At 42.0% G+C, this 72,078-nt stretch overlaps 1 protein-coding gene across 2 annotated transcripts; it reads left to right on the forward strand.

The window, feature by feature from the left end:
* The first annotated feature begins 11,638 nt into the window (after window positions 1–11,638).
* LOC120532279 (cytochrome P450 2U1) lies at window positions 11,639–56,532 on the forward strand. 2 transcript variants are annotated; one of them, XM_039758146.1, is made up of 5 exons: window positions 11,639–12,317; window positions 21,456–22,109; window positions 39,225–39,386; window positions 48,667–48,834; window positions 55,561–56,532. In XM_039758146.1, the coding sequence occupies exons 1-5, from the start codon at window positions 11,906–11,908 to the stop codon at window positions 55,737–55,739; spliced, it is 1,575 nt and encodes a 524-aa protein (XP_039614080.1). In that variant the 5' UTR covers window positions 11,639–11,905; the 3' UTR covers window positions 55,740–56,532. The 2 variants fall into 2 exon arrangements, with proteins under 2 accessions (XP_039614080.1, XP_039614081.1); XM_039758147.1 differs by lacking the exon at window positions 48,667–48,834.
* Window positions 56,533–72,078: the final 15,546 nt, after the last annotated feature.

The raw sequence follows: 72,078 nt of genomic DNA on the forward strand, positions 1-72,078 counted from the left end.
GTTTTAGACCTCCCCGGGTCCGAAGATACTGTAATAATCGACACTGTGTCGAGCTTCGAAGCGCTGGAGATCGAAGCACCGCTTCGAGGCTTGCTTCAAATGCGCCCGTCACGTGATTTTGAGCACGCTAGCGTAATGACGTCATTGATATCCGCGCAGTCAGCAGTCGATTTGGTCAGTCACTAGTCTGCTGAAGTGCTTTGGCTCAAAGCGTAAAAGCGGTTGTCTGTGCTATATTGATAAAATACGCTAACCGAGTTCAAATCCTAGTTGGGGCTCGCATATGTTGAAATAAGGATTTTGTATAAAACAGTTAAGTAGTACTTGTTTGAAAGTTAACAAATATATTTTGGAGACATTATGAACGATTTACATGGGGCACCTTTTTCCTCGGTGTGGAATTGTGTCCACCAAGAATCTGTAACAAATCGATGAGCATATTTTGCGTAAGGTAGCACGTATTGTAACAATCCAGAATCTATTCTACCCCATGTCGATCATATCACAGAGGCTAAGAAATGCTTCACTAAAGCCGACGTGGTCATTACACCAGTATATGCGCAAGACATTCCTCATTAAACGTTTTACTATTCAGTGATTCCCAGATCTGTTGCTGATTTGTATTATTGATTTCCAAAAGCAATGTGAGTAAAAGCGTGTTCTGCATAACTAATCACAACTGTCTTTAAAACAGAATCAGCGCCATCAACAGTGTCTTCTGCAATTTTAGGAAAGCCTCGGATTTCTGCGTTAATGAGACAAAAAAGTTGTAAAGAAACTTTGCAAATTCATCCAAAGGTGAACGTAAAGATCACTCAAGTACTGAGAAGAAGGAGCAGCTGGATAAGCACATCTGGAGCCAAACTTTCAAAAAAGCACCTGACTTTGTCATGAACATTCCTTTAGTTGTGAATTCATCTTATCAAAGGCTGCGCTGGGGGGGTAAATAAGTAATCTTCCGAAGTGCAGCACAACAGAGTAAATAATTGATGTAAATAGAATTACTGAAAGACTAAGTTTTTGCCGTTTCTGTATTCTTAAACCATCTTCCAGTTACACAATCCCCCGCAGTCTCTGTCACATTCAATGTTCTCTGCTCCTTAACCTGTCTTGTTACCCAAAGCATCAACACTCAGTTTCATTCAAGGCTTTACCGTCCTTCCTTTCATAGACATAAAATAAAACACATTTCCTCTACATGTCCAATAATAATAGTAAACTTGCAGGAACGAGAAAAGCACAAGATGGGAATATTTATGACAAGAGCCTGGACATCAGGATGAGAATGTGCCTTGTCACCCATTACGTGAGCTCGTCTGCCATCCCTCGGTTACACTGGCACACGTTACACTCTGGAGCAAATGCAATGGAGAATATCAATCAATCAATCAACATTTATTTATATAGCACATATTCATACAAAAAAATGTAGCTCAAAGTGCTTTACAAAATGAATAGAAAAATAGAAGACACAATAAAAATAAACATAAGTCAACATTAATTAACATAGAATAAGTAAGGTCCGATGGCCAGGGTGGACAGAAAAAACAAAAAAAACTCCAAGGCTGGAGAAAAAAATAAAATCTGTAGGGGTTCCAGACCACGAGACCGCCCAGTCCCCTCTGGGCAATCTACCTAACATAAGTCAAACAGTCCTCTTTGTATTTAGGGTTTTCATGGAAGGACCTGATGATGATGGTCACGTAGACTTCTGGCTTTCAGTCCATCAATGTTGGTGCATCATGATGCTTTGAGTAGGTGGTGGTGGCGCAGGCCACCGGAAAAGAAACAGAAGAGAGTAGGGGTCAGTATGGATTTTGGAGCCACTGTGAATAGTTATTATGAAGAATTGAACATACAGAGTATCAGTATTAAGTTAAAGTGAAGTTATAAAAGGCCATGTTAAAGTAATAACATGTAATAAAGTAATACCGACAATGTACACCTTCAGAAGTGGAATAAATCGACTGTATACGTAGAACATTTCAGATAAACGATGAATTTTGTTAATCATAAACAATGCAACATAACTATTATATGTGTTGTTACTTTTTATTTATACTCACCAAACGTTACAGATCTACATGGGAAATGAACACAGGTAATATGTTTATAATCATTCTCACTAAAAGACACTGTCAAAATATATTAATGAGAAAATTGAGACACATTGGCCTTTAGGAAATATAAAAAAGTGTGTGCGCTGTCACTTAGGACAGAATGCATTGTTAACGTGACGCACTCTCTACTGACACGATGTCACGAAAAAAAAGAAACAGCGCAGTCCACGCAAACTCAAATCCTCCTTGATGTTTGACCTAATGATTAATTGTCAATATCAAATCGATAAAATCATTTTAAGAAGATGACAAGTCTGCTATAGTCAGTTTAATCAACGCTACTTTTAAAAAGTTTCCTTATACAGAATATAAAACAGAATCTCAATGATACGGGACTCGCGAGTAGTAACGAATAATATGTGACACTGAGAAATTATAATTCCTAATAACGGGAACAAGTAAAACTACGACTTCCTAAAACGGACACTGTAAATGTAGGCATTTCAATAAATAATTTAGGAGACTTGTGTGTGCATTTCAATATCGATTTAAGAACTACGTAGGCCACCTGTTGTACTATAAACGGTAGCTCAAGCAGCACTTAACAGTAAATAGTCTAACAGGACAATGACTGACTGAAACGAAGATGCTGCGCCGCAACAATTAAGGTTCACACTGTCGTTCTGCATGTTTAGAAGGCGCTGGTTGGCTGAAACTGTTTATAGCGAATTGTCCCAAGTTGGAAGTGCCATATAGCGATCAGACACGAAAAGACACATTTAGGCATAATGGACAGTAGTTTATTTTTCTACAATACAAATTCAGTACGACACCTGGGTCTCCAAACACACAAATATGAAGCTTATTACATTTTACAGTGAAACTCTTTACATACACAATATAATTAGGGCGTGTGCCACCTGCCCGACTACGGTGGCCCAACCTTCCCTCGATAGCTCGATTCGCTCGCTATCCGTCCAAGCTTGTTAAATGGAGGAATAGAAAAAAAACTTTCACAAGAGGAGGATCAGCGACACGAACCTGAGCAACAACACCACTGAGCCACCTAATCCGGATAATTAACGAGCTCTGCACAACTGAACTACTACTACTGTTCTTACTGCGGCGGATGAAATATGTTGTTTGACATATGCACGTTAAAATGGTTTAATTGATACGAGAGTATCATTGTTGTATTCTCCTAATGAAGACGAAAAAATTATATGTATAGATGTATACTATATGACGTACGGTTTTGAACAAAATTAAGTGTTCCATAAAAGGTTGAACGATTTACCTAATCTTTTCATATATATATAAAGTTAATATATGACAATATATCTTTGACACTATGTATCAGACAAAGGAAATCACAGCAATCCACAAGAACAATAATTAATTCTCAGCAACTACCTGAATTGTAGCTTAACCATATCAACTGAAATGTGTAATGTCAATACAATTACAAAATATAACTAGAGAGTTAAGTGTCAGATAGACTCTCAAAATTAAGAGGTCAATGCCTTTCAGTGTGCTGAGGCTTTACAAAGATTCAGTAACCAGTGACCATGTCTGCTCGAAGCCCTATCATGATCCAATCTCGGTACTACGCATGTCTGAGGCTTCTGTAGCGCGTCATCATCTCAGTAGTACGCATGTCTGAGGCCTCGGTGCCCGTGCAAAGCCTGTCATGACGCAATCTCATTTGTACGCATGTCTGAGGCTTCTGTAGCCGCGTCATCATCTCAGTAGTACGCATGTCTGAGGCTCGTGCCCGTTCAAAGCCTGTCATGACGCAATCTCATTTGTACGCATGTCTGAGGCTTCAGTAGCCGCGTCATCATCTCAGTAGTACGCATGTCTGAGGCTTGGTAGCTCCGTCATCATCTCACTAGTACGCATGTCTGAGGCTTCAGAGACCGTTCAAAGCCCGTCATGACGCAATCTCAGTACTTTGCAAAGCTTCCACTCATTATTTATTCAACGAGCTCCGTTTGAAGTACATATGGCATCAACAGAGTTAAAAAACTCAACAGAATTCCCATTGAAATGAAAGTTTGTAGATGATCAATACATGTTAAATGATCGTGCCCGATAATACGTTGTGGCAAAAATAAATTATAAATTATACATCATACAAACGCCGACTTGTTGAATGCATAATGCTGCAAAGAAGAGCTTTAGCAATACGGGTGACGACACATCTCTCACTATAATACTCTCCTAAATATCCATTCTTCGCCTCATACGCGTTTTCATGCAACACTGAAGGTATGTCATATAGTATACATCTATATATAATTGTTTTCGTCTTCAGTACATACATACATGTATACATTAAAAAACATACATTATATACCATCCTCCTGAAAATAGTAGTAGTGCGGTAGCGTTACCGCTTCATACTAAAGCATACGTGGGTTCGGGTCCCACGTCCACCCTCTGTAAATTATGACCCAAAAGAGTCTGATTTTCTTTTTTTTTTTATTAAACAGCAAATTCAGCGTGGACCGGAGCGAGCAAGGCGAGAACACTAGTAAAGATATATCAAATGGAAATGTGAATCTTGTTTTATGTCTATAACAAAAAATATTTGAGTAACGATTTCAACTGTTTTGTAGTTGTTGATGGCGGGTTTAAATTTTTAAATATTAAATTGATAAGGTGGAATGTGTTCTTGCTTTGAGTGTTAATGTGTTAGTAACTGGGATTGCGCCTCTATTACTGGAAGATTGCTTAGGAATGATACAGACTGGACAACTATGTGTTTTAGGAAATGTTTTATTATTGCACTGTGCTGTGACTAAAAACTTTTACTGATCACCTGTCCGGACCTTGAAGATGTGTTCACGAGGGAGGGATGCTGTTGTTAAAAGCAAATGTTTTTCAACAGCAGGTCCAGATGTGTTTATCCGCTGCTTTTGTTGCCTCAGCACTCAATCTTTAATGCCGACCTTGATATGTGCACTGCTCACATTGGAGTGTCCCGTGTGTGTCGTGTGCCGGTGACTGATCTGCGCCGTGTCTCTCAGCCTCTCTGATGTGCTCCGGATTGACACCTTTGAATGTTTGGTGCAGCAGAGCAAATTCAACCTGATCTACCACAGTGGCTTTGTTATCACCTTATTCCAGCGTTTCTCAACCTTTAAGTATTTGCGACCAGAGTTTTCATAACAGTTTTAATCGCGCCCCCAACATTTTTGAAATGTAGATGCATATTTGATTATACCTACTTAACTTTTATCGACATTTATCTAACTCTATACAGTATTTATTGTTCTATTATCAGAATGTAGTTTAAGTTAATTTGTTTTGGTTCCAACAGATGTTTTCTTTTTCACATCTTCGCGCCCCTTTTGTTACTTCGCGCCCACAGGTTGAGAACCACTGCCTTATTCAATGGAGGGTTCATGGACGTCAAATGGCAATGAATAGAAATGGATTAATGTAAATACGTGAGCTGCCATCCGCAATTAGACATCACATTTTGATGATTCCCGAACAGATCTCTTATGCGATCCTTCCACAGTATCTCTCAAAATTATTTAGTTCAAATTGGTTATAAAGATTTCAATTCTGATCCTTTTTTATTATTGTTAATTTTGATGAGTCTTTAAGTGGGATCGAACTCGGGCTAGCACTACGTTCAGAATTTGAAAAGCAACCATCTTAGTTAATTGTGCCATTGACGGCGTCATTTCGTTGTAGCTAATTCGTTATTTTCGTGCTCCACAAAATATTGTAAAGTACTAATAAATGAAATATTTCAATACTTGATCGAATAATAACAACTGATTTAAGGATTTCACCTTTTCTTTCTCAAATGTGCTTACCTATATCATGGCAAAGTACAGGGATAAACCATTATTTTCCGTCTACTCCATTTTAATTAAGTCAAACCAAGGAAAACATTTAAGGCTATTAAATGTGATCTCAAGAAAAGATGAGGGTTAATTCTAATACTAATAACAGGAGCGATTATAATGATACAGTGCAAAGGTAAATACTAATTGAAAGAGCCGGGAATCCATGCGTGAGGCGTCTTATTTTAACTCTTGCTATCGTATAGTGCATTCTGCTTGTCGGCGTTAGTTATTTATATATTGATATTTTTAGACATCAGACACTAGAAGTTGCTGACGAACCCTTCTCTTCGTTGTCAGTCTGTAGCAGCGAAAAATAAAAGCAATAAGAGTTATAACAGACGTCATTGAAGTGGATCATGAGTTTGTGTAATGTTAATGAAAATGGCCAGGAGGGGCACTAAAGAGGTGAGTGTCAAATGCTTCGAAGCTTCGATACGATTTCCGACACAATTGCTTCAAACGTTTTGATGCTTCATGAGGCTTCACTCCGCCCATCACTAGTAATGACCCGGCAGTCAGCGCTGGCGGCATGGTGCATTGTGGGTAATTCTGTAACGTTCACTGTTTGCGCTGGGCAAGCAAGGCATTCGATTTCCTTTTGTATTGGGAATGTATATGTGTATTGTGTGGCAGTTGCTTGGGGGGTTTGGGACATTTTTAGCCCAAGTATAATAAGTGTAACAGTTACCATCAATGAGAAAGATGTCTTCAGAAATGACCAGCTTTGTTTCTGACTATCTGCTCTAATAAAGAGATACGAAAGGACAGAGCTGTGTGTTGCTAGATTTCATCTATGTAATTATTACGGAGACACTCGGAGTCGTGCGGTGTATGGGGCACGAGTGCTCGCCTACTTAATGAGAGGGGTACAGCTGCGTGCATGACGCTGGCATTCCGCTAGCCGATAGCTTGGGGGAAGTGCACGGCAGAGTTCGGCTCCGAAAACTTCAATACTCAACCACGGGTTGCTACAATACCATTATTTGGAATGCCAGTATGTCGGTGTGTGTGTGCGTGTGTATAAACACGATATCTCAAAAACGCAACTAGATAGATGGATGAAATTTGGCATGTGGTTGTTACACCAGAATTGTAGATCTGTTTTAACTTTTGGGCCAAATCCATTAACCGGAAGTGGTACTTTACCTGAACACACACTCGATTTTTATTAATGCAGCAGCAGAGTCCAATTCATTCAAGTTTACTTTTATAATAATTGTTCAACATATTATTAATTTCATTTGATTTGTTGTTGATGGTTCTTTAATGTACATAATATAATCCTCGTCTTGTGGTTTACTCCTCAAATATCCATCCCCGAGAAAGTCCAGAGGAGACCACTCCCGATTTTTGAAAATAAAACGGCGTTGATCGAGAGACTGACAAGGTCATCATACATATTGTCGCTGACCAATCACTTTTGCTTTAACAACGAAGCGATACAAACCTTGTAAAATTCCTGAGCTGGCAACGTCTCTACTGAACTACAGGTAGGTGGGCGAAGAGGGTCTGTGATGAAAAGCTAATCATACTGATGTGTGTTTGTATTCTATATTTATTCATTTATCTTTTTTAGTTTATATTCACAGCTCACAAATACCTGATATTGTAAAAATAATCCAGTATCAGAATTATAATGTTTTAAAATATCTGTCCCCATTTTTTCAATGCTTTTCTCTCTCCCTCTCAAAACAGATAGTTGAGATCTTCATATTCGTTTTGTTCTTAACATCAGCCATATCACACCTTTTGCATACCAGGGATTTTCTTTCTGCCTTACATCCAAACCTGCTTGGGTAGGCTCCAGGTTCCTGTGATCCTTCTCTGGATCAACAGGTTTAGATAATGTCATATACATTGTTCTTAATCTCAGATGCTGTCTCCGTTATTTTGTGCCCCTCCATACACCTATCACCTACTCTTGCTCTGCTCATTAAGGGTTTACTCTTCTTATGGCGGGCTGTTCAAGTCTCACTGCCCTTAACCTTCACACTACATGCTTGTTTTTCTTTGTTTCCTTCAATACAGCGAGGTGGGGTCTGCACATCACTCATTCAAGCCTAACAGTCCTGTTCTTCCTTAACCCTGTGATTTTCATGGTGATGCCTGTCAGAACACACTAGAATCTCTTTTCTTATTTTTTTTATATCTTTCCAGGCTTGCAAACTTCTGTCTATAAATTGTGTGTGCCTGAGATGGGATCAGAGACCAATATGGCTGGTACAAAATAACAAAGCCCTGCAGTGTTTGAGAGTTTTGAATTAAATATTGAAGACATTCATCCTTTTCCTCCGGGCGCTCCGGTTTCCTCCCACCATCCAAAGACATGCAGGTTAGGTGGATTGGCGATTCTAAATTGGCCCGTGGGTGTGTGCTTGGTGTGTGGGTGTGTTTGTGTGTGTCCTGCGGTGGGTTGGCACCCTGCCCAGGATTGGTTCCTGCCTTGTGCCCTGTGTTGGCTGGGATTGGCTCCAGTAGACCCCCGTGACCCTGTATTTGGATTCAGCGGGTTAGAAAATGGATGGATGGATGGAAGACATTCATCATAAGCACCTTGTCGTTGGAGCAGAATATGTGGTGTGCTGTGGACATTTAGAGTAAAAAACCCTCACAGCTTACAATTTACCTAAAGTTCATTACAAATTGACACATTCTGGGCAATAAAAGGAAAAGAAAAAAGTGCCAAAAGTCAGCACAGATTTGTTCAGCACAAATAACATAGAAAATATTTTAAAAATTATAAAATTGTGTAAAATTGTTTATATTCAGCTTTGATTATGATTTGTATCAGACAAAAACAAATAGCAAACTGTGTCACGTAGCGTAGTAAGCTTCCACTAACATTAAACTCATATTATATCCAAATCCATTAAGTGTACAGTTCTGTCTTATTGAGACACAAAAACTAAACTCCATTGTACTTTTTTTTTTATTATTATTTCTTTATTAATTTTATTGCAAACCATACAAATCAATCAAGTTTTTACAAAAAGAAAAATTGAGTTAAGGACAAATCGATCCCCACCCCTGAGAGAGAGCAAGACATACGGCGTGAAATTTTTACAGCTTTTAAACACACAGTACAGGCCAAAAGTTTGGACACGCGTCCTCATTCAATGTGTTTTCTTTATTTTCATGGTAGATTCTCACTGAAGGCATCAAAACTCTGAATGAACACACGTGGAGTTATGTACTTAACAAAAAAAAAGGTGAAATAACTGAAAACCTGTTTTATATTCTCGTTTCTTCAAAACTCTGATTACTGCTTTGCACACTCTTGGCATTCTCTCGATGAGCTTCAACAGTCGCCTGAAATGGTTGTCACTTCACAGGTGTGCCTTATCAGGTTATTGAGTGGAATTTCTGGCTTTATCAATGAGGTTGGGACCAGCAGTTGTGTTGTGCAGAAGTCCGGTTAGTTGGACGATCATTGATTTTTCAACAGGACACCTCCAGGCTGTGTAAGGGCTGTGTGACCAAGAAGGAGAGTGATGGAGTGCTGGAAATGGTCATGAAAATCAAGAAAACGCATTGAATGAGGAGGTGGGTCCAAACTTTTGGCCTGTACTGTACCTAAATTAATAAATTCTCTGTGCTTTATGAGCTTATTTTAAAATATTACTGATGAGATCCTGCCATGTTTTGAAAAAAGTCTGTACGGATCCTCTAACTGAGTATTTGATTTTTTCCAATTTCAAATAGGATAACACCATCGGTTTCCCACTGACTTAAAAGAGGAGAGTTTGGGTTCTTCCAGTTTAGCAAAATAAGTCTGCGTGCCAACAGTGTAGTGAATGCCATCACAATTTGTTTGTCCTTCTCCACTTTAAACCCCTCTGGAAGACCAGCAAACACAGCTGTTAATGGGTTAGGAGGGATTGTGAGTCCAAGGCTGTCTGAGAGGTAATTAAAAATGTTTGTCCAGAATGATGTTAATTTGGTGTACGCGGCCCAGAACATGTGACCCAGTGAGGCTGGGACTTGGTTGCAACGTTCGCAGGTTGGATCATCACAGCCCTGGAAACATTTTGGAGAGTTTTAGTCGAGACAGATAATTTTAAGTTGTATAATTGTATGCTTTACGCATATGGAGCTCGAGTGAATTCTCTGCATTGCTACTTTCCACTCCTTTTCTGATATATTAATTGAGAGGTCATTTTCCCAGTGTACTCTTGGATCTTTGAAAGGAAGGGATTGTAAAATGATTTTATATATTGTAGAGATGGTATCTGAGTCCTTGAGATTGAGCAATATTTTTTCCAGCATGGATGAGGGTGCAAGATGAGGAAAATCTGGAAGGTTCTGTTTAACAAAGTTTCTGGTTTGAAGATAGTGAAAGAAATGTGTAGCTGGAATGTTAAATTTGGAATGTAATTGTTCATAGGATGCAAAGACGTTGTCTATATAATGATCTCTAAGCAAGTTAATTACAATTTTTTTCCAGATATTAAAAACTGCATATGTTTGTGAGGGTTGAAAGAGGTGGTTCTCTTGCAGAGGTGTGACAGATAGAAGCTTCTCCGTCTTAAAAAACTCCATAGTACTGTAGCTCTTTAACCATACTATAATTATTAAAACTAAAACTGAAACTAATATATATAAAAATAAAATAGAAATGTCTTTGTAAAATATAAACTAAAACTAAAAATACACAATGAAGGAAAACTAAAACTAAACTGAATTTCCAAGTAAAGTCAGAAAAATATAGAAATAAAAACTAATATAAAAAGGCAAAACTATAATAACCTTGAAAGGCACTATATAATAGATAGACAGATAGATAGAGTGAAAGGCACTATATGACAGATAGATAGATAGATAGATAGGAAAGGCACTATATTTTAATAGATAGATAGATAGGAAAGGCACTATATTTTAATAGATAGATAGATAGGAAAGGCACTATATTTTAATAGATAGATAGATAGATAGATAAATGTGAAAGGCACTATAGATAGATAGATAGATAGGAAAGGCACTATATAATAGATAGATAGACAGATAGATAGATAGATGAAGAGTTCTTGAATGGCCAAGCCAGTCACCCAATTTCAGTCCAACTGAGCAGGCCTTCAATATGCTGAAAAGAGAACTTAAGGGGACAAGCCCCCCAAACAAACAGGAGCTTAAGATGGCTGCATAAGACACCTGGCAGGGTATCAAAAGAGAAGATCCTCCGTTTGTGAATCACAGACTTCAAGCAGTCATTGCATGCTGGGATATGTGACAACATCCTAAATAATTTATGACAATGGCTTTAACAGACCTGCCATTGCCGTGTGACAAACATTATGGTGCCCTGAAATGGGGAATTGTGTAGGAAAAGTGTTGTGTGACTGAATTGTTTGCAAATCCCCATAAATGAAAGTCTGTAATGTCTGAATTGTTTGGTTTGTCATTTTAAGCTTTGGAGCAGAGGAGGAAATCGAAGAAAAAGGTGTCCTTTTCCCAAATATTATGGGGGGCACCGATGTTTGGCCCCTGAGCTACCTAACCAAAATGACACCATGAAGCTGCCTAAACGGCACAGCAGCACAGCGGTTAGTGCGACTCCTTTGCAGTCCCAGTATCCCGGGTTCGAATTCTGTGCTCCACGTGGAGTCTCCCAAGTCCCAACACCTTTTAGTCGTACAGGTTACGTGAATCGGCGAGTTTAAACTGGCCCACCCAGCGTCAGTCTCCAGTGGTCGCTGTCGGTTCCTTCCACACCCCCCGTGACCCTTGATTACATTAAATGGGTATGAGATGAGTAATTTGTCGACCACCGTACGGATTTGTACACGAATTGCTTGTTAAGTCCCCCCATCGGTAAGACTTGTAAACATCTGGCAGCGGGCGGCCCCATCTCAACAGGCGGGTGTCGTGCTGCGCGAACGGCGAAAGAGGAAGTGGCGGTGGCGGCGGTGATGGTGATGTGTGCAGGACGGGCAGCTGCCGGACGGGTGACTTCAGTCTGCCAGTGCAGCTTGTGGACCGAGCATGCCGACGCGGTGGCTCCATGACTGGCTGGGGGCGGACTGCACGTCACTCCTTGTCGGAGCCGCCGTCTTCTTCGTGGTGTACGTGACGCTGCGTGCCTGCAGGAGCCGCGGTGCCATCGGGCCGCTCCCGCCGGGGCCCAGGCCGTGGCCGTTGGTGGGCAACTTCGGCGTTTATCTCCTCCCTGCATGGCTCCTGAGAAGACGCCACGGTCGCGGCAGCCTTTCTCCCCACCTCTTGCTGACGCGACTGGCGGATCAATACGGGGACGTGTACAGCATTTACATCGGCAGCCAGCTCATCGTGGTCCTCAACGGCTGCAACGTCGTCCGGGAGGCGCTGCTCAACTTCGCCGAGGTGTTCTCAGACCGTCCGGACGTGCCGTCCGTCACCCTCATCACGAAGAGAAAGGGTAGGAGGGGACAGCCGAGCGCCGGTGTGGTGGGAGCGCGACAGCGCAGGACGTGCGGGCGAAGGGACGGCGAGAGAGCGAGTGCGCTTAAACTGTACAAATACACGGGCAGGTTCTACTTTACTGTCGGTGTGTGGAGCGTCTGGAACAACGTTTATACCGTGAGACGAGTAAAGGTCGATCGATCGATCAATCTCCGTCTATCATATAGTGCCCTGTCTATCATTATATAGCGCCTTTCATATCTATCTATCATATAGAGCCTTTTATATAATTACTCCTAATTATATAGTGCTTTTATCGATCTAGCTATCATAGTGCATTTTGTAACAATTACCCCTGTATTATATAAGTGCCTTTCATATGTATCTAATATATAGCACCTTTCTTTTACTAGTTTACCACTGAGCATCTTTCCTGCTGTCTGACTATTATATAGCACATTTCCTATAGTCTATTATATAGCACCTTCATCCATCCATTTTTCAAGCCCTCTCTTTCTCTCAACAGGACAGTTGCAGCCTTTCATGGCAAGCGTAGGGCACATGGGAGGTACAGGATGCAAATTATTTAGTGCATTTTGTATCAATTATCCATTATTATATAGTGCCTTTCCTATGTGTCTGTCTGTCATAGTACCTTTCGTATCATTTATCCATTATTATGTAGTGCCTTTCCTGTCTATTATATAGTGATTTTCATAACAGTTACCCTTCTAATATATAATGCCTTTTGTATTTATCTAATATATATTCCCTTTTCATATATTAGTCTATCACAGAGTGCCTATCATAATAATTCTTTGCATTTATATAGCGCCTTTCTCACTACTCAAAGCGCTCAGCAATTGCAGGTTAAGGGCCTTGAGGTTAAGAGTCCCTTTTGGCATTTATGGGATTCGAACCGGCAACCTTCTGATTACCAGTGCAGATCCCTATCCTCAGAGCCACCACTCCTTCTGTTATATAGTGCCTTATCTGTCTATTTATCTAGGTCAGGGGTCCTCAATCCTGGTCCTGGAGAGCCGCAGTGGCTGCAGGTTTTTGCTCCAACCCAGTTGCTTAATAAAAAGCACTTATTGCTTCACTTTAGTGATTTTGAGCCCTTATTGCTTAATTTTGTCAGCTATTTGAATTGCTCCTTATTATCAATAACATGCAAATGACAAGAGAGAGCAGCATTTCTCCGTTTAGCTTCTTTACATTTACACCTGTGTGTATTTATCTGCACTATTGGGTTTAATGAAATACTTGGAAGAAAAATGAAGAGAAAAAAGTGAAGGACTGAGAATTACTCGTCCATTTTAGCCTTCAAATCATTTGCATGATAGAAAGGGAAAGAAAATCTAGGATATGAGAATGAGCTGACATAGCAGAGTTCATTTAATTTCATAGCTTGTTAGTGCTTTATTGGCAAGAATTGCTTTCTAATTAAGCAACCAGGTCAGAACAAAAACCTGCAGCCACTGCGGCTCTCCAGGACTGGGATTGAGGACCCCTGGTCTAGGTAGCTAACCATTATATAGTGCTTTCCTATCATTTATCCATCTATACAATAGATGGATAAATCTATATTTATCGCTATACAATAGATGATCGGAGGAGTGCACTGTATATCTGTCTGTTTTACAGTTTTCATCTATTTATCTAAACATCAAACACCATGCACATATTACAATGAAAGATGAGAATAATGGAATTGCAACAAAGACACACGTACAAAAGTAAGCATATTTTGAAGCATAGTACAGTGTGTGTGTGTGTGTGTGTGTGTGTGTGCGCGGTAAAGCAGATAAAAGACAAATAAACAGAGCAAAGTCCCATCAGGGTAGGGGGCCATGCTACAGGGTCTTGTCTGTTTATCTTATTAGGTCATCAAGATAACATCTGGAGGGAGCAGAGTCAGTGAGAAAAGTCCAAGGCAGGGAGCCGTTCGATTGTGGTGGAGGACTGGCACTGCATTCAGGTTTGCTTTGGTTCTTTGCTGGGACTCCCATTCCCTTAGAAAGACCGTCATGATGGAGTATGCAGGTTCAGGGAGTGGATGGATGGGATTGAGTTGTGTTTATAGGAGTCCACCTTTTATTATGATTGTCTTGTGCTTGGTGTGTGGGTGTGTTTGTGGGTGTCCTGCAGTGGGTTGGCACCCTACTCAGGATTGGTTCCTGCCTTGTGCCCTGTGTTGGCTGGGATTGGCTCCAGCAGACCCCCGTGACCCTGTATTCGGATTCAGCGGGTTAGAAAATGGATGGATGGATGTCTTGTTTCTGAGATGGATTCACACAATTAAAATGATGCTTATTGTGATAATTGTAATTTAAAGACTCTGTTTTCATTTTTTTTTTATTAAAACTAGGGGGCTCTGCCCCCTGCACGCTTCACTTGTCAACCCCCAGCTCTGCCGCCCGCGTGTGGGGAAGCTGATGTACAATTTAAACAGATTGCTGTCTTCATGGGAAGTGTTACATATGCACAATAGAACTAACTATTTTACATTACAGCGAGTAATTAACCATACTGTAGTAAGAAATGGTCAAACGTCATACATTGAAAGCAAACGTATATGTTTTTGCATTCACATCATTTTTTAGTTCAAAACAAGCCTTTTTTTTTCTCGCTACCTTACAATTTAATTTAATATTGTTTCTTTGTATCAGTATACTGCTGCTGGATTATGTGAATTTCCCCTTGGGATTAATAAAGTATCTATCTATCTATCTATCTATCTATCTATCTATCTATTATATAGTGCCTTTCACTTTATCTATCTATCTATCTATCTATTATATAGCCTTTCATATCTATCTATCTATCTATCTATCTATCTATCTATTATATTCATATCTATCTATCTATCTATCTATCGATCTATCTATCTATAGCGTGTGCTTCTTCACCTTTTTAAATTGAATCATATTGTGACCTGGTAAATGAATTAGTAATACTTCAACCGAATGACTTCAAGTGTGCATCAGCAATTCCATTAAATGTCACCTGATTTACTGAGTATCGAAATATGCATAAACTTCGTCCTGAGGCTGTTCTTTAGATAACGTTACGCGTACTCCATTGTGCCCTTTATGAATGAATGTACTTGTAGATGTACTTAATACTCATAACTGATGCACAATACTCGACATTAACTCTTTGAGGGCTGAATATTTTTTCCACAAATCATTCTATGGCTTCACATAGAAATCAACATAAAATGTCTGTTGCTGCATGCATGCTGTGGCTGCCAGTTTGCCAAGAATGTGTGGCAAGCAAGCCTGCCAGGCTGTGTTCACATGGCTGCATGGGGCAGCAGAAGTGGTCACGGTCATAGTGGATTGCAATCTGGTTTCTACCTCTTATCATTGTTAAGTGGCAGTCCTCCCAGGTGAAAGTGCCAGCTACATGAACCTGTTCAGCACCACGATTAGCTAAGGACCAATCTGCAAAACTTCGTATTCGTTTTTGATCACTTGTATCTAAATTAGAGTCCGACAAGTCTTAGTCCAATTCAGAGAGAACAGGCAAAACATCATCCACGGAGTATTTTGCTTTACGCGTTCACTTTGATCTCTCGCCAGATGTCGGTGCCATTTTTGCCATTGTCTGCCCCTTGCTACCACGGAGTGCAGGAAATCTCGTTCAAAACCAATGAAGCTAACTTTCCTTCTACCAAAGAGAGTTTAACTAAAATGTAATGGTTGGTTTTGTCACAGTTTACAACTGATTACCGATTATCGTCAACTCCTCCTTTTGACAAAAGTCAACATCAGCCCTGAAAGAGTTAATATGACCATCGAATCGTTTGAGCCAATATGGGTTATCAGTCATTGAGTTATTGATCATCACCATTTTAACCGCTTTCTTTTCATGATAATTGTGTTGTTTGTGCGTCGATAATCAGGAAAGCCCACCTTAGTCATATCTGTTGAATTAACGAAAGCTTTTGGAAATTTCTTTAAATACTTTTTTTTTTTTTTGGAGTCCTAACATACGGAATCTTTTAAATGAGGTCAGTGAGACGTGTTTAATGACTCTGTACCCTAATTCTGCATAGGTTTCTCTGTTTGGAATTTCAGCCGAGACAAAACGATCTACAGTGGGTATAGAAAAGAATCCCCCCCCCCTTGGAAATATTCCCATTTGTTTTGCTTTACAGCCTTAAATGAACACACAAACTAATATTTCTTCCCAGCTTTACTTACTCAATGCCATCTCTAACATCAAGTGAAAGACATCACAGCTACAGCTCAGAAAAGTTTAAGAAAAATCAAAAACAAGACCTACTGAGATTAATAAAGGATCACCCCCCCCAATGTCAATGTCATTTTGTTGACCCCCTTTTGCTTTAATGACAGCCTTGAGTCTGTTGATTCTTCCCAATCATCTTTGCACACCTCGATTGTGTAATATTTGCCCCCCACTCTTCTTTACATTTTAACTGTTCAAATTCAGTCACATTGTGGAAAGATCTGAAGATAGCAGACCACCAACGTTCACAAAGCAATGACAGCAAACAAAGTCCCAATATGGAATCCAAAGATGTCAAGAAACAGCACAGAAACAAAAACATCCAGAAAATCTACAAAAGTAACAGCACAAGGCACAGTAAACACAAGAACTGTCCGCTCCCTAGCGCCTTTGCAATAATAATAATACATTTTATTTATATAGCGCCTTTCCCATGCTCAAGGCACTTAAAGTGTTGTTAACAGGGAGGAGTGGCAGCAACTTGCATGCGCCAGCGTCCCCTCACCTGTAGCAATAAACCGCCAGGAACTATGGAAGGCCCTCCCATAAATATGGTGGGGGCTGTTCCTAGAGGTGATTAGCAGGTGGCCCCGCCCCTTGGGGAACCACCCACTAAACACAAGAGGCATAAACTTAGGTCAGTACCACTCACAAATGAACATAAAGGAAGTTGAACATTTAGAAAGTCGCTCCACACTGGAGAGATTCTGAAGGACTGGAAAATGGCAAATATCATCCCATCATATAAAAAGGGTGACAGGGCAGATCAGAGCAACTATAGGCCAGTAAGGTTAACCAGAAACATCACAGGAAAATTAATGGAAGGAATTATTAAGGATAAGATTGAGCAACACATGGCAAGGACAGGACAGTCAGTGTGGGGTCAGAAGAGGGAGGTCGTGTTTGACTAACAGGCTGGAATTCAATGAGGAGGAAACAAAAGGATACGACCAGAGTGGAGCAGATGAGATTATTGATCTGGACGTTCAGAAAGCATTTGATGAGGTGCCACATGAGAGGTGGGCATCAAACTAAAAGAAGTGGGAGTTCAGGGTGATGTTTTTAGATGGGTGCAGAATTGGCTCAAACACAGGAAGCAGAGGGTGATGGTGCGAGGAACCTCATCAGAACTGGCCGATGTTAAGAGTGGTGACCAGCAGGGGGCAGTGCTGGGGCCGCTGCTATTTTAATATAAATAAATGATTTAGATAGGAATATAAGTAACAAGCTGGTTAAGTTTGCAGATGATACCAAGATAGGTGGATTAGCAGATAATTTGGAATGCGTTATATCATCACAGAAGGACTTGGATAGCATACAGGCTTGGGCAGATTTGTGACAGATGACATTTAATGTCAGTAAATGTAAAGAATTACACACAGGAAGTCAAAATGTGGGGTTTGAATACACAATGGGCAGTCAGAAAATTGAGAGTCCACCTTATGAGAAGGATTTAGGAGTCGTAGTGGACTCTACGCTATCAACTTCCCAACAGAAGCCATTAAGAAGGCTAACAGACTGTCAGGTTATATAGCGCCTTGACGTGTGGAGTACAAGTCACAGGAGGTTCTACTTTATAACACACTGGTGAGGCCTCATCTGGAGTTCTGTGTGCAGTTTTGGTCTCCAGACTACAGAAAGGACATAACAGCACTAGAGAAAGTCCAGAGAAGAGCGACTCGGCTGATTCAGGGCTACAGAGGGATGAGTTAGGAGGAAAGATTCAAAGAGCTGAGCCTTTACAGGAGATGAAGAGGAGACCTGAGTGAAGTGTTTAAAATGATGAAGGGAATCAGTGCAGTGGATCAAGACGGTGACTTTAAAATGAGTTCATCAAGAACACGGGGACACAGTAGGACACTTGTGAAGTGTAAATTTCACAGAAACATTAGGAAGTTTTTCTTTACACAAATAACGATAGACACTTGAAATAAGCAACCAAGTAGTGTGGTGGACAGGAAGACGTTAGGGACTTTCAAAACTCGACTTGATGTTATTTTAGAAGAATGAAGTGGAGAGGACTGGCGAGCTTTGTTGGGCTGAATGGCCTGTTCTCGTCTAGATTGTTTTAGTGTTCTAATAAAGAAAAAATGTACAGATATATATAATACTAGCCGAAGCCCTCCATAGCATACGGCGGTGTAAGAATAGGAACGGAAAACAGTGAGAAAGGGAATTCAGTATAACAAAGGCTTAGGAAACCACCGTCGCAGTATAACGAAAATAGCAAGGAGCGAAACCAATGCCAGTGGTCGAGAGAGTATCTTCCTGTAGCAGGCTACGGAAAACATAGACATATATAGATAGACGCCGCATTCACTGTGTTGTCCAGTCGACACGATATGTCAGTGCGTCCGCCATATTGCGAGTGGCAAAAGTGCCATTTAAACTAATACAGTTAGACGTGGAAACCGGGTTTTCTGATGAAAAAACAATAACGTTTAAAACAGTATCGTTTACATACAACAGATTTTGGCGATTCGTTTATATGCAATTATTTATATCCATTTATACACTAATAATGGCAATTATTTAATAATAATAATAATTATTATTATTAAATAATTCCTCCCATGTAAGTAACATTTCTCGGACTTCCTTCTTCCATCTCCAAAACATTTCTAGACTTCGTCCTGTTCTTACGTAACACAGTACTGAAGTACCAGTTAATGCCCGAGTCACCTCACGTATAGATTACTGTAATGCTATTCAATCTGGCATCCCACAGAAACGTATCCATCGCTTACAACTTCTTAAAATTCTGCTGCCAGGATAATAAACTGCTGCTCTAAATCCACTGAACATATCACACCGATTCTCTCTCGACTTCACTGGCTCGCTGTTCACTACAGAATACGACACACAATCCCGCTCTGAACATTTCAAGCTCTCCACACCTCGCTGATCTCCTCCAGACTGGCACTCCTCTCACTCACTCAGATCCTCATCTGCAGCTCGACTTTCTGTACCACACGTCAGACTCAGTGCTATGGGAGCTCGAGCGTCTCTCCTGGTGCTCCTCAACTCGGGAATTCTCTTCTCTCTCATATCCGTCAGCTCGATTGTATCCCATGGTCTTAGAGTTTGTGGGTGGGGCTCTGTAAGTTGCCGGGCATGGCTCTCTGTCTTGCTTGCCCTTAGTGAATTATATCTATATATATATATAATTCACTAAGGCAAGACAACCATGGAAAGCACGCCAGAAGGGGGATTTGATTCACTAAGCCGCCGACAAGTGAGCACCTATGGCGCACGCAGGAAGGAGCCACGCCCACCAACTCCAAGACCATTGGATATGACGACAACTCACAGAGCCACGCCCACCAACTCGGACGCGACGACACAGAAAAACCGGCGTCATTCATATTCGTCTGTCGTAGAGTCCAAATGCAGCTCCGACTCACATTGACTGTTCATAGAGGCGTGTTTCTCGTGGAGGTGAGTCGCCATATGCAGCGTGTGAAACGGTTTGCGAGGGGTATCCCATGGGATCCTTAAAACATTCCTTTACAACTGAGGTTAAAACACAATGAAGTAAGCAGTCTTTAAAAAACGAGTTTTCGGTTACGACGCACGACCGCGTGCACCATAGCAAACTGTTTTACGCGCTACATACAGCAATTCGCATTCGCGACAAACATGCGTCTTCTTAGATGCTCCTGCACTTTGTACACACCGCCCTCCCACCTCGCTACCACCGTGGTCGGGTGTCTTGGTGGATTATGTATAGAAAGGCAGCCAAAACCGCACAGAGCACTGAAAAGTCTACGTGAGTCACAGGTGCATCTGGACTGTGTAAAGACGACAACGACTCGAGTGACCAGATGGAGGTGGGCACATGAGCAGGGCAGTGCATACTGGACAAGAAATCAGCAGACTAGCATGACGGAGGGAGCGGAGTGGCCGCCCTTCTCCTCTCCTCCCGTTTCACCCTCCGCGCTTGAGCGCCGCTCGGACGATTGTGTGTTGGTTCGTTCCGTGCATTGTTACAATGTTGCTTTTCTTGCTGATTTATTACATTACCGATTTTTCAAATGTTAATTTTCTCCCTGTGCTTACAAATTATTCAAAAACCGGCCTGATTATGCGGCGTATGGTACATCGTGGGTTGGCTAGTATATAGATAATATAAAAGCCAATATCTGTATGTCTGTCCGCTTTTCACAAGAGAACTACTTAATGGATTTAAATCAGGTTTTTTTCTTTAATTTGCTTGAACATCCTGGTTGATTCTGCGACTTCTCTCATCGTCATGATAAGTATCACAGTTCGCTTGCGGTGCCGAGTTATTTGTGCGAATCCGAGAGAGGCTGGGGGACGGGGCCCTCCTCACTCGGGCGCCAACTTCCGTTTGAGTCGCTCTACCTCTCGCCATGTGTTGGAGCGCATCTTGCCTCCACTTAGCTAGCGATATCTGTTTGTTCAGCAGACGTTATCATTTACAGATTATTAAGGAGTAGCATTTGATGTTTTTGAGAGAGAGCTCAGAGCTTACGTGTGTTTAAGAGGTTAGCTGCTGATTGCCAGAGATATCATGGCCACGTGCTCTTCTCCCCATGTGGAGGACGCTCTCCTGTCAGAGCTGAACACAATCAGATACCGTGCCAGTGTTTGACCTTGGAAGTGTACCTACTTTTCTGCTTGGCCAGAATAAATTTTTGTTTTAATTGATTTTTAAAGTTTGTCCTGTTTCACCACTATGTGGGCGGAGCCATGGGGACAACTAGTAATAAATAAAATAAACATAAATGGCATAAAATTAGAGACAACAGACCAGAAACATGACGGGGGGATTTCTGGCAGAAACATGACGACAGCTTTACCATTTAGTCACAAGACAGCATCATCTCATGAAGTCCCTGGCTAGCTATTTATTTATTTATTTATTTATTTTCAGGTATTGTATTTGCACCCTATGGACAAGTATGGAAGCAGCAGCGAAAATTCTCTCATGCCACTCTACGCTTCTTTGGTCTGGGAAAGCTCAGCCTGGAGCCCTGCATCCTGGAAGAGCTCACGCTCATCAAAAGGGAAATCGCAGAGTTCAGCAGATATGAAGAAACCTTCAACCCGGCGCCCCTCATCAATAACGCAGTTTCCAATATCATTTGCTCCATGAGCTTTGGCCGACGCTTTGACTACAAGGATGAGGAGTTCAAAATGCTGCTCAACCGCATGTCCAGAAGCTTGGAGATCTCGGTGAACAGTCAAGCTATCCTGATCAACATCTGCCCCTGGCTCTACTACTTGCCCTTTGGTCCCTTCTGGGAACTCCGAAAGGCTGAGTTGGATATCACCGCTTTTTTAAAACGCATTATTGCTCAGCACAGGGAGAGTCTTGACCCTTCCAATCCCCGCGATTTCATCGACATGTATCTCTTGGAAATTTCTCAACAGCAGCAGCAGACGCAGAAAGAAAACGAAGACAGCACGTTCACCGAGGATTATCTGTTTTACATCATCGGTGACCTGTTCGTTGCCGGCACAGACACCACCACCAACACCATCCTGTGGTGCTTACTCTACATGTCTCTCTACCCGGACGTGCAAGGTAAACCTCGTGGAGCGACGACATGTACAGTAGGTATAGAAAACAATCCCAACCCGCCCTTGAAAATTGTCACCTTTTTGTTGCTTTACAGGCTAAAATGAAAATACGCACACACATTTTTTTTCAGGTTTATTTACTCAATGCATCCTGCAGTTGAAGTCCGCAGTTTCCATCGACTTCGGGTGAATTCTTTCAAACCCACTTCATGAGCCCTCCATGGACTTTATACTAACAAACTCTACATATGACATCTCGTTTATCTCGTTTAAGACGTCTACTCTTTTTTCCCAGAACGTTCACAGACCTCCGAGTGTTTCACTTTTCCTCGACTACATCACAATTCCAGGAGGTCACAAGTTTCCATCCACTTTGTTCATATTTGGTCGCATTGCCTTGAAATTGTTTCACTTGAGCCAAACGTTTTCGGTCGCCTTCCGCAGGCTTCTTAAAATAAGTTGCTGGTATTCTGGCCCATTGCTCCAGACAGAACTGGTGTAACTGGGACAGGTTAGTAGGCCTCGCACTTTGCTGTCACTCGCTTTTTCAGTTCAGTCGTATTGAGGTGTGATGGCCACTCCGATACCTTGACCTTGCTGTCCTTAAGCCATTTTGTCACAATTTTTTGGAGGTCTGCTTGGGGTCCTTGTCCATTTGGAAGACCCATTTGCGACTGAGCCTCTCTTGAGATATTGCTGCCATGTATCTCCATCATTGTCCTTCCTCATGGTATCATCTGTTTTATGAAGTGCACCAGTTCCTCCTGCAGCCCCCCACAACATGACACTCCCACCCCTATGCTTGTTCTTTTAGCTTGCTGGCCTCACTCTTTGTCCTCCAAACATAACGATGGTCATTATGGCCACACAGTTCGATCTTGGATTCATCAGACCAGAGGACACTTCTCCAGAAGGTCAGCTCTCTGTCCCCATGGGCCCATTGCAAACTGCAGTGGTGGCTTTGGAGCAGTGGGCTTCTTCCTTGCTGAGCAGCCTTTCAGGTGACGTCAATGTCGGACTCGTTTTACTGTGGATATCGATCTATGTCTACCTGTGTCCTCCAGCATCTTCCCAAGGTCCTTTGCTATTGTTATGGGATTGATTTGCACTTTTCTTGCCAAAGTCCGTTCTACACTTGGAGTCAATGCGTCTCCTTCAGAGGTGGTAAGATGACAGGGTGGTCCCACGATGTTTATACTTGTGTATTATTGTTTGTACAGATGAATGTGGAACCTTCAGGAGTTTGGAAATTGTTCCCAAGGATGAACCTGATTAGTGAAGGTCCACCATTTTTTTTTTTTTTTTTCTTTTCATATTCCCATTATGTCACGCAAAAAGGCCATGAGTTTAATGGTCGGCCTTAACATCCATCCACATGCTGACTCCAGTGAGGCCGAGTGGCTATCAGAAGCTCGTTGGCTAATTGCCTCAAGGCTTTACATCATTTTCTGGAATTTTCCAAGCTATTTAAAGGCCCAGTTAACAAAGCGTACGTCAACTTGTGACCCACTGGAATTGTGATATGGTCAATAAAAAGTGAAACACTCAGGGGTCTGGGGACATTGGTGGGGAAAAAAACACAGAGCAGACGTCTTACACGATTTGCCAAATTTATAGTTTGTTAGGGTAAAGTGTGTGGAGGGCTTAGAACGTGAGTTTGAAAGAATTCACCCCAAGTGGATGGAAACTTCTGACTTCAACTGTAGAACATCCAAGTCAAAGCAGTTCTGAAAAATAATAATAATAGAAAAGTTGAATTGATAAGGAATCACAACACCTGTCGGCCCCCGTGTCAGGACTTTGTGGAACCCCCCCTTTGTGTTTAATTTCTGTTGGGATTCTTCAGTGCGTGGGCGGCACGGTGGCACAGTGGTAGCGCTGCTGCCTCGCAGTAAGGAGACCTGGGTTCACTTCCCAGGTCCTCCCAGTGTGGAGTTTGCATGTTCTCCCCGTGTCTGCGTGGGTTTCCTCCCACAGTCCAAAGACATGCAGTTTTTAGTGCATTGGCCATCCTAAATTGTGCTTGGTGTGTTTGTGTGTGTCCTGCAGTGGGTTGGCGCCCTGCCCAGGATCGGTTCCTGCCTTGTGCCCTGTGTTGGCTGGGATTGGCTCCAGCAGACCCCCGTGACCTTGTGTTCGGATTCAGCGGGTTGGAAAATGGATGAATGGATTCTTCAGTGCAATATGTTTTGATGGTATTTGCCCTCTCTCTTCTTTCCAGTTCAAGCTTGGTCAGATTTGGATGGTTGACCGTTGGTGGATTGCAAACTCCAAGTCATGCCGCCGATTTTCAACCGGGTTTAAGTCTGGGCTCTGACTGGGCCACACAAGGACAGTCACGTTGCTCTTCTTAAGCCGCTGTGTGGCCAGCTTTGCTGTGTGCTTCGGGTCATTGTCAGGTTTCAAAGGTGAACCTTTCTTCCATCTTCAGCTGTCTGGCAGACGGCAGCAGGTTTTCCTCAAGAATTTGATGGTATTTTGCCCCCAGCCATTTTTCCTTCTGCTCTGTGAAGTACCCCAGACCCTGCTGCTGAGAGACGCTCCCACCTCCATGCTTTACCACCGGTGTGGTGTGTTTTGGGTGTTGAGCTGTATTGACCGTTTGATGTTCAGGCCACATACTTTGGTCTTTGGTCTCCTCCGACCGTAACAAACGACTTTTTCCACTTGGCCTCGGAATCTTCAAGGTGTGCTTTGACAAAACTTGATGTGGCCCTTCTTGAGGAGTGGCTTCTTTCTTGCAACCTTCCCATACATTTGTGATATTGTTGTCAGATGCACACAGTGTCCACTCATTGATTCAAAATTCCCATAACTGCTTTAAAGTTACCTTTGGCCTCCTGGTAGCCTCCCTGACCAGTTTGTTCTTCGCTCTTCCATCCAGTTTGGACGGACGGCCTGATCCAGAAACAACAACAACAACATTTATTTCTGTAGCACATTTTCATACAAATAATGTCGCTCAAAGTGCTTTACATGAGAAATAAAAGACAAAGTAAGAGTTAAAATAAGACAACACTAATGAACATAGAATAAGAGAAAGGTCCGATGGCCAGGGAGGACAAAAAACAACAAAAAAACTCCAGACGGCTGGAGAAAAAAATAAAATCTGCAGGGGGTCCGTGGCCACGAGACCGTCCAGTCCCCTCTGAGCATTCTACCTGACATAAATGAAACAGTCCTCTTTGTATTTAGGGTTCTCTTGGAAGGACTTGATGATGATGGTCATGTAGACTTCTGGCTTTTAATCCATCACTGTAGGACATCACAGTGCTTTGATCAGGTGGTGATGGCGCAGATCGCCACCACAGAAAACCGGGAAAAGAAACAGAAGAGAGAGAAAGGGTCCCAGTAGTACCAAACACTTTCCTCTGCTTAATTCTGGACTTTACTGTGTGCTCCTGGGGATTGATAAAGCTTTTTGTGTCCATCTTCTGACTTGTGCCTGTCTGCTTTATCCCCAAGATCTTTTGACAGGTCCTTATCACCCATAGTTCATTGTCTGCTTTCAGTTGCACTTCCGAGCACTGGAACGCTCCAAGAATATTTAAATATTTACTATTTAAATAACAATATTTTTAATAAGAATATCACTCTATTATAAATAAAAATCCTGGCAGCGAGACGAGATCTTCTCGGAAGACAATTTTGACTTCTGCGCGAGAGACACTTTAACGTCACGTGAGACCACATTTAAAACAAGTTCAAGGACATCTAACCAAGCAGTTGTTGGAATGCCTTTGACAGACAAACCTCCTGCGCTCCCAGCTCTTAAAACAACGACATGCAGAACATGCAGCTTGCCAGCAGCAGCAGCAGGAAGCCAGCAGATGATCCGACTGCTTTTCCTGAGCATGCGTTCAGCCCCACCCCCAAACACAACACGAGGGGCAGAGACGTGAAGTAGCAAAAGGACAGCTGCAGTACAGGCTGTTGAATGATCGACGTGCAGCGAGACAAAAAGAGCACGCAGCTCGGTAGCAGCAGAAAGACAGCAGATAATCCGATGGCATCTCCTTAGCGTGCATTCAGACAACCCCAACAAGGCGAGCAGCTTTATACGTCCTGTGAGAAAGATGTAACCACGCCCGGGGCCGGAAATAAAGAACAAGTATTGTTTTTACAAAAGTTTTAAAGTAAAAGTGAAAATAATGTAACAATTCCCATGAAAATAACAATCTCTTTAAATTGTATATCCAGTAAACCAAACACGGGTCGAGCAAAGTGAGCAGGAGGCGAAGAACCCAGACTTCCAAAAAAAACATCAAGTCGAGTTTTGAAAGTCCCTAACGTCTTACTGTCCACCACACTACCTGGTCGCTTATTCCAAGTGTCTATCGTTCTTTGTGTAAAGAAAAACTTCCTAATGTTTGTGTGAAATTTCCCCTTCACAAGTGTCCCACTGTGTCCCCGTGTTCTCGATGAGCTCATTTTAAAGTTCCCGTCTTGATCCACTGCACTGATTCACTTCATCATTTTAAACACTCCAGTCAGGTCTCCTCTTCCTCTCTCTAAAAGCTCAGCTCTTTTAATCTTTCCTCATAACTCATCCCCAGTAGCCCTGGAATCAGCCTGGTTGTTCTTCTCTGGACCTTCTCTTGTGCTGTTATGTCCGTTTTGTCGCCTGGAGATCCAAACTGCACACAAGACTCAAGACGAGTTTAAAAAAAACCCAAACACAAAAACCTCATCCCAGTGATTACAGCTGATCGCAGGTGGAGGCCAACTAGCTTGGTGTGCAGTGAAGAAGGGGGATCACTTACAGTCGATTGAGGATATTTTAGGAGGTGGGAAAGGGGTGGCGATCTTTTTTCAATCTCAGGGATTTCTGTTTTTATTTATTATTATTTTTTTCCAGACTGTTGCTATTATATCTGTGACTTGGATGTTATAGGTTGCATTGAGTAAATAAAGCTGAAAAAATATTTGTGTGTTTTCATTTTAAAATGTGAATATTTTCAATTCGACTCTGTTCTATACCTACTGTTTATCTGCTGCTTCCTTGGGATGGTCCAGGATTTTTATAAAAATTTTTAATGAGTTTATTCTGCTGCTGTTGTTATTTGTTATTTTTTTCACTCCTTTTGAAATATGCAGACGTTCGTTCCTATTCTTCAAATATAATAATACAGTTTATTTATATAGCGCCTTTCCCATATTTGTTGGATCACTTTTTAAGACCTTGATATTTTCTCACATTGTTTTCTGACTCCATTCTGTTTTTGTTACGTGGACCACCATCTCGAGAAGCGGGACGTTGGTGATCCAACGGCATAAAGCTCGGCCCCTAGGGTTTCTAGTCTCTAAATGAGTTTACTGCTCACTTGTTGTGTGCTTTGCTTTAATTTTAAGACTGAAGAATCGTTCACTGCGTTCACACTGCAAGTCTCGATACTCAGTTCTGAAGTTTATTGCTCAGTTTGGATTTGCCTGTCCTGACGGTTCACATTCATAAGTACAAGTGACCTGCTGCATTTAACTGTAATGTGAATGCATTTGTCCCCTGAAATGGCACGCAAGTCGTCTGCGTCACCAACAACAAAAGAAAGTCATATTTGTGCGACAACTCTTGGTATTAACACCAACAAAATGGATGCGCTAGTCTCACGTTCCTCTGGAGGACGTCAAACAGTTTGTCAGCTGTACTTGATGAGGTCGAGGAGGTGAATACAGCTGTCGCTCTCCTCCATTGTTGTTTTGCCAGAGCTGGCACACCTGCAAAATAACCCATGTGAATTCCCATCTGACCGTTCTCATTCATATCACATGGCCACAGATCAGATGCGTGTCTGTTCTAGCACCAAGTATGTGAACCCTTTGGAATGATCTGGTTTACTGCATGAATTGATCATAAAAAGTGATCTGATCTGATCTTCATCTAAGTCCCAGGTCCTGATCTACACAATGAGCTGAAGCCAATGACACACAAAACGTTCTGCTCTTTCACGTCATTATTTTACAAACGCATTCAACGTTCACAGTGGTGGTGGAAAAAGTAAATGAACTTTGGGATTTAATAACTGGTTGACCCTCCTTTGGCAGCAATGACCTCAACCAGGCGCTTCCTGTAACTGCAGATCAGACCTGCACATTTTTGGGAATTTTAGCCCAGCTCTGAGGCTAGGGATCTGCTCTGGCAATCGGAAGGTTGCCGGTTCAAATCCTGTAAATGCCAAAATGGACTCTACTCCGTTGGGCCCTTGAGCAAAGCCCTTAACCTGCAATTGTATGACGTTAATCTGCATCCATCCCTGCATGTAGGCCCTCCAACCTGCTGGGAAAAACCTGGGGATTGGTGGCACAATTGGCACTCCAGCCACCATAAAACAAAAAACAAAAACCTCACACTGTTCCACTCCATCTGAACTCGTGTGGTGCTGAAGTGTGACCCGTTGCATGGCTGGATGACTCTTCCGTATTCTTTGGTGATCTTCTGTGTGTGGCTCTCTCTTCTCAAGTCATTCAACAGGATTGAGATGTGGGCTCTGACCGGGCCAGTCCACAAGGCCGTGTTTGTTCTTCTGAAGCCATTGTGCTGTGGATTTGCTGTGATGTTTGGGGTCCTGTTGTCCTGTTGCATCACCCAGCCTCTTCTGAGCTAAAGTTGACGGACAGACACCCTCATATCATCCTGGAGAATTTGTTGATAAACTTGTGAATTCATTTTCCCCTCAATGATGGCAAGCTGTCCAGGCCCTGATAGAGCAAAGCAGGCCCAAATCCTGATGTTCCCTCCACCATACTTTACTGTAGGGATGATGTTTCGATGTTGATATGCGGTGCCCTTTTTACGCCAAATGAAGTTCTGCTTGTTCCTCCCAAATAGTTCAATTTTGGTTTCATCACTCCACAAAACATTTTCCCAGTACCATTGTGGAGTGTCCAAGTGCTCTTTCGCCAACTTCAGGCATTCATCAAAGTTCTTTCTTGATAGCAGTGGCTTCCTTCTTGGTGTCCTGCCATGGACTCCTTTCTTGTTCAGTGTTTTGTGTATAGTTGACTCATGAACAGAGATGTCCGCCACTTCTAATGACTTCTTCAAGTCCTCTGCTGTCACTCTAGGGTTCTTCTTTACCTTACTGCTGACTTTGCGTTGTGCTCTTGGGGTCATCTTGGCAGGGCGCCCACTTCTAGGCAGAGTAGCCACAATACCAACTGGTCTCCATTTATAGACAACGTGCCTGACAGTAAACTATCTCTGAGATGACTTTGTAACCCTTTCCAGCCTCATGTAGATGAACAATTCTCCATTGTAGCTCTTCAGACAGCTCTTTTGTGCGAGGCGTGACTCCCATCTGGATATCCTTCTTGTCAAAAGCTCAAACTCAAAGTTCATCGTGTTTTTGATCAATCAAAGTCATGTTGGGCTGCACCTCTGAACTCGTCTCATTAAATGGACTCCACGTGTGCAAAATTCAGACTGCAATGAGCTTTTTAAAAAGTCATCAGCTTAGGGTTCACTTACTTTATCCAACCTTCAGTTTCACAGTTTGAATGATTTATTCAATATGGTCAAAGATTCTCTGAAAATCTGTGTGTCTTTAGTTCTAGGAGACGGTGTTTGTTCATGATTGGGACTGACATGAAGATACGACCGTGTTTTATATGGGAATTAGACATAAATATAGAGAATTCCGTGGGTTCACATACTTTTTACTTTGACTATGAAACTGAGTCAAAACTGATTTGAATTCTCTATCCACACAGCCCTGGTAACATCTGAACATTTGTGTCACATTGAGGTAAGTCAAGCTAGATTTGAGTCACTTCAGTTCAGCCTGGTGATGTGAACGTAGTCTTTAAGCTCACTGACAAACTTCTTTGTGTACCTTGACCGTTTTGTGCGCCTGCTCTCTGACCTGGTTCTAGTCAAACACGTGATCTACGGACACACAGTATTTTGTATTGGCTTTTAATCGGGCATGAAAATTGCATGCTGTAGTAAAAAGCAATGAATTGTTCGGTCGATATCTTTTTAAGTAGGATACGATAAAACTGTGCCAAAATGAAATGCACCGTGTGCATGCGTATGCTTTATAATGCAATGTGGATGGATAACATTTCATTTAGGCTCAAATAGTCTTTCATATTGTGCAGCTCTAGTCACATGCTCTTTCAAAACGCGTGTACTGAGTGAGTAAGATGGCTGCCAAAGGGGTCAGAGGGCAATCTCTATCTGGGGTCGATGTGCTCGATCAACCTTCTCCATGCAGCTCAGTCCTACACAACTTCTCCAGTCAAGCCCTTTTCCTTCAGATCTTCTTTTATTTCATCCAGCCGCCTCGCTTTCTCTTCCCCTGCACTTCCATTCCCATCACTCTTTTGCCCACCTATTCCTTGTCTCTCCTCTTCACAGGTCCATACCACTTCCACCCAATTTCATGTACTTCCTCCCCCGTTTTTGTCGTACCTCTGATGGTCTCATTTCTTACTCTGTCCATTTTTTGTAACCCCACACATCCATCTCAACATTCTCCTTTCTGCCACGTCCGACTTCTTCTCCTGCACTCCTTTTACTCCACTTGTCTTAGCTCTACGCGTCATTGTTAGTCTTCAGAACCTCACCTTTAACCTTCAACCATAATTCTTCACTCCTGACGTGTTCTTCCAATTGTTCCATCCACACTGCACTCTGTAGCTTATCTCGGTATCTAATTTGCCATGTCGGGCTACCCCGATCCTCAATTTTTAAACTCATCCACTCTTTTCAAAGGTTCTCCCTGGAGCCAAACTTATGAATTCTGATCAACTCGGAGAACAATCGCTAAAACAACCGGAAATAACCAGATGGCACCAAGATTCATTTACTTAAGCACACACCTGAGCGTATGACTGGATGACTTAACGTGTGGATTGTGCAACACGAGTCACATCGGATGTTTTCATGGATGTTTTTGATGTTGTTCACTCTTGTCCAGCGTTTGTCTCCATAGACGCCTATTCTTTCAGAAACTTTTATCTCCATTCTGCATGAAAACGTGAAATTAAAATTTGTTTCTCAGCCATTGCTACAAACTCCATGGAATAGGTAACAGTGGAGTATTCCTTTAAATTCATCCTATTTATTTATTGAACAGGGCATGGCAACTTTGGCTTGGACATCTTGCTTTAAACTGGAATTCCTTCATTTTTGCTGCTCAGAAAGTTGATAGGTTTGCAGATAATTTTGACTCACCGTGTACATTGGTTATGTTAACATTTCAATGGCGGAAACAATTTATTCTCAAAACATACTCCATATGTGCAAAGTGTTTTACAGGAATGTCTGAACCTGTTCAAGACACAAAAACCAACAAGCAGCGGTGCCATTTAAAACCAGGACACACATTTCGTGGCTAATAGAGGATATGCGACTCTTCAATTCCACCCGGGGGAGTAAATGCTAACATTAATTTTATTTTAATTTTTTCATTTTTATTACTATTTCATTTAATATTGTTTCTTTGTATCAGTATACTGCTGCTGGATTATGTGAATTTCCCCTTGGGATTAATAATCTATCTATCTATCTATCTATCTATCTATCTATCTATCTATCTATCTATCTATCTATCTATCTATCTATCTATCTATACAATACAATACAGTTTATTTTTGTATAGCCCAAAATCACACAGGAAGTGCCGCAATGGGCTTTAACAGGCCCTGCCTTTTGACAGCCCCCCAGCCTTGACTCTCTGAGAAGACAAGGAAAAACTCCCAATAAAACCTTGTAGGGAAAATGGAAGAAACCTCGGAAAGGCAGTTCAAAGAGAGACCCCTTTCCAGGTAGGTTGGGCGTGCAGTAGGTGTCAAAAGTAGGGGGTCAATACAATACAATATACACAACAGAACAATTCCTTAAGACAGCATAATAAAAATTTTAGAATTACGGTTTAACAGTAGATGATATGACATAATTAGGTTTGGATATTTTTAGAGTCCTGGAGACCTCATCCATCTAGCTGCATCTCCATTTGGCCATGCCACGGCTGAAACATTGCTCCGATGAAAGGACCTCTCTTTCCCATGATTCCTGTGATCCTCCATCAGGGATGACTTTACCATAGGCAGGCAAACAACTTGGCAGGTGGGCCGTGGCACCAATGGCCACATTTGGGTACCGAGAAAAGAAACAGAATAGGTGAGGGTTAGTATTCAAATATAATTATCATGTTACTTATGTTATAGTGCTAATGACTAACAACAGAGATGCAGTATGTACAGTTAATCAGCAGCTCTAGTCAGGATATGCTAAACTGAAGTAGTGAGTCTTCAGCCGGGATTTAAAGGCTGAGACCGAGGGGGCATCTCTTATGGAAGCAGGAAGACCATTCCACAGTTTAGGGGCCCTGTAACTAAAAGCTCGACCTCCCACTGTTATTTTATTAATCCTTGGAATCCTAAGCAGACCGGCATCTTGAGATCTTAATGTGCGCTCAGGTTTGTAAGTCATGATAAGTTCAGACAAGTAAGCCGGACCTTGGCCATTTAATGCTTTATATGTTAAAAGGAGGATTTTGAAATCTGCCCTAAATTTAACTGGGAGCCAGTGTAAAGATTTAAGAACTGGGGTTATGTGTTCATATTTTCTTGTTCTTGTAATAATTCTTGCAGCGCATTTTGGATTAACTGGAGGCTGTATAGAGAACAGTTTGAACAGCCAGTGAACACCGCATTGCAGTAGTCAATCCTACTAGAGATAAATGCATGAATTAATTTCTCACAATCCTGTTTATTTAGAAAGCGCCTTAATTTCCTAATATTTTTAAGATGGAAAAAACATGTTTTGGACGACTTTGTAATATGCGCTTTAAATGACATGCTAGAGTCAAAGATAACTCCTAGATTGCGGGCTGATTCAGTAAAATTAATTGGGATTCCAACTGAGTTAAATGACGACAAAATATTGCTGTGATCAGCGTCATTCCCTCCAACAATTAACATCTCTGTTTTATCTGTATTTAAAGACAAGTAGTTCTCATTCATCCATTCCTTTAATTCACTAACACAACTAATTAAAGACAACATCGGAGAAACTTCATTTGATTTAAATGAAAGGTATAACTGGGTGTCATCTGCATACAGTGAAAATTAACATTATGTTTCCTAATGAGAGATCCCAGTGGAAGCATGTAAAGTGAAAACAGTAAAGGTCCCAGTACTGAGCCCTGCGGACACCATATTCAACTTCTGTGTATAATGATGGAGTACTGTCAGCACATTTCTGTACATACTGGAATCGATTTGATAAATAAGAACTGAACCAAGCGAGCACGGGCCTGTAAGCCCAACATCGTTTTCTAGCCTGTGCAGTAAAATAGAATGGTCAATGGTGTCAAACGCTGCACTTAAGTCCAACAACATAATTACAGTGGAATTTCCTTCATCAGAGGATATCAGAATGTCATTTACAACCCGTGTTAGTGCCGTTTCTGTACTATGACCAGTGCGAAAGCCAGACTGGAATTTCTCAAATAAATTGTAATGCATAAGGTGTGACTGAAGCTGACTGGCGACTACTTTCTCTAGTATTTTAGAGAGAAATGGTAAATTTGAAATAGGCCTATAGTTATTTAGTATGTGTGGGTCTAGGTCTGACTTTTTAAGTAAAGGTTTAATGACTGACACTTTTAGTGCATCAGGTACTGTGCCATGCAATAATGAACTATTGATAATGTTTAGAATTGGTGCTACAAGAACATCCATTGCACTTTTTACTAGTTTTGTTGGCACTGGATCTAGGGAACAAGTAGTGGGCTTCATTTTAAATTAAAGTTAAGACTTCCTGCTCAGTTACAGGATTAAAATTATTAAAGTGCTGAATCAATGTGAGACAGGGTCTGCTAAGCTAGTATTTGGTTTGTACTGTGATGCTGAGATCTGGGATCTTATATTTTTAATTTTCTCATTGAAGAAGTTCATAAAGTCTGTACTGCTAATATCTGTTGGTATTTTGCACTGTTGATCTGAATTCCCATTTGTTAATTTAGCCACTGCTCTAAAAAGTACCCTAGGATTTTTATTATTGTCCATGCAATTTGAAAGACATGTAGTTTTGTTGTTCTCCATCTGCGCTCCAGTTTTCGGCACTCTAATTTAAGAGCTCGAGTGTTTTCATTAAACCAGGGAGAGTTTCTATGTGCTTTGATCACTTTTGTTTTAAGGGGAGCCACTGTGTCCAGAGCATCTCTCAAGGTCACATTATAATGTGATGTTAGCTGATCTAAATTGTTTTCCACGTTTACATTTGATGTTAACTGATCTAAATGGTTTTCCACAATTACACTCGACTTACTCAAGGTATCTATAAATTTTGAAGCAGAATTACAATCTAGATGTCGCACTGTCTTTGTTTTAATCTCTGAGTGCTGGCATGGGCAGAACTAAATCAAACGTAATTAAGAAGTGATCGGAAATAACTACATTTAATGGAGTAATATTTAAATTTTGAATTTCAACTTTGTAAGTTATAATTAAATCTAATGTATGGTTATGATTATGAGTTGGACCTTTGACAATCTGACAAAATCCTACTGAATTTAACAAATAAGTAAAACATTTGCTAAAAGTGTCAGTTTCCACATCAATGTGTACATTAAAATCCCCATCAGAACTACGTGATCATAATTTATAGCCAAATCAGACAGAAGGTTGCTAAATTCAGTCATGAACAATGAATATGGCCCTGGTGGTCTGTAGACTAGCACTATAATTGTGTTGGAATCTGTTTTAATATTTAAAATGAATGCCTCAAAGGATGTAAAGTTGCCTAAATTTTTAGGAGTGATTTGCATTTTGTTACAATGAATTATTCCAAGGCCTCCTCCTCGACCAGAATCTCTAGACTTATGAAGGAACGAGTATCCATCTGGTGACGCCTCAGCTAGGGAACAGTGTCACATTTACTAAGCCAGGTTTCAGTAAGAAGACACAGATCAGATTTTGTACTTAATATTATATCATTTACCAAAACAGCTTTAGTGCCAAGAGAGCGAATGTTCAATAAACAGCATTTAAAACTGCATGGTTCTTTCTGAACTGCTGATATATTTTTGTTTTAATTTGAATTAAATTTCTATTACAGATGCCCCTGGTGGAGTGTCTGGTTTTATCCCTTGGTCTAATTATACACCTTATTTTTGGTTATCAATTAATTTATGGTTTGTTCAAGACTAAATTTACTGGATGCCCCACAACAGGGATTATGGGTAACAGCTTCAGGAAAATAACAGGTGGGATAAAGAACAGCCTGTGATTTAAGATCACATGACTGCGGCCTGGATGGTGCTCTAATCAGTCAACCAGGCAGTTTTGCTGCCATATTTTGGGATAATACATAAGATCCCTCCAGTTAGGATGAAGACCATCTCTTCTGAAAAATCCAGGCCTTTCCCAAAAATCATCCCAATTGTTCACAAATGCTATGCTTTTATTTGCACACCAGGTTTCTAGCCAGCAGTGAAAGGAATGCAATATGCTATAAATCACATCCTCTCTATACAATCTTGGTAAGGGACCAGATACAATTAAATTCCGACATTTTGTTTTAGCTTTGGTGCATAGAGAGATGAAGTTCGCTTTAATACCTCAGATTGCTGTAAATAAATATCATTAGTGCCGACATGCAGCAATAAGGTAGATACTTCATCGCCGCAACACGGTCCAATGCGGCCTTTATGCCAGAAATCTTGGCCCCTGCAAGGCACTTAACATTAACTGCTGGTTTAACATAGTTTGGAATTCTAACATTCCGCACTATGGAATCGCCAATTATGAGCACTTTATTATTCTCAGTTTCCACAGGCGCTGGAGAGCTGAGAACCTGTTCTGGGTCCAATTGGTGACCTGGGTGCTGGGGACTAAATTTTGGATTCTTAGACCCCCGTCTTACTGTTACCCACTCGCCCTGTGGCTGAATTGGTGCTGCTGATTTCGGCCTCGCACTGACTACAGTGGGACCTGGAGAGACTGAAGCCGAATCAGATGTAGCCGAATTGTCTAAACAAACCGAGTCGATCCAATTTTCGGTTTGCCTAATCGCTATCAGATTCCTAACGCGTCCTCCAATTGCGTATTTTCCCGACCAACTCTAAATTAACTAAACATTTTTGGCAGGTGAAGCTATCTGCACTGTCGGCCGGAAAACCTGAGCTGTACATACTGCAGGACACACAACATATAAACGTGCCCTCGATGGGCAGAGAGCAGATAGAACTTACATTAAATGTTGAAGTCATCTTTGCCGTTTTTATAGGTGCTTCTGCGCTTTCCGTGTTGAGCTGAATCACCGTCGCTTTTAAGTTTCCACCACCCGCTAAGCGATCGACTTTAATTTCTCACTGCCGGTTATTTCTACTGGTCAGCTGCCGGCTTTATCTCAGGTGAACTTGCTCGTGTGCTTTCAAAGGGCTACGTGCCTGTGGGAGACGCCGCCGCTCTCTGCTTCCGCTCGCTGATCCGCTCTCTGCTTCCGCTCGCTGATCCGCTCTCTGCTTCCGCTCGCTGATCCGCTCTCTGCTTCCGCTCGCTGATCATCTATCTATCTATCTATCTATCTATCTATCTATCTATCTATCTATCTATCTATCTATCTATCTACCACAGTCCGTATTCTGCAAATGGTTCTGCAGACCTTTGACGAACTCTATATTCGGCGAATGATACACTTCCATCAAACTTGCAGCCACTCTTATTTGCTGTAGTATTTTTCTGTCACCCATGATGTACATTGTGGAAGGGCAGACCCCGGACACAGACAGACAGACAATGAATGTCCCAAAACAAACACGTTTATTAGTCTATATATAATAAACAGCACCACAATGCCTAAATCAACCAGTCTCAGTCCCTTCTTTTCTTCTTCCTCTCAGTACCTCTGCTGCCTTTACTCCTCTCCTCCCAAGCCCAGTCTTCTTCCACCCGACTACGGCTCGTCCACTGGAGGGAGGCAGCCCTTTTATAATAACCAAATGTGCTCCAGGTGCTCCGTGACGATTTTCTGGAGGCACTTCCTGGTGCGGCGGAAGTGCCACATGAGCACCCAGCAGCACTCCTGGGGCCTCATGTATAAACGGTGCGTACGCACAGAAATGTTGCGTAAGAACTTTTCCACGTTCAAATCGCGATGTATAAAACCTACACTCGGCGTAAAGCCAGCACTTTTCCACGGTACCTCATACCTTGTCGTACGCAAGTTCTCCGCTCGGTTTTGCAGACTGGCGGCACCCAGCGTCAAAGCAGTGCTACTGTTCCTGTGTGAATACTCTTTAATTTCTTCACAGGGCTTTATAAATACACCGAAACTAACCGCATTTTGTTTATTAGTGTAACGCATCTGATTGTAATTAACTTGTAACAATATAATGGTAGATGGAACAGCCATAGTATTCCAAATACCAGAACTGCTTTAGCGTTGTTACTCTCACTTCACCTTCTTCTTTCAGCTTGCCCTGTTAGGAGTTGCCACAGCGGATCATCTTTTTCCATATTACTCTCTGTGCAGCACTCGGAGTATTTATATCACTGTATTTTAAACTGTATGTTTTGAAGAATCAGCGCTCTAAGCTTACAGATGGCTTAACGTCTATTACAGAGCTGATTGTGTGGGGTTCGGTTACTTGGAGAAAGAAAAGCAAGGACTGCATGGGCGGCCATGCCAATACTGTATATATTGAATATAAAACAGAAAGAGAAAATAACGACACAGCTAAAAACGCAGCGGCAAATTTCGACAAAAGTTAAAACGCTTGTGTTGTGAGCACAAGGCGGCTATGCAGTGTCCGCAACGGACGTGGCCATCCATCGTGCATAAGATACCATATTGACATTGGACTTTCTCTATTGGACAGAGCTGCCCATGATTACTGCTGCAATAAATAATTTCATCGAAGGTCGCACACAATCAATAACATGCTTTAACTATCATCATGAAAATAATATCACGTATACATCTCAGTATTTGAGTTATTCAGAGAGCTGTAATATCACGAATGTAATTGACTCTGTGTCCTGTCAGAGGAAGAGAGCCAGTTTAAGAAGCAAGTAGTGATTCACACACATAGAGCACATACGAGTAGAAGAACACATACAATACAAAGCATTTAACGTGCTACTTTAATTACGATGTGATTTGAGAAACTGGTTAATTAAACGATTTTAAGATGAAGTTTATGATGTTCTACTAAATGACAAAATAAACTATGTGATTAAAGTGGAAATGTTGAGATTGAAGTTGACATTTCGTGCTTTTTCCCCCACTGTTTCCCTATTTTTTTTTCTCTGTACCCTAATAAGCTTTCATATGACACTCAGACGGTGGGCTTACAACTCTTCTTTTCACGGCGACTTTGATATGTGACTTCTTTTTTATTTCCGGCACTGTGCGATTTTGTGAACTCGAGCTTTCAAGTTTCTCCAACACGCTATGTCACTCGATCAACTTCCTTTTGTTGATTATACTGCGGTTTAATTAAACAAATATTATGTTTTTCCTTTGCCTCCACTTGGTATTCGCTGAAATTCTTATATTTCCCCCGTGCTTCTCCTATTGTCTTTTCACAGAAGGCTGCGCTTAAGGGTGATTTATATTGATTTGCATATTCAAAGAGGCGTAATTCTGGGAGGATTTGGGGCGTTACATAATGCGTGCACGAGCGTTAGTTTTCATGCTGATCGGGATTTATGTAGCGGAAGAACGTGGAAGTTGGAGTACGCACAGATTCCTGCATCTGGATTTTTCTGTGCGTAAGCACGTTTCGGCTTTTGTGCTTACGCCATGTTATAGTGCGAGTTCTACGCACGGCGTTATACATGAGGCCCCAGGTGTCTTTGGAATTCCTTCCGGTGGCACTTCCTGGTGTGGCGGAAGTGCTGCCATCCAGGGTTCCATAATTGTCCACGCGCCCCAACAGGGATGAAATTCCAAGTTATGATCCCGTGGCTCCCATACAGACCAGGGTGGCCGCCGTCTTGTGGCCCAGAGGAGGTATTGGCCCTCTCCCGGTTCTTCCAGGCATCAGCCACAACGTCTATCTGCAGAAGAAAAATAATTAGCGTTAACATAACTTTGACTCACCCTGTATATTTTTCTAGTCTTTTGGATTGTGACGCCGGGATTCTTATTGTATTTCATTCACAGATAAAGTTCACGCTGAGATTGAAGCAGTTGTAGGAAAAGACCGGGCACCTTCGCTGATGGACAAGCCCCACATGCCTTTTACTGAAGCCACCATCATGGAGGTCCAGAGAATGGCAGTAGTCGTGCCCCTGGCAATTCCACACATGGCATCGGTGAATACCTGTAAGTTTACATTATAATCTCTTAGGAAGTAGAGATGCTCACAACTGAATATTGTTCAAGTATAACAAAATATATTGGTGTATTTCCGAATCTTTATGGTGTCCAAACTTAATGGTTTATGTCTGTCAACATCTACAGTGCTTTCAGTCACTTTTTGCACACTTTATTGTGTTGTAGATCTAGTTTTAAATCAGCAGGCCCGTAGTGGGCCGTTAGCGGCCAAAACAGCAGTCCGTCGGCAGCCACCACCAGTGGTCCGCTGGAATTTTGCACATCGGCTTTTGGGTGGCTTGCTTGCCGCTGTCAGTCGGTCCTCGGCAGACAGGAGAGCGTTTGCCGACAGAAACCTGCCCTTCAGCCGCCATATGCCTTTTCATTTTATCTTAATATTAAATATTGTCGTTTGACAGACGAGATTAGACAGGAGTCCCCGTGGACTGTGATGTGTGCTGATGACATTGTGATCTGCAGGTTGAGGAGACCCTGGAGAGGTGGAAATATGAGAGGAGAGGAATGAAGGTCAGTAGGACCACCAAGACAGAATACATGTGTGTGAATGAGAGGGAGGTCAGTGGAATGGTGTGGATGAAGGGAGTAGAGTTGATGAAGGTGGATGAGTTTAAATACTTGGGATCAACAAGAGTAATGGGGATTATGGAAGAGAAGTGAAGAAGAGAGTGCAGGCAGGGTGGAGAAGAGTGTCAGGAGTGATTGGTGACAGACGGGTATCAGCAAGAGTGACAGGGAAGGTCTACAGGACAGTAGTGACACCAGTAATGTTATATGGGTTGGTGACGGTGGCACAGGAGACAGAGCTGAAGTTAAAGATGCTAAGATTTGCATTGAGTGTGACGAGGATGGACAGGATTAGAAATGAGGACATTAGAGGGTCAGCTCAGGTGACACGGTTGGGAGACAGTCAGAGAGGCGAGATGGCGTTGGTTTGGACATGTGAGGAGGAGACATGAGGGGTATATTAGGAGAAGGATGCTAAGGATAGAGCTGACAGGTAAGAGGAAAAGAGGAAGGCCAAAGAGGAGGTGGTGAGAGAGGACATGCAGGTGATTGGGGTGACAGAGTAAGATGATGAGGACAGGAAGAGATGGAAGAAGATGATCCACTGTGGCAACAACCCCTAACGGGAGCAGCTGAAAGAAGAAGAAGATTAAATATCGTTGTTGGCAGTTCATTAACTGACCACCACTCATGTAGGGAAGAAAATTAACTAGACTACAACACACTTAGTAAAAGTCTTGATATTTTTATTAGGGCAAAGATTGTGCAACAATAATAATAATGATAATAATGATAACATGTTATACAATGTTATGCACTTTTTTCTGCAATCTTCTTCTTTCACATGCAACACCACCTATAAAAATAGAGCAGAAAGGAAAAAAAAGATAATGTGGGATAGTAAAAGAGCAAGAACCAAATAAAGCACAAAACACAATTAACTCTTACAGTCGTGCCCAAAAGGTTCGAGAAGGACCCGAGTGTTGGTTTTAACAAAGTTCGCTGCTTCAGTGTTTTTAGATCTTTGTGTCGGATGTTTCTCTGGTATAGTGAAGTAAAATTACAAGAAGTTCAGAAGTTTCAAAGGCTTTTATTGACAACTAGCTGAAATACCCAACGTTGCCCGGGAGCAAAATAAAGTGTGTTTTGTTTTAATTGTTTGAGAAAAATATAATAAAAAAACCTCCCACAAGTTTAAAAATAAATGAACAAACAATAAAGTCTCATTAATATGTTTGTCTTGCGGTCTTGCATGTATGTTATCATCCAGTTCACACTCAGAACCAGCGAACTCCATTTAATTTCATAAGCAGCATAAAGAATACTGGCAGTCACCTCCAGTTCGCCCTCTGGTGGTCATTCCAAGTGTCATCTGGATGATAACATACATACAGGACTGCACAATCACCCCCACCTTATCCAGAACGGGGTGGGTTAGGGTTGATTTCACCCTGCAGTATTTTTAGTCAACCAATGAGAAACATGTGTGCCAAGTTCATGAACATCGCTCCAGCTGCTCGGACGTGATGCTGGAACATACATACAAACATTGACTTTTATATATATATATATATATATATACTGTATACTAGCAAAATACCCGCGCTTCGCAGCGGAGAAGTAGTGTGTTAAAGAAGTAATGAAAAAGAAAAGGAAACATTTTAAAAATAACGTAACATGATTGTCAAAGTAATTGTGTTGTCATTGTCATGAGTGTTGCTGGCATATATATATATATATATATATATATACTAGCAAAATACCCGGCTTCGCAGCGGTGAAATACTGAAGGGAATGATTACTTGATCAGTAAACAAAGTATAAAATACCTATACAATAAGTATAACAATCGTAATAAACAAACAATAAAACTGCGGAGAACCCGTGGATTAAATAAAAAGGCTGCTAATTCGGCGAAGCAAAGAATAACGACGGCTTTATATGGCGTTTGTTTATAAAATAGCGGAGAAGCTATGTAAAGGCTGCTTGACAAAAAAACAGCGCAGCGGCTTATATGGGCAGGCAGTCAGCGAAAGAAGGGAAGCAATAAATAACTCTAATCATAATAAAGGAACAAAAAAATAGCGGAGAGTCCGCGGATTAAATAAAGGAAATGGGTATTTGAACAGTAAAGTAAGTCTAAAATAGCTACACAATAACTGTAACAATTGTAACAAATGAACAATAAAATAGAAGAGAACCCGTGAATTAAATAAAAAGGTTGCTTCGTTGGTGAAGCAAGGAAAAAGGACTTTCTTACATGTCGTTCGTTTATAAAACAGTGCAGAAGCTGTGAGAAAGCTGCTTATATATACACATATACAAATATATACATATATATACACATATATATACACACACACATATATATACGTATATACATATACATACCTACATATATACATATCTCTATATATATATATATATACAGTATACATATAAATATATATATATATATATATATTAGGGGTGGGACTCGATTAAAAAAATTAATCTAATTAATTAGAGGTTGTGTAATAATTAATCTTGATTAATCGTATGTAATCACACATGAAAATTTGCCTCAAATCGCAATTTTTTTTTTTAATTTAAAAGAGTTTTAGTGGGCGACAGAATCAAATAATAGACATGGACATGAATATTGTAAACTGAAGCTCTTTTAATTTCTGAAAAAAAAAATGCTTTTAAACTGCATTTCAATTCAAAACAGAAACAAAAATATCATCCCTGGCTAAAATTGGGTAGACTTAAAAATAAAGTGGTATTTTAGATAGATAGATAGATACTTTATTAATCCCAAGGGGAAATTCACATAATCCAGCAGCAGTATACTGATACAAAAAACAATATTAAATTAAATAGTAATAAAATGAAAAAAATAAAAATAAAAAAAGCAGACAATAATTTTGAGTAATGTTAGCATTTACTCCCCTGGGTGGAATTAAAGAGTCGCATAGTGTGGGGGAGGAACGATCTGCTCAGTCTGTCACTGAAGCTGCTCCTCTGTCTAGAGATGATCCTGTTCAGTGGATGCTGTGGATTCTCCATGATTGACAGGAGTCTGCTCAATGCCCGTCGCTCTGCCACAGATGTTAAACTGTCCAACTTTAATCCTACAATAGAGCCTGCCTTCTTAACAAGTTTGTCCAGGCGTGAGGCGTCTTTCATCTTTATGCTGCCACCCCAGCACACCACCGCGTAGAAGAGGGCACTCGCCACAACCGTCTGGTAGAACATCTGCAGCATCTTACTGCAGATGTTGAAGGATGCCAACCTTCTCAGAAAGTATAGTCTGCTCTGACCTTTCTTACATAGAGCATCAGTATTGGCAGTCCAGTCCAATTTGTCATCCAGCTGCACTCCCAGGTATTTATAGGTCTGCACCCTCTGCACACAGTCACCTCTGATGATCACAGGGTCCATGAGGGGCCTAGGCCTCCTAAAATCCACCACCAGCTCCTTGGTCTTGCTGGTGTTAAGGTGTAAGTGGTTTGAGTCGCACCATTTAACAAAGTCCTTGATTAGGTTCCTGTACTCCTCCTCCTGCCCACTCCTGATGCAGCCCACATAGCAGTGTCATCAGCGAACTTTTGCACGTGGCAGGACTCCGAGTCATATTGGAAGTCTGATGTATAGTTGGCTGAACAGGACCGAGAAAGTACAGTCCCCGGCGCCCCTGTATTGCTGAACACAATGTCAGACCTGCAGTTCCCAAGACGCACATATTGAGGTCTGTCTGTAAGATAGTCCATGATCCATGCCACCAGGTGTGAATCTACTCCCATCTCAGTCAGCTTGTCTCTAAGGAGCAGAGGTTGGATGGTGTTGAAGGCGCTAGAGAAGTCCAGAAACATAATTCTTACAGCACCACTGCCTCTGTCCAAGTGAGAGAGGAATCGGTGTAGCATATAGATGATGGCATCCTCTGCTCCCACCTTCTCCTGGTATGCTAACTGCAGAGGGTCGAGGGCGTGGCGGACCTGTGGCCTCAGGTGGTGAAGCAGCAGCCGCTCCATGGTCTTCATCAGATGTGACGTCAGAGCAACAGGCCGGAAGTCATTCAGCTCACTAGGACGTGATACCTTTGGGACAGGAGTGATACAAGATGTTTTCCAAAGCCTTGGGACTCTCCCCTGTTCCAGGCTCAGGTTGAAGATGCCTGTAGAGGACTCCCAGTTCCAACGCACAGGCCTTCAGCAGTTGTGGCGATACACCATCTGGACCTGCTGCTTTGCTGGCACAAAGTCTCCTCAGCTCTCTGCTCACATGGGCTGCTGTAATTGTGGGTGGGGATGTCTCACCTATGCTGGTATCAGCAGAAGGATGGTTGGAGGATGCAGTACTCCGAGGTGAGAGTGGGTTAGTGATCAAACCTATTAAAGAAGTTGTTCATTTGGTTTGCTCTCTCCACGTCTGTCTCGATGGCGGCACCCCTTCGAGCTGCAGCCAGTGATAATCTTCATCCCATCCCACACTTCCTTCATGCTGTTGTTCTGCAACTTCTGCTCCAGCTTTCTCCTGTACTGCTCTTTCGCCTTCCTGAGCTGAACTTGGAGTTCCTTCTGCACGCACTTGAGCTCATGCTGATCACCGCCTTTAAAAGCCCTTTTTTTCTGGTTCAAAAGGCCTTTGATGTCACTTGTAACCCATGGCTTGTTGTTAGCATAGCAGCGTACTGTTCTTACTGGAACTACAATGTCCATACAGAAGTTGATGTAATCAGTAGTGCAGTCAACAGCCTCTTCAATGTTCTCACTATGTGACCCCAGCAGTATATCCCAGTCTGTAGTTCCAGTCTCTCAGAGCCTGCTCTGCCTCAGGGACCACTTCCTGAATGAGCGTGTGGTTGTAGGTCACGCCGTCACTCTTGGTTTGTATTGAGGCTGAAGCAGAACCAGGTTATGATCTGCTTTCCCAAGTGCAGGCAGCGGGGTGGCGCCGTATGCGTCTTTAACGTTTGCATATAGTAGGTCGATAGTCCTGTTTCCCCGAGTGTTACAATCCACATACTGGGAGAAGGCAGGTAAAGTTCTGTCCAGCGTCACTTGGTTAAAATCTCCAGCGATTAGCACAAGCGCCTCAGGGTGCTGCGTTTGTAACTTAGCAACTGCGGAATGGATGATGTCACTCGTCATCTCCGCGTTCGCTCGAGGGGGGATGTAAACAATAACAAATACTTTAAGTACATTTTCAGAATGGTATTGTCTTTAAATAATAATGACAAAAATTTCAACATAAAGTGCAGTTTTTCTTCTTAAAAAAATAAGGCAGAAACATAAAAGGTAATTTGACCAGCTTCACCTTTAAACTCTGAGTAATCTTAGCCAGGGCGGCACGGTGGCGCAGTGGTAGCACTGCTGCCTCGCAGTTAGGAGACCCGGGTTCGCTTCCCGGGTCCTCCCTGCGTGGAGTTGGCATGTTCTCCCCGTGTCTGCGTGGTGGATTGGTGATTCTAAATTGGCCCTAGTGTGAGCTTGGTGTGTGGGTGTGTTTGTGTGTGTGTCCCGCGGTGGGTTGGCACCCTGCCCAGGATTGGTTCCTGCCTTGTGCCCTGTGTTGGCTGGGATTGGCTCCAGCAGACCCCCGTGACCCTGTATTCGGATTCAGCGGGTTAGAAAATGGATGGATGGATAATCTTAGCCAAAATTATTTTGTACATTAGGCTAAAACAGTGTGACCATTGAACATTTTGTAAGTAGATGTATTTAGAATTACTAACGGTCACGGAAGTCCAATGAGCCCCAGTAAGAGCCACAAAGTCTGCTTTCTGTAATGCATCTGATTTTTCTTGCTTTTCAGTGTGCACAAAACCACGCTTTTATCAAGGCTTCCGTCGGATAGTCTTTTGAAATGAAATTTGCCTCCGGTCAGTTGTAGCAACGCGCTCTCTTTCGACTCTTACATTTTTGCAGCTCTGATGTGTGCATCAATGTAATCGATGTACCAGGAAATCATGCATTGACAAAAGTTCCCCTTTGCTTGGCATGCAAAGTGTGATTAAATGCGTTATTTTTTTAACGCGTTATGGAGCACATGCATCGAAGCTTCTCAGCCCCCACGTGTCAGCCTTCTACCTACACGGGAAGTTGGAGAATTAGTGATGAGTGAGTGAGTGAGTGAGTGAGGGCTTTGCCTTTTATTAGTATAGATATAGATATAGATAGATAGATGACATGAAGTTTATGCACAGACTCAATATTTGTAGTGTTGGCCCTTCTTTCTTTTTCAAGACCACTGCAATTCACCCTGGCAGACTGGCAATCAACTTCTGGGCCCAATCCTGACTGATGGCAGCCGTCCATTCTTGCAGAATTAATGCTTGGAGTTTGTCAGAATTGCTGGGTTTGTGTTTGTCCACAAGTTGAGCACAATTCCTCAGTTGGTCTGATAAGATCTGGGGAGTTTCCTGGCCATGGACCCCAAATTTCCCCAGAGTCACTGAGTTCTCACTTTTGCCTTATGGCCTGGTGCTCCATCTTGTTGGTCACCAAACTGTTCTTGGTGGGTTGGGAGAAGTTGGGAGACTAGTTGCATCAATAACAATGGTGGCACTATTTTTTTTTTCTGCCCCCGACTGAGAAAATTGTTAAAATGACAAGTTAGCAGGTTTTATGCAGCAATTTGGTTGCCTTGAATGTTTGCATAGTCTAATCGTTTTAGTTGGCCAATCAAAGGTGTCATTTTGCTTGACTTCTTGCTACATCTGTAATGGCTAACACGGTACAACACCCTAGTACTACATACTTAGTAGTTAAAACTGACAAGACGTCTTATTGAATATTGGAGGTTGCAGGGATGCTGGTAGGTGTCATCAACTTCACTTGACGAAAGATGCAGAATTGAACTTCTAATTTGGTCTAAAATATGATTTTCTGATTAGCACAAATCAAAATATCGCAGATGACCAGTTGATATGAGTTTTGTGAAATTTTATATATCAAATTCTTACTCTTCCTTATGCTTCTTGGCTCGGAGTCCTAGGTGGATACATTTTCGGCTTGAAGCAAGTACAGTGGAACCTCGGATCACGAACATCTCGGAACACGTACAAATCGGGTTCCGACCAAAATGTTCGCCAAACTTTTGCATCTGTTCACGACCCCACACTCGGGTGACGAACAAGCCAGTTTCCCTTCCGGTTCGTACACGCCGGTGATTTCCGCACGTGTTCGGTCTCTCCCTGTACAGCACGTTGTTCTCGGTCAGACGTGCATCACGCAGAGGGACTTTACCTGTAATCTCCTCTCCACCCAGCTTCCTGCTCGCTTCCTTCACGCCAGAACTCGACTCATGCCAGGTTAGTTTTCTTGGTTGTTTATGGTTAGTTTTTGTATAAATTACGGATTTTTCAAATGTTCATTTTTTCCCCGGTGCTGAAAACTCATTTAAAAAAAGTGTTTACAGCGAGCGGTTCATAGCGCTATAGCGTGAACTCTTGCAATGTTAGTCTTTCAAGGTTTAACAAGGTTTTCTCCGTGTTATTCAAAGTTTTTACATTTAGTGTACTATTACACTCTGCATTTTATGGTATAATTAACTATTTTTGTGCTTAAAAATCTTTAAATAAAATAGTTTGTACGGTCCGGAACGGATTCATTGTATTTACATACAATCCTATGGGGGAAATTACTTAGGGTCGCAACCAAATCAGGTTACGACCAGAGTTTTGGAACGAATTACGGTCGTGACCCGAGGTTCCACTGTAGTCATGAGCAGGGCTGTGGAGTCGGAGTCGGAGTTGGAGTCAATTTTGGATACCTGGAGTTGGGGTTGGAGTCAGCAAAAATGTTCCGACTCCCAGTAAATTGAAATTGTAATGAAAAAAAAAAAATACAGCAAGTTCAAATGTCCCATTTCACAAACAACAGTCCTAATGAAGTACTTCTCTGGTGTAAGAATAACGCCCAGTGCCAAGTTGTGTTACTACTAGCGTGAAGTTCAGCCGCGCTACACATGTTCACATGTTGTAATCTGGATTATGGAACATTACAAAAAGTGTTTTCATTTTATTTCAGATATAACGTGTTTAACAAGTTCATGTGAGTGTAAACCGTGTAATGACGTAGGTGGAGGTGTGTGCCATGGCCTGAGGTGTGTTCAGGGGTTTAAACTGGCCAATACGGTAGAGAGTCAGCTTCCTAGCCAGTAGTTCTGTGGTTAAATGACGACGTGTATGTTGCCTTCCTTCAATCAACATGGAAAATACATTAGCATATTAAATACAGAGGAGTCGGAGTCAGAAGTACCGGAAACTAAGGAGACGGAGTTGAAGGATTTATCTACCGACTCCACAGCTCTGGTCATGAGGCTTCTTATATGAATCTAAGAAACCCCAAAAAGGGCAGCATGCCGCCCCTAAACGGACAGCGGTACGGACAGATACTTAGTTACAGGGTGACTTCCTCTGTTGGTTGCTACTCCTGCATAGTCTCACACATCTGAGTTTCATCACTTTATATGCTGACCTTTTTTGGGCCAACAGTGAAATTGTTTCTTCTAAAGTACAGTAAGTCCTTTTGCTTTTTAAAGGTAATGATTGCTGTCAACTGAGCGACATTAGAAGTTCACCTTCTAGCAAATGTGTTTTAAATCCCGCATTTGGAAATTGTGATACACACAGTGGGGTTGTTAACCCAAACAGAGTTCAAGTCACAGAACTGCTGTGTTAAAATGGAAATCATTTTAGTCCCAATGGTGCTGACCGGGTACTCCTTAGAGCTGCCATTCATCTTTCTGTTTTTTATTTTTTTTTTTCTTCTCACAGCGTTTAGGGGCTTTGGCATTCCCCAAGGCACAGTTATACTGGCAAACCTGTGGTCCGTTCACCGAGACCCTCGAGTCTGGGACAAGCCAGATGAGTTTAACCCTTCCAGGTTTTTGGATGAACACGGCCAGATTCTGAAGAAGGACTGCTTCTTTCCTTTTGGGTTAGGTAATGATTGCCTCTTACTGCTCTGCCAGTTTGTATGTGGATGCTTCGAGAATGCCAGGCTGCAATGATCTGCCATGTTTCAGGAGGTCATTTCTTATTTTGCATGTGCCTTTAATCGGGCCGTTTATGTATATTACTTGAATGTTTTGCTTGGCTGATGAACCGAGAATGGTTGCCGGGGTTGCTAGTGGGGAATGGGCACAAACCCCAGACAGAGTGGCACTTCTACACTCTCACCATCTATGGAAAACCCTGAATGTCACATCTTTTCAAGGTTTCAGCAATAAATATAATTAACGATCTCTAGATTTCGTTTTTCCTGAGCTTCACGTACACGATGTTGTTGTTTTCATGAATCAACAACACCTGCCATTTAAATTTTGCAGTTGCAGCATTTAAATCATGTGATCATAATCCGATCTCAGCATTGGTAGGCGGTCTCTCCTCATTGGTCAGTGGAGTTGCTAGGTTTTTGTCTTGCAGTATGTTAAATACAGTGGTGTGAAAAACTATTTGCCCCCTTCCTGATTTCTTCTTCTTTTGCATGTTTGTCACACAAAATGTTTCTGATCATCAAACACATTTAACCATTAGTCAAATATAACACAAGTAAACACAAAATGCAGTTTTTAAATGATGGTTTTTATTATTTAGGGAGAAAAAAAAAATCCAAACCTACATGGCCCTGTGTGAAAAAGTAATTGCCCCCTGAACCTAATAACTGGTTGGGCCACCCTTAGCAGCAATAACTGCCATCAAGCGTTTGCGATAACTTGCAATGAGTCTTTTACAGCACTCTGGAGGAATTTTGGCCCACTCATCTTTGCAGAATTGTTGTAATTCAGCTTTATTTGAGAGTTTTCTAGCATGAAGCGCCTTTTTAAGGTCATGCCATAGCATCTCAATTGGATTCAGGTCAGGACTTTGACTAGGCCACTCCAAAGTCTTAATTTTGTTTTTCTTCAGCCATTCAGAGGTGGATTTGCTGGTGTGTTTTGGGTCATTGTCCTGTTGCAGCACCCAAGATCGCTTCAGCTTGAGTTGACAAACAGATGGCCGGACATTCTCCTTCAGGATTTTTTGGTAGACAGTATAATTCATGGTTCCATCTATCACAGCAAGCCTTCCAGGTCCTGAAGCAGCAAAACAACCCCAGACCATCACACTACCACCACCATATTTTACTGTTGGTATGATGTTCTTTTTCTGAAATGCTGTGTTCCTTTTACGCCAGATGTAACGGGCCATTTGCCTTCCAAAAAGTTCAACTTTTGTCTCATCAGTCCACAAGGTATTTTCCCAAAAGTCTTTGCAATCATTAAGATGTTTCTTAGCAAAATTGAGACGAGCCCTAATGTTCTTTTTGCTTAACAGTGGTTTGCGTCTTGGAAATCTGCCATGCAGGCCATTTTTGCCCAGTCTCTTTCTTATGGTGGAGTCGTGAACACTGACCTTAATTGAGGCAAGTGAGGCCTGCAGTTCTTTAGACGTTGTCCTGGGGTCTTTGTGACCTCTCGGATGAGTCGTCTCTGCGCTCTTGGGGTAATTTTGGTCGGCCGGCCACTCCTGGGAAGGTTCACCACTGTTCCATGTTTTTGCCATTTGTGGATAATGGCTCTCACTGTGGTTCGCTGGAGTCCCAAAGCTTTAGAAATGGCTTTATAACCTTTACCAGACTGACAGATCTCATATAGGCCAAAGAACTCATCCTGGCATCGTTTCAGTGTATTTTTTTTTTCTACTCATAGAATCCCTTTGTTACATTTCTTTTTTGTTAAGAGCCTCAGTTTAAAAGTTGTTCCTTATTATTTTTATTATTTTTTTTTTTTGCTCACCAACCCCCTGGCAGGCACTATGTGCCAGTCACTCCACGGCTCTGCCACTCGCGTATGGGGAAGCGGATGTACAATTGAAACCGATTCTTATTTTCATGGGAATTGTTACATATGCATTATAGAACTAACTATTTTACATGACAGCGAGTTATTAACCATAGTCAAACGTAATAAATTGAAAGTAAATTATGTTTCATGTTGCTTTAGAGGTATTTATTGCGTTATACGTTTTTGTTCTGTTTGGCTTTGAAATTAACACTCAAATACTTTTTAAACTTACACTTTTACAGTAAAACTTATTACTGTATTAACTTTTCTTCAATATCGCATTGAATTTTGATTCCGTGTTTGGACTTAAATCGTGACAACGCAGCGTATAACTGCCCGTGAGTAAATTCGTTTTTTTCTCTCTAATAAATAAACTGACTTTTTCAAATGTTTGTCGCTGTGATTTGTTAATTGTCATAGCAAAAGCAATTCTAACGAGAAACGGTAAACGTTTTAATACGAATGGCGTATCGAGATCTCCTTTGGTGTTTAATGTTAGATGTACTACATGACCTTTCTTGTCGCCTGTTAAAATTTTACATGTCAGAATTGTTCGACCAATTTTCAATACAACTCATCTTGTCGTATTGCACAGCCCATCACTCAGACATGAATTACGCAATAACATTACGATTCATCCTTCTTTCTACAGTAATTCGGCCAGAGGAAGACCGGGCAGTGATAACGGTTGTAGATATTCTTCATGATATTGTAAGTTGATGTTTTCATCATCCTCACCATCACCACCAACCGTTTCGGCAGAGTCTATTGATATGCATTTAGCCAATTTGCCGTGTAACCGATTGACAATTTTCGCATTAATTCGTTTGACTTCGTTTCTCACTGCTGGGATTTCACTTGTGCTCATTTTTTCTGTTGATAACCCTTTAGGATGAAATTCTTCAATAAGATTTGGACATTATAAGTCTTCTTTAATTGGGAACTTAAAGTGAGGAAAACGTACAAATTTCTAAAAGCTGAGAGCGCAGGAACTGTGTCGGACAAAAGCAAACAGCCACACCAGTGAGAGGTGAGAGGACCGCGGGCGTAGGCCGTTTACTGGAAATGGTTGAGAGGAGGGCAGGACTCTCTTGGCAAAAGTCTCATTTCGAAATTTTCTTTTATAATAGACATCTTTTTAGACGCCATTTTGTTTGGTATTGGGCGCCACCATTTTGTGGGGTTTGTGGTGTTTATTGCCATGGCAATTCATTCTGTGATAATGCGATGATGATGTCATCAATACGACGGTATGTAAAGGTCAACTTGTGCAGGCTCGGCTCATTCGAGATTGGATAGACTTAGCGATTCTTGCAACGATCTTTTTGTTATTCCTGCCGTTTTGATATTTGGCTCTGAAGTTTTTACTTTGATTTTTGGTTAGCGTGCAGGATTTGTCTTCTGGTTTCCACCTTTGCTTTTGATGACATTCGTTTCTCCCAATTCTCACTCATAAATTTTGCTAACTGCCCCTTATTCAGGCAGTAGGATCGGAGTGACGTATAAAGATTTGAACGTGAATCTCCACAACATCTAAAATTAGGATGAAACCCGTGTTTGTGTGTCACTCTTAAACTTTTCCGTGTTAACAAACTTGTTTTTGGTATTAAGGTCTTTGATTTTTTTTTAATTATCGTTATGAATTTGACGACAGATCGGTTAGATTTTCGGTAACGACCGGCTAAACTTATTCTCCTGATCCTTTTCATTAAAAATTGACTTTTGGAGCTGGTACAAAAAGTAGTTTTTAAAATCAAAGTCAAAAGAATAAAAGTACAGGGTCTTTAAACAAAAATTCACTTGCTTTAGTAAAGGTTTTTAATTCACAAACTCGGAGAACCAAGAAGAAGTCTCCGTGTTGACCTTCGTACCTAATTATCACCGCCATGATTTCCTGTCCTCCAAGCCTAGCAATGTTGTGATGCTGCATTCATGTGCTGTCGGACAGATGGTGAACATCGGTTTCCAAGTCGGAAAGTCCACGTGAACACCCAGCAAACTCGCAGCTACAAGTTGGTCAATTCGGAGAAAACAAAGCTGCCCAAATTCTCTGAGTTTTGACGTAATGATGACCTGTCGCCGTAGTCAGTTGTATAAAATAAAACTTAATCTGCTCAGACAGAAATCCCATTTTTTGTAGTCGAATTGCATTAGAAGCAAATTGATACACATTGAATGGGTTTAGTTTGCTTTTTATTTTCACAAAAATTGTACAGTTTTATCTTTAATTGCTTTCATCAAAGTGACCTCCTGTTTATCCGTATAGCCCAATTACCGTGAACGTGCTGAAGTGGAAAGTTGAAACAATAGCTGATAGCATGTGAAGGCAGCATAATGTTTGCGCCCATAATAAAACAATATGTGATCGCAGGAAGACATTCAAATATTTGAAATTAGCATTTGAAGCAAGAAATGTCATTAGAGAGTCAAAGTCACAAAATGGTAAAGAAAGTCCAGCTGAAGTAATACAACAAGAAAACGAATAGAAATGATAACACCTACTCTGTGGAAGTAAATCCTGGCTGAAATAATCAGAAGCAAAAAGGAAGCCCACAATATAGAAAAGTTACTCAGTGCTTTGGCGGTAAGCCTGAGGTCTGCGGCAGCCTTTCTGCAGATTCATTCATTAGTCCAGCTGCAGCCGAGACAGTTTGAAGCCTCGGACTAATTCAGTGACCTGAGACATTCTGGGTCCCTTAAGATGAAACCCCTGTCAGTGACATCTCTTTTGACTCCGCCCACTTTCCAGGAGCCACTCCCCTGTTTTGCCGGTGTACTGACTCATACATTACATGTTCCTCATGTCGATTTCAGTTCCTTTATCAAATCAGTGGACTTGGTAGTTTTGAGGCCTTTGTATTCAGCATTTATTCAACTTCTAAACTATCGAGGTCTCCCAGTTCTGCATCCTGAAGCAAAACCATCGAATTGATGTATCATTTGTAATTGGTTTGTAAAATATTTATAATCTCTATTATATAAAAAATCTTGGGTCGAGACGTGACCTTCTCCGAAAGACACTTTGACGTCCCGCAATTTAAAACAAGATCACGGACATCTAACCTCTCAGTTGTTGGAATGCTTTTGGCAGACACAGTTCATGTGCTCTCAGCTCTTAAAAATTTTATACGTTCTAAATATATATATATATATAGCAAAATACCTGCGCTTCGCAGTGGCAAAGTACTGCCTTAAAATTTTTATTAAGAAGAAAATTAAACCTTTTTAAACTGAGGGAAAATATCCCAATAATTATTTGTTAAGGATCTCTTTGTATACCACATTGTGAGTTCGGCCCTCTGGTTGTAATCTGACCAAGCTGTGCGCTGAGCTTACTCTTGAGCATGTAACGTACAGTCGGCCATGTGAACAGTAATCTTGTCTCAAATCTCACAGCTTGGATTGCTGCTGTCATAATCAGTTTGAGTTTCATGGTTTGTTTCAATGACGACAGTATTTACAGGACTTGTGTTGAAGTGACATTCAGCATCTGTGAAGCGTTGTAAGCACACAACCAGTTTCATCGATAACTTCACATCCAGCTTTTGAGAGTTGAAACATTCATAAACATCAAAGTGTCCACTACTGAAATCGTCACCTGTCAATCTAAGATGTTTAAGAGGCATTGGCGGTTGTCCAAAGGTGTAAAATATTTGGCCATTTCGGTACACTTGAAAGCGACAACCGAACAATTCAGCAGCAGCCGCCATCAACTCACATGCAGATCCATAGGTGAAGGTCTTAAGCATTTCACTCTTCTAGTGCTCCTGTGTAGTCTAATTATCTCCTGTACCGTCATCAGTCCACACCTTGAACCTGTCCAGTCATTCAATACATAAGACACAATGGATATCAAGAGTGAGCCTGATATGGCCGTGCAATATGTAACACAGAGAATGGAAAAGGCAGGCGCCATCTCCGGGCATGGAAACCACTCGGTAAGTGACAGTTCTTTGATCGATGGTGATCACCTCGATAGACATGTTAATGGGGGTACGGTTGGAATGATAAAGGAAATGGGGACCTGAACAATGTAAAGTAAGTCTAAAATACCTACACAATAACTATAATCGTAATAAACGAACAATAAAACAGCGGAGAAGCTGTGGATTAAATCAAAAGGCTGCTTCCGTAGCGAACCAAGGAAAGGAATGAAGACACAGCAGCGAAGGACGGCTTTATAAGGCAAGGCTGTCAATTATGTGGGAGGCGTGGGGATGGAGGACGCAGACGCAATTCCTCCTCTCACGGCGCCGAGCTGCAGGCTATGGCCATATATATGTACGTAAGTAGGTTCCAGTTATGACCATTACACATAGAATTTCAAAATGAAACCTGCTTAACTTTTGTAAGTAAGCTGTAAGGAATGAGCCTGCCAAATGTCAGCCTTCTGCCTACACGGGAAGTTGGAGAATTAGAGACGAGTGAGTGAGTGAGTGAGTGAGTCAGTGCCTTTTATTAGTATAGATACGTGTATATATATATATATATGTGTATGTATGTATGTGTGTGTGTGTGTGTGTGTGTGTGTGTGTGTGTGTGTGTATTGTTAGTTAATAATAGGATTTTATATTCAATTCTGAAAGACACCGGGAGCCAGTGGAGGCAAAGCAGGATGGGTGTGATGTGCTCGCTGTTGCTGTTTCATGTCAGGACTCTTGCAGCAGTTTTGAATTAACAGTGTGGACAGGAGGCAATAGAAAAGCGTTCATCTGAATCACAATGTGACCGGAGATGGCCTAGAAAATGAAAGCACCTTCTCTTGTCATTGAACCTGGTGTTCATTTGTGAATTGGAACTCACTTAGATGTTCATCTTCTTCCTCTTCTTCTTCCCCTTTTAGGCAGAAGGACTTGCATGGGAAAGCAGCTTGCCAAAATGGAGGTCTTCTTGATGTTTTCCAACCTGATGCAGGCTTTTCGTTTCCATCTCCCAGAAGGAATAAGGGCGCCACCACTGAGCGGCCGATTTGGACTGACTTTGGCCCCTCACAGTTACAACCTCTGTGCCGTGTCTCGATGAACTCCAAAGTGGCAATGCAGGTTCAGTCTGAGGGTGCGCCGTGTTGCACTTTGGGTTTCCTTGCTGGAGGGTCTCGCCTGTGTGGCATAGGTGACATCCCCTCGACTGGCAACCATCGAGTCCGAGTGCCTTACCTGTTTGGCGCACTGTCGACGTTTTCTGTCTCATTCGCTTTGTGGTTGCGGTAAGACACGGCTGTGAATCCTAAAAGCAGTGACATTACTTCTCAAGGAAATAATCGTCATCTATGTGTTTATCTTTTTTTAGAATTTTGAAAATATTTCGAAAGCTCAGGCTGGGAGCATCGCTACTATTTGAATTGGTATCTTTCATACATTTTTTATTCTTGTAGCCTAAATGAGTTCTGGCTGATTGTGGGGTTTTGAAACTCACTTACTGTATATTTGTTAACATTTTGCAGCTGTGCCATTTTTGGGATTCTATCACCGTGATGAGGATCCTGACTGCTGGAGGTTGAGGGGTCGATTGGTGAGACGTTAAGAGGTTGTCTCGATTTTCTCATTTTGTATCCCAAGTTTGCAGATTACAAACCAACCTTCTTTTCTCATGACTTTCAGGACTTTTTATTTTTGATTTCCTGGTTATCAAATCTTTTGCTTTTGTCCCCAGACGTTTGATTTCTGTTCTCGTTGTGGTTTTGTTGATAGATCTAGTGACTCTTGGTTTTGACCTCAGCTAGCTTTTTGACTTTGTGTATCTCTTAGTCCTTTCAATTAAAATGACCCTGTCTCTCTCTTTAAGCCAGTAGAATAAAAGCAGCTGCTTTACTTCACTCAATTATGGCTACATTTTGATAACATAATATTAAGCTGGTGTTGTTTTTTATATAATTGTGACTGTATTGTGAAGCCCAGGGCACGTACAGCTGTCCTAACCCCGACACAGATAGGCAGGAGACCAAATGCCACACAGCATACAGTTTACTGCTCCAGTTTGTCTTCCGCAGCACACAAGACATGGACCCCAACACGGACCCTTTTTGCCGCTAGTCCTTCTGCCTTCAGCTCCTCCTCCTCCTCAGGCTTTGAACTCTTCGTCCCGACTCGGCCCCATTCTGTGAGGTAGAACTCCAGGTGGCTCGTTAGAAAGGTCTGGAATTAACTCTCTGGTGCGGTGGAAGGCCAATGTAGGGCTCTGCGGCTCCCCCTAGTGGCATCCCTGGAACCCAAAAGGACTGAGCAGATGAATACCAAGTCCCAATAGGCGCTTTTCCACTGCATAGTACGGCACAGCACGGTTCAGTACAGCTCACCTTGGTTCGGCTCAGTTCGGCTCGGTTTGCGTTCCGACTGCAGTTTAGTACCGCTTTAGAGTGGGCGGGATTATTCACGTGTCGTTAGAGTTGCGCCGCCTCTACTGCCGTGACACCGTGGAACTTTTACAACAACACGCAGACAACGACAACACTTTAGCTCGACGACGCGCAAGGGTAAGCATCTAAAAAAAGCACATCACTAGCTAACTTGTATCACTGTTGCACAGCATAAAATGAACTTAACTGCCAGTGTAACATTAAAATGCTGATTCTGTATATTACAGATCTTCCACATTTTGCAAAAAAGTCGCCGCAACAGACCATCTGTTAGGACATTTAACCGTGCTTCAGAGTGGTGGGATGTGATTGTTCCCGGTTTTACAAACACTCAGTGGCTGGAGAACTTTAATGTCTGAAGAAACATTCATCCACTTATGCAACAAACTGCGTCCAGCGATGGAGAGACGGGACACAAACTTCCGCGTGTCTGTACCTTTAAAGAAAAGAATAGCCAGTGACGCAGTAATGCGATTTTCTCCGCCAATCAGTGACCAGCAGAGTTTACCGTCACGTTTTGGTAACGGTTGGCGCGCTTGGAACCTCGGCTGAGGTGGTACTAAAAAAAGGACCAGGTACCAGGTACTGTTCCCAGTGGAAAACCCCCCAAAAGTGAGCTGAACTGAACCGTGTCGTGCCGTACTATGCAGTGGAAAAGAGCCAATATAGCCCTGTGGGACTCAAGAGGGGCCGTTATACCCTGGGGGCTGCCAAATATAGTCTGGGGGAGTTAGCACCCTTCCAAAGCCATCTCCCCCTGTCCTTCCCCTAAGGAAATGTTCCAGCTGGGTAAAGATGCCAGCCACCATTGGTCACAAAAATATATATATATTATACAGTGGTACCTCGGTATATGTCCTTAATCCGTTCCAGATCCTTTGACTTATACCAAACAGGACGCATACCAAACAAATTTTTCCCATAAAAAATAAAGGGAAAATGATTAATCCGTGCCCTGCGGTGGGCTGGCGCCTCGCCTGGGGTTTGTTTCCTGCCTTGCGCCCTGTGTTGGCTGGGATTGGCTTCAGTGGACCCCTGTGACCCTGTAGTTAGGATACAGCGGATTGGATAATGGATGGATGATTAATCTGTTCCCATGTAAAAAAAATCCTATTGTTATTGGCATATTAAACATTGGTGGGGTTGTATAAAATAATTTAAACACTGCTTAATACTAAAATACAGAAATACAAAAGCGATTAGATGAAATAAATGAAAATTTAACCTCACTTTACCTTTTAATAACGTCTTTGTTTTTCACAATCGTAGATACCGTAATCCTCAGCATACGGTATGCAGCAGCCAAGTCCTGAATACGCATGCCACATTCGTACGTTTCAACAATCAATTCAAATTTACGTGAAAAAACACAAAATCACGTGCAAAATGACAGAGAGTTATAACACGTACTGACGCTCGTGGGCAGTCGTGGCTTTGTCTCTAGAGAGGTAAACGAGGGTCGCGCACACGCGCTGTTGTAGCACGCGAGTCGTATACCAAGTTGGACTTATTCCAAAGCAGACGAATACTGAGGTACCACTGTGTGTGTGTGTGTGTGTGTGTGTGTGTGTGTGTGTGTGTGTGTGTGTGTGTGTGTGTGTGTGTGTGTGTGTGTGTGTGTGTGTACAACAACAACATTTTATTTATATAGCACATATTCATACAAAAAAAAATGTAGCTTAAAGTGCTTTACAAAATGAAGAATAGAAGACACAATAAAAGATAAACATAAGTCAACATTAATTAACATAGAATTAAGAAGTAAGGTCCGATGGCCAGGGTGGACAGAAAAAACAAAACAAAACTCCAGAGGCTGGAGAAAAAAAATAAAATCTTCAGGGATTCCAGACCACGAGACCACCCAGTCCCCTCTGGGCAATCTACCTCACATAAATGAAACAGTCCACTTCGTATTTAGGGTTCTCATGGAAGGACCTGATGATGATGGTCACGTAGACTTCTGGCTTTCAGTCCATCAATGTTGGAGCATCAGGATGCTTTGAGTAGGTGGTGGTGGCGCATATAAAATAAATAAATAAAAGAAATCTTGGAAGGCTTGGAAAGAGACGATATGTGATTTTCTCGGAAGACAATTTGATGTCCGGTGAGACAAGGCAGTGAGGTAAAAGGACAGCTGCTGTACAGGCTTTTAAACGGTCGACGCGCAGCGCGACAAGCAGAACACGCAGCTCGGAAGCAGGAGCTGATCAGGCCGCATTTCCTCAGTGTGAGTTCAGCACCCACCCCATCTTGACAACGCGAGTGGCAGAGATGCGGAGTGGCTGGAGCATAGTGCACCCAGGGAATAGGATGGGATGGGCAAGTGAAGCAAGCAGGGGGCAAAGCCCCCTAGTATATATGTAATATACGATTAGCGTGTGTGTACAAAATATGTATATATACACACACACAAACTCCTCTATGATGAGTTGAAATCCAAGTTATCAGTGCAGACCTCAGTGTATTCAGCATTAACAATTGCAGTGCACCATCTGTTGGAATTTATTTTGTAATGCACATAGTAATAAAATGCATTGCATTTGTTATTCCAGATGGCTCATGTCAAACATTTGTAGTAACATAATACTGTACATGCCCCAGAGGACAGTTGGGCATCTCACCCAGGACAGAGGTGGAGTCATTACCCAGCTGGGATACCATAATAGAATGATTGACTAAATGGGGGCAATACCCAGTCGGGACACCCTATGATCCCCAGCCTGGTTGGGATGCCCGAAGATTACAAGAGCTAGCAGGAGAGCATGGCAGGGAGTGGTTCATCCCCTACTTTAATAGGTGGCAATGTCCCTCATATTGAGTCCCAGTTTGGACTCCCAGAGAGGTGCATGGGAATTGGCCCTGAAGTGATTGAACCCTGACAGACAATAGAGGGGCATTGCCGAGTAAGATCTCCCTGGTTCTCTTGTAGCCCACAAGCACTTGCAACTGGCTACATCACATCACCGGAAGTACCCCTGGGTCCTCAATAAAAGAGACCGCACTGCCGTGTCCAGGTGAATTGGAGCTGGGAGCAGAGATTGGAAACACTCGACTGGAAGAGTAACAGTGGAGTGGAGAGATAGAGAAGGAAGAAGAGACAGCTTGTTATACAGTGCATTTTGTTAACGTAACCCCCTTTATTTAAACCTGGGACTGTGTTTGTGCTTGGTGTTTGGGGCACCATAGTGCCCACTGGTCTTCACAATGCATTAGTAAAACTGTTTGATATGCCCTGTGTTGGTATGACAAATGCAATGCATAAGTCCCTGTTATGTTCTATAGGATATGGGATTCATAAAAGCAGTGGTGATGTGAAATTCATCCACACTTCATTAGGTGAAGGTCAGCAGTCAGTCCTGGGTGGGATGCTGCTGGTGTACCACAGGGCCCAGTTACACACACGCAGTGCCATACTGGGGACAGTTTAGAGTGACAAGGTAATCTACACTGACCATCTTTGGGATCAACCCATGTAAACATTAAGGCTGCGCAGGATTTGAATTCTACATGCTGTTCTCTGTGCTTCTTTTAGTAGAATCCATAAATTCAGCCTCTAATTAGTGTATTGTATATAACTGCGTATTTTAAGTGATTTTCCCTGATTTTCTGCTCAGACAAATGAGATTTGATTTAAAGATAGCAATTGTCCTCATTCCTGTGAAGGCTGAAAGCCTGCTGTGGACAGGCGTCACTGCCATGAAACAGGAATGAGGAAGGCTCCAAAGTAGGAATAACCAGCACTTTATAGATGACTCTTAATGGTATTAACTTGATTCAAATACATACAGTATGTATATTTTATTTTATATGTCTATTTTTTGTAACATAGTTTTGTAATTTGCATGCCTAATAAAGAACTTGATGATCTTGATGATGGTCTTTTGTTTTTGTGCCAAATGCTATTAGATGGTGTCCTGAACTCGGGCCAACTGTGTGTCACTGCAACATTAATAAGGAGACATTTATCCTTTTTTGAATGTTTTTAATTGTTAAGACTCGCCCAAGATGGGTATTATGACAAAGAGTACAAAAAAGCACTTCCAAAAATGCCCACTAGAGGGGGAAGATTGCATTCAAAAAACCTGGCAGGACACAAGAAGGGCCCTGTAGAATCTCTTATTGTATTAAAAACATTTTCCATTGTGTCTGGGTTATTCAGCCTTGGCCACGCCCCTCCACATCACTCACCCAATCGTTACTCCTACTGTGCACATGCTCTCTATATCCCACTCTCAGTGGTAACTCACCCTTCAAGCCAGTCGGTTTTAATGGCAAGGCAGAGCGTCGAGTTTTAACATTGTGATAGAAAAAGAGTGGCGACAGCTGATAATGAACGTCGAGCAAAAAAAAGAGCGGCATATAATAAAAATCAAGAATAATGAGAATCATCCAATAAACAAAAAAGAGAAAAATATCCCAAATATGCAAAAGAAATGTAAAAAAGCAACATTTATAGAATGTAAATTAGAGGATAGAGGATAAAGTAGTTATTAATATTGTTTCTGAATGTAATTTAATTTTTTACTTTTTGCTACGTTTTATTATCCATTGCAGGGGTCCTCAATCCCAGTCCTGGAGGGCCGCAGTGGCTGCAGGTTTTTGTTCCAACCCAGTTGCTTAATTAGAAAGCAATTCTTGCCAGTAATTTAATTTCATGGCTTGTTGGTGCTTTAACTCTGCCATGTCAGGTTATTTGCATATCTGAGATTTTCTTCCCCTTTCTAAGGATCTCATCCAAAAGATTTGAAGGCTAAAATGGACGAGTAATTCTCAGTCCTTCACTTTTTTCTCTGCACTTTCCTTCCAAGTATTTCATTAAACCCAATATGATGATAAATACACACAGGTGTAAATTATAACAAGCTAAATGGAGAAATGCTGATTTCTTTTGTCATTTGCCTGTTATTACTAATTAGGAGCAATTAAAAACCAAGAATACAGCTGCTTAAGACTAAAATAAGCAATAAGGGTTCAAAATCTTAACAAGTGAGACAACTAACGTTGAGAAGAAGTGTTACTTTAGCAATAATAAGTGTGTCTTATTAAGCAATTGGGTTGGAACAAAAACCTGCAGCCACTGCGGCCCTCCAGGACCGTGATTGAGGACCCCTGATTCATTGGTATTTAAAATAGACCAATGCAGTGAAACACTCAAGTAAGTGATTTTCTCTCAGTAATAACTAAGGACCAAACCGTCTTCCTCCCGTGCCCTGCATGCTCTTCTATATGCCATCTCTTTAAATACAATCACTTTCTCTAATGGAGCGGCTCAGCCATGACATAGTGGGCACACACAGCGGGGTGTTGGCAAGCAAAGCAAGCAGTGGGGCAGAGCCCCCTAGTCTTCATTAAATAAAAGATTTATTCTTCAAACAAAATGCTCTTAAATAACAATGAAGCTCCATGGAGCACAAAGGCAGTAGGATTTGCCCAAAACACTACGACAGTCCTGTAAAACCAGAAGTCCCAATACGAAATCCCAAGATAATTAAAACAAAAAAAATATGAAATGGCAAAAATCCAGAAGCACATTAAATACACAAGAACTCCGCACTCCTACGTGCATTCGAAATGAAGAACCAGGAACTGTGGGGGACCCTTCAGATTTAGAGGGGCAGTTCTTGGGGGGTGATTGGCAGGTGGCCCCGCCTCTTGAGGGACCACCTCCAAAACACATGGAGAATAGCAGAGGCTTAGACACCAACGCATAAAATGTAAAGAATACTGCAGATCATCACCAAAAGAAATAGTAACACATGCAAATAAATCAGAAATGTACAACAAAGACATAAAACAGGCATTTGTACCCCTGGCAGGAGAGGAGGAACCCTGACGGAGATATGAGAACGGGGAAGCCACAAACCTCCACGACTTACAAGCTGCCTCCAAACAAAATTCATTCATTAATTACATTATTAATCAAATTAAGAAATCCAAAAGAATGTAAAGATTGACAAAGGATTCATTTTAAGATGAAACGGTAAAGAAACAAATCCTAATCCATACTAATAAAAGGCAAAGCCTGCACTAACTGACTCACTGACTCATCACTAATTCTCCAACTTCCCGTGTAGTTAGAAGGCTGAAATTTGGCAGGCTTATTCCTTACAGCTTACTTACAAAAGTCGAAATTCTACGCATAACGGTCATAACTGGAACCTGTTTTCGTCCATATACTGTAATAGACTGCAGCTCGATGGCCGTGGGAGGCGGAGTTGCGTCCCTCATTGTCACGCCTCCCACGTAATTGAGTGCCTGCCCATATAAGGCTGTCCGTCAGCAGCTATCCAATACTGTATTTATTCCTCGCATCCCTCTCATACCCTCAGACCTCCCATTCCAATTCAAAGCCTCCAATTTCCAGTAAGGGTCTGCTTCGCTATGACGATAAATGAGTCACAGGGCCAGACTCTAAAAAAAGGTCGGCATTGACTTGACACAAGATTGCTTCTCACATGGCCAACTGTACGCTGCATGCTCAAGCGTAAGCTCAGCAGACATTTTACAGCCTGAGGACAGAACTGCAAGCGTTGTTTACAAAGAGATCCTTACATCCTAAAAATGTGTATTTCTCATACACAACATTTACAATCATACTCATCATTCTCAATACTAAAATAAGCCTACGACAATTATATTGACAATCACGTTACGTTATTTTTAAAATGTTACCTTTTTTTTTATAACTTCTTTAACACACTACTGGTGTTTTGCTAGTGATATAATATAATACAGTGGTACCTCGGTATATGTCCTTAATCCGTTCTAGATCCTTTGACTTATACCAAACAGGACGTATACCAAACAAATTTTTCCCATCTATACTAATAAAAGACAAAGCCTCACTCACTGACTGACTCACTCACTGACTCATCACTAATTCTTCAACTTCCCGTGTAAGTAGAAGGCTGAAATTTGGCAGCTCATTCCTTACAGCTTACTTACAAAAGTTGGGCAGGTTTCATTTCGAAATTCTACACGTAACGGTCATAACTGGAACCTACTTACGTACATATATACGTCCATAGCCTGCAGCTCGGTCACCATGTGAGGCGGAGTTGTGTCACTCATCGTCACACCTCCCACGTAATTGAGTGCCTGCCCATATAAGGCCATCCATTAGCAGCAATCCAATAGACACGCTGCTGCTAAATATTCGCGGGTGAAGGACTGTGCTTATGCAAACGAAGATGAGATGGTCAGGGATAGAATAATGTTTGGCACAAATTCAGCAAAAGTGCGAGAGAAACTTTAAAGTGCCGGGTCTGAGCTACCATTAAATAAAGCCGTGGACATCGCAAGATCGCCCGAGATAGCACAAGCACAGCTTAGAACCTTCAATGCATGTACTCTGAGCGGCTCACGTGAACTGACTATGCAGGACTGGGAAAGGGAAACCCGTGCATGCAGTGGGTGATGTCTCAGATAAAGAGGAAGACGAGCTGTTTATTGATGCAGTAAGAAAGGAACAACCCTCTGAATCTGAACAAGCCTTTGTAGACATATCAATAGCAAAGCAAAGTGTGAAGCTTAGGTTTAAATTAAGTTCATAGACACGCTGCCACTAAATATTCGCAGGCAAATCCACAACTTAATATTGGGAATGCCTGTTAAACATCTTAGATTCACGAGTACCGATTTGGGTAGTGAACACTTCGATGAATGAAACCTGTTATCTTTACAACGGTTGACAAACACAGAATGTAACACAACACGTCCTCCAAATACGACCCTGATTGAAAGAAATAATGATAATCAAATCCTTGATGACAGCAACACTCATGACAGTCACAAAACAATCACATTGACAATCATGTTACGTTATTTTTAAAATGTTTCCTTTTCTTTTTCATAACTTCTTTAACACATTACTTCTCCGCTGCAAAGCGCCGGTAATTGATTAATTTGATGGCCACCAAACTGGGCACGGGGCTCCTTTGTGACCAGAAGGAGGTCATGGGGTATGTTTGGTTGGAAAAAATGTCTGATGCAAAAACGGATGAAACATCTCAAGAAAGGGAAAGAAGGCTGTCTGCAACACGTGGACAAATGAGGCACGATTTTAAAAATATGGCTTTCGCATATAACCGACAGGTTACAGATCACGAACATCCTGTTGCTGTTATTGGCCGAATGGATCATATCTGTGTTCATTGCAGGGCTCTAAAATGGAAAGGAGAGTCAATGGGATTGTGATGCTCAAATGGGAAGGTGAAACTGCCATCTTTACTTCGTCCACCTGAACCTCTACACTCTTTGATGTCAGGATCAACACCAATTTCAAAGCATTTCATCAGGATGTACAATTCCTGTTTTCAAATGACTTCTTTTGGTGCAACTAAACAAATACGAGAGGATGGGTTCATGTCCACATTCAAAGTGCAAGGTCAAGTTTACCATACAATAGGATCATTACTTCCATTGACGGATGGGACAATTGAGTTCCTTCAGATCTACTTCATGGGAGATATGTCCACAACAGCGCATCATAGACACAGCAGAATACCAAACGTGTGACTGGACATTGTGATGGATTGAACAACGCATATGTCACCCGTTTCAAGACTGCACTTCAACGTATGTCAACAGATGATTATAAAGTTGACATAAGAGCTGACAAAATGCCACAGGGAGAGCATCACCGACGATTCAATGCTCCAACACTTGATGAGGTTGCCATTGTAATGGTAGGCAATGACTTTGGGAAAGGAACAGAAGTCTTCAGCATGTGGCAGACACACACAGGTCGTATGATGCCCTTCAGTATCCACTAATATTTTGGCAAAACAAAGATGGGTATTACTTTGGAATTCCACAAACAGATCCATCTACAGGCTGGCAAGAAACTCAGTGCAATGGACTTTTATGCTCACCAACTAATGAGTAGAGTTTATGAAGAGAATCACATCTTGAAATGACAGCAACTTTTCCATTATCAGAAGGTCTAAGTTTATTACTAGTTTTAATTTCACAAAGATGTTTATCGTGTGGTGATTGGTTATGTGGAGTATGAAAAAGGAAGGATAGGAACTGGAGGTTTAGTATGTCAGATAGAGACAGTGCGCATGCAATAAAGAAGAACATCCATTGAATTCTGTGTTTGTGTCTCCCACCACCACATCACAAACCCAACATTTACACAATATGTCAGTTAAACCTGTGCGATACTCATTCATACATCCAGTTTTTTGGAGCCTCGTCACACCTGCCATAAAGTTCTCTACACTGAATGTAGACCTGAGGACCCCTTAACTCAAGGGAGCAGCACTACAGCCACGCCAACGTGCCCCCCGCCACCCATGTTGAATACCTGCTTTAATGCATTTCATCATGAAGAAGATATCAAGTATTTATCTTAGTATTCTGAATGTCATGAAGTCAATGTGTGGCGAACGCTGCCGGCGCCTCCTCGGTGCGAGAGGAAGTCAGTTTAAGAAGTGCGTAGAGATTAACAACAGGGTCGGGGATCACTTAATATAAAACATTTAATGTGTGACATTAATTTATGACGGGGTTTGAGAAAATCGAGTAAATTAAACATTGAATTTAAGATGAAGTTTAGTTTGCGACAATCTACTGACCAAATAAACTATACGACAATAAAGTGGAAATGTTGAGAATAAAGACAACATGTTGACTTTAACTCTTTGAGGGCTGAATATTTTTTCCAAAAAACTCAGTTTTCTGAAAAGCACACAATGCACTGGTTTCACATATAAATCAACATAAAATATCTATTGCTATGTACTGTGGCTGCTGTTGGCGCCTGCTTGGCATCTCTGGCAGTAGTGGCTGCACAGGGGCAGCTCGATGGCCAGTAGAAATGCACGGTGGGCCAGCTACCTCTCTGTCTTCACACAGCCTTTGCGGTGTGACATAATACAGTTTGTACCTCTTGTCATCATAAGTGGTGGTCCTCCTAGGCGAACGCTGCTATAGGTGTATCAGCTCCACAATCAGCTGGGGACCAATAGGCTTATGCTGGTACCTAACTTTCGTCCAGATCACTTGGACTTCAAAAAGTCAGAGTCCAATTCAATGATAATACGTAAAATGTCCATGGAGGATTTTGCTTTGCACATTTGCTTTAGTCTTGCCAGATGTCGATGCCATTTTAGAGGCTGTTTGCTCTTCGCTACTCACGCACACGCAGGGAATCGAGGTCAAATCAACAAAGCTACGTGACTTTCCTTCAAGCAAAGAGAGTTGAACTAAAAAGCAAGAGCAAGTTTTGTTCGCAGTTTATGGCCGATTACCATCCTCTACCCCTGAATTTCGACAAAAGTCGACATCAGCCCTGAAAGATTTAATCTCTACATTTAGATTTTTTTTTTCTTCACTGTGTCCGTATTTTTTTTTTCACCGTGGCCCTAATACGCTTCCGTATTACAGTGAGGTGATTGTACTAATAAGTTCAAACAGTTCTACAAGGAGCACGTGATGAACTGATTGAGTGAGTTTAGAGTTCTTGGGATGAAACTGTTTGTGAACTGAGAGGTCCGTACAGGAAAAGCTCTGAAGTGTTTGTCGTATGGGTGAAGTTCAAATAGACTGTGCGCATGGCTGAGGCAGCGTGTGCTTGATGCTGTATCCCGATAATTCTGTTTCTGATCAGCTGCTGTAGATCTGTGATTCACACTCAGATACAGTGATATAAATACTCCGAGTGGTGCAGTGAGAGGAACGGCGCTAAAGAGCTATGGTATCTGGAATAGTTTGGCCATTCCGTGGACCATTATATTGTTACTGGTTAATTACAATCAGATGCCTTAAACTAATAAACAATATGCGGTTAATTTCAGTGTATTTATAACATGGATCTGAAAAAAAAAGATAAACCACACAGGAACAGTAGCACTGCTTTGACGCTGGGTGCCGCCCGTCAGCAAAACCAAGCAGAGAACTTGCGTACGACAAGGTATGAGGTACCGTGGAAAAGTGCGTGGCTTTACGGCAAGTTTAGGTTTTATACATCGCAATTTGAACGTGGAAACATTATTACGCAACATTTTTCTGCGTACACACCGTTTATACATGAGGCCCCTGGTGTTTTCAGTTTATACCTCATCGTTTGCTTTTGGCAGTTTGTGAATTACGCCCTTCCTGGTTATCAACAGCTGCTTGATTTCCTTCGACTGCCATTTCTTCTCTCCCATAACCCTACCTCGACTTAGCCCTTTTACACATGCTGTCACAAGAATGAACTTGAGACATAAAAAAGGTTTGGGGCAGACACCCGTATATTGTTTCCTGGTTACAAAATAGGAATAATTGTTGTAGAGAAGTGTACAGATTCGAGTCCAGAACACAACTGACTTTGTGGCCAAAAGATGGCGGCTTTAAAGGCCAGCAGAGGAAATGACGTCATCGATGGAACTGGAACCGAAAGTGACGTCATCAGTGGGCCCACCTCCTTCCCCCGCGGGAACTGGAAGTGACGCCATCTGGGCCAGGCAGAATTTCCCGTAACTGGTCTGCAGAGAAGTGAGATAAAGAGTCCGTGCACTCCGCCACCCCCTGGACTGGCGTGGAATTACTCTCATTCAGGCCCTTTAGCTGCCTACCATGCACACGTGTGTGACAACGCTAACAGAGACATTTGAAATCACATCTTTTTAACTCTTTTGGCCTTCCATCCATGTTGGAAGAAACTGAAAACTGATCTTTTTGGCAATGCTCCCTGACTGGCACTATATAAATAAAATATATTGTTAATAATTTGAAAACGGCGGGTCTTGGGCAGCAGCGTGCATGAGGAAAAACTGAGCTCTTCAAAAACACTGAAGAATCCTGACCATGTGGTCAGCCACGGAATAAGCCCCGATTTGAAAACTTGTCGTTTTCACCCATCAAAGCCGAGAAGGCGGAGCTCCAGCAAGGACGACTGGGCTTTGACTGGTAAATCGTTGGCAGAGTGGGAGGAAATCTTCAGCCATCGAGGGCCGCGTTTTCTTCCAGACAATGAAACCAGAGCTTCTTACATTAAAATAAGTCACTCTGGACATCCTCACCAATCACAAGACAGCTCAGGCTGGAGCCCCGCCCTCTTAAATTTGACGTGTGAAAATGACGGTTTGCATTTCAAGGAGCATTTCGTGTTCTGTGTTTGGAGGAATAAATAAAAGTACAGTCGTGTTTGAGAATGACCCAAGTCCTGGTTTTCACAAACTTTGCCACTTCAGTGTTTTCAGATCCTTGTGTCAGATGTTTCTCTGGTGTACTGAAGTAGAATTACAAGCAGCTCAGAAGTTTCAAAGGCTTTTACGGAGAATGACATGAAGTTTATGCACCGAGTCCATATCTGCAGTGTTGGCCCTTCTTTCTTTTTCAAGACCTCTGCAATTGGTCCTGGCAGGCTGTCAATCAACATCTGGGCCCAATCCTGACTGATGGCCGCCGCCCATTCTTGCATAATCAATGCTTGGCATTTGTCAGAATTAGTGGGTTTTTGTTCGTCTACCCACCTTCTCAATGGGATTAAAGGTCTGGGGAGTTTCCTGGCCATGGACCCCAAATGTTGATGTTTTATTCCCCCGAGCCACTTTGTCACTTTTGCCTTACAGCCCGGTGCTCCATCATGCATTGTTGGTCACCAAACTGTTCCTGGAGGGTTGGGAGAATTTGCTCTCAGAGGATGTTGTGGTCCCTTTCTCTATTCACGGCCAAATTGTGAGTGAGCCCTGCACTGCCTTGGGTGACGTGAGTGGTCTCCGGATGCTTTATTGTTGGTGTGACACAGGACTGATGGTAGCGCTCTGCTCTTGGTGTGCATACATAAATTTACATTCTCTGTCTTGCTTTTTTATCTCAGGTGCGCGACTAACACTTGTGTGTATGTCAATTATGTAACGTATACTTGGGAGATGCCAAAACAGGAGTCATTTTCCTTGTATGCATGCACACTTGGCCAATAACATGATTCTGACTCTGATATATAGTTATGCGTGGGAGTCTAAGGATTGTATTCTGGACTTGGCTCATGTGTGAGGTACCACTCCAGGGCAAGAGGGGGCGCTGTTGCTAACAGAATGATCTCTTCTACAGTTCCAAGAAGACAATCAGTGAGGGTAACTGAGCCACACCCATAATGCACCATGAAATCCTGCCCCTTCCACTCAGACCCTGTAAGTAGAGATGTTCCCAGAAGAAGTAGGGTCAGTTAGGAGATAGACTCCTTGCACGAGGGACGTCCCCGAATCTGACCTGCTCAACAGAGCTCCCTTGTTGGAAAAAGCCAGGCTGGCTTAGGAGGCAACTGTCACACCTACTTTCTGCTATTGTGCCCCCGGGTGCTTGTTTCAGTTTGTTTTTTTGGTCATTGACCTTAAATGAGATGGCCCAGTTGGCACCTCAACTATTTCAGTGGGCTTCTCGGCTACTTTACTCTCCGACAATATATATATATTTATACTAGTGGACGCCCGCCATAGCATACGGCGGTGTAAGAATAGGAACGGAAATCAAGAAGAAAGAAAGAATTCTTCAAAGACGCATTTGTGAATCGGTGTTTTGCTGGAGATGACAGATTATGAGTCGAAAGATCTAACCCTAGAAAAAGCCACGTACAACTGACCGTGGCTGAAAACTGGTTGTTGTAGATTAACGCAAATCTTTGCAAACGTAGCGCAAGGCGGGATGTTGGGGTCGTGTTTGAAGTAAATGACAATGGTAGCATGGAGAATCTCGGAAAGAGCTTGAATTTCAGCTTCACCACCATAAACTCCAGATGTTGCCATGTATTGATAGTACTCATGACTTGCATTGGAAAGAACAGCAGGAAGAACGTCTCCAAATCTGTTCCAATGTGATGCAACGAAATCTACTGCCCTGTCGTAGTGAGAGTGCATTGCATCCGTCAACCGTTTGTGTCAAGAAATAACCCACTGATAGGAACAGGCAGTTGCCGGATCCCGGAATACAGATGACGTTGTACAAAAAACCCGTCGACAGAGAAGATACAACCGTTGCAGTAAAACGAAAACAGCAAGGAGCAAAACCAATGCCAATGGTCGAGAGAGTGCCTTCCTGTAGCAGGCAGGTGCACACAGGGCCGAAGTGAAAGGTCACGCGGTCAGGCTAGATATCGGGTGGTGATGTGACACGTGGGGTCATGAGAGAGGAGCAGGGAACGCGGTAGTCCGAAGGAGGCATAGGACTCGAGAAAAGCGGCGTGGGGGTGTATGGGAGGCCACAGGCAGCGTGGGGAAGGGTTTGGAAGAGGACGAATAGGAATCGAGAAATGCTGTGTGGGTCGGAACCGGGTTTGAAGAGGAAGCAGGATGAATCAGAAGAGAAATATATATAAGAGAATTATGCACAAAATATATAGAAAGAGCACTGACAAGTAGTATCAGCCAGGGATGAGTCATCCATAGTATAAGCTGGCATTCCATCACCAGCAGCAGGGGTGCCTATAAAAGTGGCAAACATGCAGTGTCACAAAGAAAACTCCATCAAGTGCAACAACGAGCAGTCCTTTGAAAAAGAGTGAGCCACCTAAAGGATCCATTCTGGCACCAGCACTACAAAGTGCATGCGTATTTATGTTTTATTTTGTCTGAAATACTCTTCCATTACACACCTTCTGCACAGTTTACTTAGGATGGCTTCACCCCTTCAGTCTACTTCTGTCTGACAAGTCCATGTGGCAAAAACTCCACTGGTTTAAACGATTCCTAATACAAATAAAGATACTAGAACCACAGACAAATTAACATGGGCTGTATGTGTAAATTAGTTATGCAGCCTGAGTTTATTACACTGTACTAAGTTATCCATCCCGCTATATCCTAACTACAGGGTCACGGGGGTCTGCTGGAGCCAATCCCAGCCAGCACAGGGCGCAAGGCAGGAAACAAACCCGGGCAGGTCGCCAGCCCACCACAGCTGTACTAAGTTCTCAAATGTTTATTGTTAAATATCGATAGTCACGTTTTTGTTATGGGTTATAAAGTTAAAAAATATAACAGCTGGTAATGTTTTCGTCACCTTATAACTCCATTTTGG

Source organism: Polypterus senegalus, chromosome 7 (genome assembly GCF_016835505.1).
Source record: "Polypterus senegalus isolate Bchr_013 chromosome 7, ASM1683550v1, whole genome shotgun sequence".
Classification (NCBI taxonomy): domain Eukaryota; kingdom Metazoa; phylum Chordata; class Cladistia; order Polypteriformes; family Polypteridae; genus Polypterus; species Polypterus senegalus.

Excerpts from the sequence above, each read along its gene's own strand:
- LOC120532279 (XM_039758146.1), top strand. The coding sequence starts at position 11,906 with ATGCCGACGCGGTGGCTCCATGACTGGCTGGGGGCGGACTGCACGTCA. Across the intron at positions 39,387-48,666 it reads CATGGCATCGGTGAATACCT|CGTTTAGGGGCTTTGGCATT; the intron begins GTAAGTTTACAT and ends TTCTTCTCACAG. Across the intron at positions 48,835-55,560 it reads CTTCTTTCCTTTTGGGTTAG|GCAGAAGGACTTGCATGGGA; the intron begins GTAATGATTGCC and ends TTCCCCTTTTAG.